The following is a 72,089-nucleotide window of genomic DNA, read 5'->3' as shown; positions in this document are numbered from 1 at the left end:
TTTACCGATAGTCTATTTTTTACTTAAGTCCATAGTCAATGACTGTTATTTTGTAGTTTATTAGCTGTGTGGTGTGCTTAACTTATTTAGTTTTTCACACATTTCTTTTGCACAATTCCTACATCACATAATTTGATTTCACACATTCACACAATCCTATGAATGTTTAAGCATGAGGTTGGTGAATGTTTTTGCACGAAGGTGATGGACTTGAGTGAGATGAATGTGGGCAAGTATTTGATGTACAGATTTGTTCGTCATTCCTTGTTGGCTTTGTAACAGTGTGTTGCTGTTGTAGAGGTCCCATAATGGAATGGAGCTGTGAGTGCACGATCTAGTGGTTTACTGGCTTTGTATGCGTGAAAGTCATCGTTATGTGTAGCTGAAAGCGGTCGTTTTTCGTTGTAATACTTCGCAGACGACTAGTTTACAATAGGATAAGGATTTGGGAAGGTATGTCATCAATTCTCCACCCATCTTCTTTCTTGGTCTCAATCTTGCGAATCTTCAACTTCTGTTCTTCCTGCTTTTTCTCTGCTTCTTACTTGCTTCTTGGTTCTTCTTTGGGCAGGATATGGAAATATTTATTGATAACTAGTCGCTTTGAAGTTCTCCTCTTAGTAACAGTTTGATAAATTGTTTGGGCGTGTCATTTTTACTTTGTGGAGATTTTCTTCAGTTTCGTGCATCAGCGTGCTGTTTAATAGCAGTAGTGTTACTATTACACATATTTTTTTGCCAGTGGTGGCTTGCCCAAGCGGTCTTCTCATCAGGCCGTTTTTTGCTCGCTCCGCTGAGTTGGGGCGTTCTGTCCCAGCAGGGTTCCGCCACTCTGTGGTTCCGTGTTCTGTCCCAGCACTTAGTGGCCAGATTTACTGCCCACTTTCGATACAAGGGCCTTCTGTTGGGCTTGCTGTCCTTTCCCTTCTCTCGATGCTTCTACCTTGCAGGAATCGTGTCTTGCTAATTACGTACTTTTCTTTCTTGATACTTCTCACGTTGCAACTTGTGGGTCATTGCATCTGGCCTTTGCTGGAGTTTTTACAATGGTTCTTAAAAAAGTTTTACTTATAATCATCTAACATATGTCTAGTACCTACATTGTTTTACGCCTTCTTAAAAAACTTTACAAATTTCGGTGTCCTTTCCATGTTACAATTCTAGGATATTTTGAGTCTTAACTTCTACAAAAATCCTCAAATTCATTTTTTATTTTTGTGTAGTGTCATAGTGTATAGCATTTTAGTATTTTATGCTGTTAGACTATCTACGTTTTATCCCTTCACCTTAATCTTTGGTACTATTGGTGTTATTTTTGTTTTTGTTTTTGTTGAAACTACTTTCTTTTACCCATCTTCCTCTCTCTTCATTCTTCTTTCTCCTGACGATCTTATCTGCAACATAATCTTGAACTATTGTGCTGATTATTTACCAGTAATAAAATTAATCTTCAAACTTGTACTGAAATTGTTTAATACTGCCAGTCTTAGGTAAAAATACCTCTGCTTTATCTCGTAAAATACCCTCTAATTCTCTTTTACTGTGTTCTGAAATACCTTGAACTTCTTGCAATTTTTCGTCGATTTCTTTATGGACTTCTAACATGAGTTGAGGCGATTCCCCCTTTTGTGCATACCATTTTAATTATTCATCCTCTTTATCTCCTGTCATTCTTAATTGTTTGTTTATAGCTGGTATTTCTTCTAATTTTAGCTTTTGCTCAAAGAGAAGCATGACATTCCCGAATGTTACGCTACCTTTCCCCATATCTGTTATCGCTCGTCTCTCATTTAATAAATCTGCACCTATAATCAAACCTACAATTAGTTTAGGTATAATCATGAAGTTGGTTTCTATCTTTTGACCTTGACACGAAAGAGTTAACCTTGTTTGTCTCGTTACTTCCGCAGCATTGTTTCTAATAGGACCTCTTACTTTAATCTTACGTGTTTTCAGAGCTGGCAATTCCTGATTGTCATTACACTGCGTGAACAAATTTTCTGAGATCGCAGTCAGTTCACTTCCACTATCAATTACAATATTTACTGGGATATGCTTTACCATGGCCTTCACAATTGGTTGAATTTGAAAGGGTTGGTTCTGTTCTTCTTCTTCTTCTTGCATCAACGAATCCTCCACTGAATCATACATGAGTCTTTTCAGGAATTTCCCTTGTGAATTCGAACTTTCTGTGGGATAAGCTTCGACTGCTACTTCTCTCTCTTTTATTTCCTCTTCTCTATTTCTTCCTTCATTTACGCTTTCTTCAACGTCCTCTACTTTTTCCTCATCCTCATCTATCTTCTACTTCTTCGTCGCTACTTCCACATAATCGCACCTAAATGCTCTAATTATCGCTTCATAACTTCCTTCATTATATACGTTGGGTTGTGTGCCCATTAGTAACTTATTTTCAACTTCTGTCGACTGCGCATTATCCTCATTGAATTTGCTTTCCCTGGTTTCCATCTCAAATAGCTCTGCAATACTCATTATTTCGTCCTTTCCTCCTACATTCGTTGTGCATGCCTCTGGTAATTCATCTTCCTCGTCAGTATTCCCCCAATTAATTTCCTCCCAACACAATATTGTTATTTTCCTGTCTTCGTTTTCATCTGGTCCCTGCGGATTTGCTTCTTCCTTCTTCTCTTCTCGTGATAAGGTGTTTACTTCTCTGTTCAAGGTGCTGCAATTGTCCTGGGTAGGTGCATCGTTCTCTTTGGCATGGGCGCTTAGCTGTCAATTCGAACGTTTATCGGGGTTTGGTGGTCTTACCTCCACCTCTTCTATCTGTATTCTCTTTTCTTGTTCAGCTTGTTGATAGTGGTTTCTTTGTTGATAATTTGTCGGTCTATTGGTTCTCCAGTACCCGTTCCGGTTGTCGTTATTCCCTCTGTAATAGTTGTTGCCGTTCCTGGATGAATTATAGTGATTGCCATATTCTCTTCTAAATCGATAACCGGTTCTTTGTTGAAATCTATTGTCATTTCTTCGTGCGAAGTTATCACGTGGTTCGTAATTATTGTTTCTTCGTACTGTGTCTTGTGTATTCCACTGCTTTTTGCTTTCGTTTTCAAGTGCGTTTCGTCTTTTTCTTGCGTCATCTTCCGAAAATATGAACTCTAGTTCCCTTAGAATACCTTTAAATGCATCGACGTCATTGCCTCCTCGACCTACTAATGATTGCTGGTATTTCAATGGTAACTTCATCGCGCATAATTTAATCAACTCTCCGTCACTGTATGGTACATCTAAACATTGATTTTTCTTTGCCATTAATTCTAAAAATTTCACGGGACTCTTCTCTCCTGAATTTTCAAAATATGGGTTCTGTAATAATTCGTACTTCACTCTGTTCTGTGCTTCGCTGTACTAGTATCGTGAGAGAAACTTCTCTCTGAAATCTTCGTACGATCGGCATGTCGCTGCAACATTTTGCATGGTTTCTGCGGCTGTTCCTGACATGTGTGCACATATAAAGTCTAATTTGTGTGCTAGCGTCCAGTGTTCTGGTAATCCTACTCGGAATTAACCAATAAAAGTTCGTGGATGTAATGAGTTTCCTTCTCGAAAGTGTTGAAATTTTCTGACTGGGAGGAAATGATCGTTGTCGTACTTCGTCATAGTGCCGTATGAAATTCGCGATTCTTCGCCACTTTTGTTTCTGATCATTTCTCCCGTCGTTCTTTCCGGTTGTGGTAGATCCATTGGATATTGTCCACTGTAACTTTCGCCTACCCTTGCGTAGTATTGTTGGAGTGGTACGCAATAATTTTCTTCCATCGGTTGTGAACGTGTAGCTGAATGCATTGCACTGTACTCTTCGCGACCTGGCTTTCCATTGTCAGGTATTTTTTGGGTATCTTGTCTGGCTAACCTTGCCGCTTCATTGCACGATCCAGGCTGTCTTGAAACATACATTTGTGGTTCCGCATGTGTTTGTGGTGCCGTTTGTTCATCAAGAATTTCGAAACGTGTTTGTTGCTGTGCAGGCTCTCTGATTTCACGTATGTTACTTTCCGCCTGTGATTGGAATCGCAAATGCGTAATATCTTCGTTAATTGCTTGTTTTTCCGGTGCTGTTACAGATACGGATGTGGTTGCAGACTCAGTGATTCTTCGATCCTGTTCACTACGCTCTTCAATGGTTTGCAACAACTCTGTTCGCCATTTCTGAAATTGTCGCTTCGTTTGCGCTTCTATTTTGACTATGCGGTTATCATATCTTTTCAGCGCTGCTTTTGTGATACGTTTGTGTAACACACTGTTTTCAACAATTTCACGCGCTGTACCTGCTGCATGTCTAGTAATTACATTTATGTGTTTCTCTAGTTTCTTGACTTCTCCCTGTTTGTTGTTACGTAATGTTTTGATCTCGTCCTGAATGTCATTATGCAATGTTTGTACGTCCACTTGTACCTTGTCAGTGTCTGTTCTCAATTGATTGTGACCTGTTATTACGTTTCCTACCACTTCTCGAGATTCTTTTGCCTCATCTTCAATATGACTTAGGTGTAACTGAATTTTTTTTTGTTTTGTTCTTCAATCTCACGCATTTGTCTCGTGGTTTCTGCATTCTGAATTTGAATTCGGTTCGCTATGTCTTTATGTTGCCTTGTCATGGTTTCTGTAATTTTTTGTAATAATTCTGCCAGATCGGTGGGTCCTATTGCGTTTTCTTTCAACGTCCTACGCTCTGTGTTTTCGCCCAAGTGTTGGTTCGCAACCGATTCCATTGAACTGTGCTGTGACACGTTTCTGCTCGCATTCTTTGTACTCTGTGGTGAGGGAGCTCTGATTACTTGTACTATGGGTTCTACGTATTCAAGACGCTAGTTATAATCCTCATCGACTGTCTCTCTACTTTCCTACTCCGCTGTCGTATGCTGACTTACGTTTTCTATGCCTTGACGTACATTATCCTCGTTATGGTGCGTTATCTGTCCTATTTCTCGCGATACTGCATCGTCTGTTGTACTGTCCTCTATTCTCTGTCCATCTGCATGGTGGGTCTCTACCTCAATTCGGTCAAGATCTCGATCTGCCATTGCTAATCTTACCGAATTCCTTATTTTCTGTTTTAAAAGCAATTCACGCGCCCTACTTCGAGTCAGCATGCGCTCATACGATCTCACGCGTTTCTTAAACTTTTTGCACACACGACTTGACACTTATTATACCTAAGACTGACAATCCATTCACTTACTTGTTGTGTCAGAACCAACTTGTCAACGATGTATCCGCCACCTGTGCGCTTGCATTGGAGAGAAAACTTAATTCTAACAGTATTAAAATTCATAACTTTACTATGCTGTTGTCTCTGCTAGAGTGTTTCACTATCTATTGAATACCTTTACTATCTATCACTGCAGCTACTGTTTTCAAATATTTATGCCTTTCAAAAAAAATTTTTATTACGAAAATTTTTCAACAGTATATTTTTCTGACCTAGTTAGGCATGTGGTGGACCTTCAATCATGGTATTTTACCATCCTGGCAGGGTCGCCATTCTCTAACATTCTGCGTGGTTTCTGTTGTTCTATGTTGTGTCTCCCTACCCCTTTCGCGCAACGACGCTCTGAGCATGTTTTTTAGGGAATTGACTAGTTTGAACCTGGGACCTGTTGCTCGTAAGGAGACGCCAGACCACACATGACATGTAGAGTTCAGAAGAGTTCAGTGAGACTAGCGATGATATAACCAAATACATTATGATTTCAGCGTCAGCTCCACTGCACTCCCTGTACAAGAATCTTAATAATAACTAAATTTAGTGGAAGGGGTTCAAGGCTTTCCTATTTCTAGTTAGCTGGTAAAATAACGTCGAAAAAGCAGTAAGTTTACCATTGGAAATTTTATTCTACTCACGAAACATTGTTTATAAATTGCACTATTGATAAATGGAAATGTTTTAATACAGGATGATAAAAACCAACTGCGTTCAACAAAAATGTGAACGAATATTCCCTGAATGGGTTTCCAAGTTCTACCATGGATCGAACGATGACCTATGCCATATCACATCTATAATCTAGGTTTAAATTAAGTTTCACAAAAGAGAAAACTATCAAAATGGTCTACAGTGACCCTCAATTATCTTTAATTACTTATCTAACTTGTCGTAAATTACAGTGGCTGATGTGGCTTCTCGATATCATCACGTTTCAGATTTTAACTTACGTAGCAAATGTGAATACCATGAGCTTCAATTGACGATCGACACTAGTATTACGTAAAAAGGGGATGAAACAGATGAGACTTCTGCAGTTCTGAGTGAAGCCTTATGCGCTCAAAATTCCGGCATCGCGTGCGTTCATTACCTTGTCGGTGTTCGTCAGGGGGCGGCGGCCGGTGCAGCTCCATCCAGCTCGCCATCTCCGAGGCAACACCCTCTCTTACTTCTCCTTACTACAATTTACTGAAGTTGGTTTAAAACAAACTATCTGGCTGTGTTTTCATCTGACCAATCAGGGTCTCAATGTTAACCTTAAGCTTCTGCTACAAAAATTCTGTCTATCCAATGGGAAACGTTATACTTTTCGTGGTGAGACAATGTTTTTAAAGTTTGCAACGTAACAGAGACGCGAAAACGTCTCACGCTAAAACTTGCAGCTGGTGTGGCCCTTTTAGTGTTATTGTAAGATCTATACTGTTCTTCTGGAGGGCTCTAGCTTTTAACATGGGCTGAGGGGTGGTCCTGGTGGTTACCTGGCGACGTGGGTGTCCGTCCCTTATCGTAAGCCTTCTAGCTTAACACGGTTCTGCTCTCGACTTCTGTTCTCGTTTCTCCCCTCGGAACTGCGTCTGTCTCACAGTGGGAAGGTATGACATGCATTTAGGCATTCTTGTGTTAGTCTGTAGTATTCCATTTGCTCACTCGTTACTCGTATTACTTTGGTTAATTTAATGTCACGATTTATTCGGAGCTATGTGACATACTACTGAATTTACTTATCATGTCAGGGTTTTCATGGCAGATGTTGGATTTGCCTGACACCTTACAGTATGTTATGCGGAAATGATTAGCATTTCAGTCACCTAGGTTCAGGACGTCTCCTATTGTTAGTAGGCACAGGGTCTGGCATGGCCCTGATAACTTGCATGCTTGATGGCATCAACGTGTATTAGGAGCGAATGGTGTCTTGTGGCATTGCAATCCATGTAGTATTCACCTGGTTCCAAAGTCCATCTGTGGTGACTGGCACAGCGCTGCACATGTTGTTTCACCATACCCCACGAGTTTTCGAACGGCGACAAGTCTGGTGATCCGCGGACCAGGGAAGAAGGCTGACACCCTGTGACACCAGGAAGGCACGTGTTTGTGCAGCAACATGTGGTCGTGCAATGTCTTGTCGAAAAATGGCGTCTGGAGTGTTGTGGAGAATGGGTATGGCTATGGATCGCAGGATGTAATTCTCGCAGGTCATAGTGGTCATAGTGGCGTGGAAACGCACCAACTGTGATTTGTGGCTGTACTCAATAGCATCCCGCACCGTAAGGCCTTGAGTTGGCACTGTGCGTCTCGTGCGAACGCAGTCACTGTGATGCCGCTCCCCCTGTCTGCGGTGAACGAAAATGGGGCTATCATTTTCGAACAAACAGAATCTAGATTCGTCCGGAAACACTCCCTGGTGCCATCCCTGTCTCCATTAAGGGGCTCCGGAACGCCCTATACTTGCAATGTTAAAATAACGCTTATAAATTACATCTTTCCTCACAAAGTATTGGAGGTAGGAAGTTGAACTTTTTACAGATTATTTATTGGAATATGGGCTACAACTTAACACAGGGATTTTACAAAATTTTAGTTCAGTTATTAAAGATGATTTTTTTTCAATTGTAATGAAAATTCACAAAATTTTTTTGCAATTTTTTATTTATATATTCAAAAATATACAGTTTTTTGGAAAAAGGCTGTGTTAAATTATGCAGAAGGTACTGTGTAACATTAACTGAAAGTTTGAAACAAATATGTTTGGAAGATCCTTAGAAAACATGTAATTAGTATGAGAAAATAAAAGTTTTGGGAATCGAGCGACAAAGATTGGATTAACTTTTTAATGCATTCCAGGTCCATAGGATGGATTATCTTCATCCTCTGCAAACTCCTCCTCCAGCTTCCTCTTGTTCCTCCTCCTGTTTACTCTTGCTTGTATTTCTAGACTCTTTACAGCCCTGTCTGCAGCCCGAAGGCGTTCCTTGTCTAAAGCAAGCATCGCTCGTACAATGTTAGAATGTTATTATTTACAGTAATAACACATACCTTTGGCTTTCCAACATTTCTCCTTTTCTTAAAAGCCTTCAGAGAATTTCTAATAACTTTACTTTTACTCATTATTATACTTCAACAAAACAGAGACTCAAGAAACAGAATTAATTACGAATATTTTCGAGATAACGACAGAGTAAATAAACATGAAACAATCGACAATCACACCAGCGATATATATTGAACCATCACAGGTTGGCCACAACACATACTTTATCTCACATCACTAAAATGTACCTGATGAACACGGACGTTAAGAATAACACCATTTGACAGCAGTTTAACGCCCATGTAGAACACATTTCAAAAAAAATTTAAAAATAGTTGTAGTCTTCGGAACTGAATAAATTATGTATCTATTAAAAGGTAATAGTCTGCAGATTCAGAAAACCCAAAAAAGTAAAAATTGAACTTTTGATGATTTTGAGCCTTTCCGGAGCCCCTTAACGTCGTTCTATACACCATTGCAGTCTGGAATGTTTCTGCACAGGCGAAGTGAACGCGCGCACATAACGTATGCCGTAATAGCTGGCGACGAACTGTTACCAGTGAAACCTGTAGTGTACGATGTTTTCCACTGTTCCATTGTTGCGCCAGAGCCGAGAATGATGCAGATCTGACCTGCAATGTCATTCGGATGAGGTGTCGACATTCTCGCGGAGGGGGTGGGTGGGGGTGGTCTGGGTGGTGCGACCAGGCCCATCACGTCGTTTTCTACGACCTTCCGTGAACCGTTCTGAATACACCGATTGCACTGCCGAAACACTTCGTCCTACATGAGCAGCAATTTCCTGGATCAATGCATCACATCCTCTCATGCCAATGAAGCATCCTCATTTAAACTCATTGATCTGATGTTACGGTTTACGAGGAATCCTGCATGTCTGCCCAATCACACTGATCGATTATCCCTGGTTTATAGAGAGGTAGGTGGTGCTGCGACGCGGTATCGATGTTGACCTTAAATCTGCCGGATGTCGTGGTTCAAATTATAATAATTTTTGCAGAACATACTAACGTACGTTTCCTGTGAATATGAAAGTCCTATCTCTTAGTCGTTCAGGGTGTTCTTTTTTTCTGAACATGAGTGTAGTTCTCTTGGTTGTCCAACCGGATGCAGTTGTTTACGAAACCACTCTACCGGTCTGGACTTCAGAGAGCCACACACCGAAAGCCGTTGTCTTATACAAGTGCACACACATTCAAAGTTTCAACTCGATGCAGATACAATACGTAAATGTTATTGGTCTACATACAAATTTGTGAGTAACGTTGATTGCTACTCCATCTTTTAAAGGAATAGTTTGGTTAATGTGCGTTAGCAGACGACACTTAGGTGTTGAGCAGATTCCACTGGATGTCTCAATGTTAACTTTGGTACAGAGACTGCAGTATGAAATTCGAAACCCATGTCCACGTCGTTGATGAGAAATTAGATCATCAGTTTGAGTAGAGTTTCAGTATTGGCTGATGGGATGTGTGCAGTGCAGTTCCGCACATTGGCGAAAGCCGTGGGTAGCTTTGACAGATGGTGGCTGCATGTCTGTTGCAAGTAAAATACAGTGCGTGACGTTGTTCTGTGGTCAACTCCATCAGCTCTGTATCTAACAATACTGCAGCTAGAATTTCTATCTACACATCGTATCATTTATGGTGCAGCTTACTAGTAGGAATTCCTTACGACGTTCCTAATTGGCTTGCTGGCAACTTTATGTGTAGGGGCCACGGAATCTGCACGTCACGACGTTTTCCTGTCACAAGTAGACTTTAGGGACGGATACTTCCTGAAACACACTTTTGTCACGCCTCATTTGATGTTGGATACACTTCGCGCAGAGTCAACGTCGACTACAAGTCGTACTGCTGGTACAATTTCAAAAACCTCGCTTGTATCAAGATCAGGCTTTTTTAAGGCTCTAATCCGAACTTAATAGCCGGCCACGGTGGCCGAGCGGTTCTAAGCGCTTCAGTCTGGAACCACGCTGCTGCTACGGTCGCAGGTTCGAATCCTGCCTCGGGCATGGATGTGTGTGATGTCCTTAGGTTAGTTAGGTTTAAGTAGTTCTAAGATCTAGGGGACTGATGATCTCAGATGTTAAGTCCCATAGTGCATAGAACCATTTGAACCGAACTTAATAGCCGGGAGCTAGACGGACAACCACATACTGCAAAAAATTGATTAGGAGATGTTACACTGTAAAAGGAGAATATTGCGCTGTCAGCTAAGTCACTGTAGTTATGTCACCAGTCTTTATAAAGTTGGTCTGAGCTTCATATACAGCTGTCACTATATACGTTTGCATCTCAAAGTTAGTGGACAGAAAATTACACAAGACGACAAAAGATTAACTATTAAGTTGGATCTACTCTCACAGCTACATCTACATCTACATTTATAAAGGCACTTTACGTGCCATTGTCATTACCTCCCTTTCTTGTTCCAGTCGCGTATGGTTCGTGGGGAGAACGACTGCCGGAAAGCCTCCTTGCCCGCTGGAATCTCTCTAATTCTACATTCGTGATCTTCTCGGAAGGTATAAGTAGGGGGAAGCAATATAGTCGATACCTCATCCAGAAACGCACCCTCTCGAAACCTGGACAGCAAGCTACACCGCGATGCAGAGCGCCTCTCTTGCAGAATCTAACAACCCTACCACAACAAAGGTCAGCATTTAATAACGATTGTGGTGTTGTTCACGCTGCTAAATACTGAATTTTCGGGCAACAACAGTCATATTATGTGGCAGGTGTCATCAGAGCACAGTTAATAAATTCATTTCATGTAATAATCAAAAAACTAGGCACTCATCTTTAATGTGTTTCCCACGCTGGTCTCGTCGTAAAATCATGGCTCAATTGATGAAAATCTAGGTGGTTATGATTCCAAGCTCGGATGCAAAGAGGCCTAGGTTTTATTCCGCTATATTCAAAAGTTTTGTAGATGCGCTTCTCAAGCCATTCTTGGAAATTAAACCTTTCAAAGTTAGCACAATGGTGATGTAAAAAAATAATCAGCAATCCGTATTTAAGTTACACTTCCTTTTAACTGCTTTTATTGCAATATCACGTATCACACAAAACATCACTTCACAATACAAAACATACTTGAAAACATCTTCCTCACATTTTATAAGCCAACTATAATATACGTCTTTCCAACATGACGTCCAAGACTTGACTTTTTTAAGGTCCGACTCTCTAACAACTTAACAACTAACTAATAATAGCTTACGCGCCCAAAAGTCATAGTTACAAGTACGTCAAAGATCATAGTGGCAAAAGAAAGAATATACATAAGAATAATATCACTGCAATATAAACATATCGATGTATCATAAGTGAAATCAAATCTGAATGTTGTCTCAGAAATATGTTAAGTAGTTAACAGAAATACAGTAGAATATTACTGGTATCGAGACGATCAGGTGACGTACCGTAATGGTTACGTAATTGGTTCAAATGACTCTGAGCACTATGGGACTCAACTGCTGTGGTCATAAGTCCTCTAGAACTTAGAACTACTTAAACCTAACCAACCTAAGGACATCACACACATCCATGCCCGAGACAGGATTCGAACCTGCGACCGTAGCGGTCGTGCGGTTCCAGACTGTAGCACCTTTAACCACTCGGCCACTCCGGCCGGCTGGTTACGTAATTCAAGTACCATTACAAGAGTAGGCCACTTGAGTTTGCTAAACATCTCAGTAACGCCATCACGCATACCAGATAACCCTGTGACGAAAAGCGCCGCTCTTCTCTGGATCTTCTCTATCTCCTCTGTCAACCCGACATGGTACGGACCCCACACTGATAATCAATACTCAAGTATAGGTCGAACGAGTGTTTTGTAAGCCACCTCCTTTGTTGATGGACTACATTTTTTAAGGACTCTCCCAATGAATCTCAACCTGGCACTCACCTTACCAACAATTAATTTTATATCGTCATTCCACTTCATATCGTTCCGTACGCATACTCCCAGATATTTTACAGAAGTAACTGCTATCAGTGTTTGTTCCGCTATCCTATAATCATACAATAAAGGATCCTTCTTTCTGTGTATTCACAATACATTACATTTGTCTATGTTAAGGGTCAGTTGCCACTCTCTGCACCAAGTGCCTATCCGCTGCAGATCTTCCTGCATTTCGCTACAATTTTCTAATGCTGCAACTTCTCTGTATACTACAGCATCATCCGCGAAAAGCCGCATGGAACTTCCGACACTATCTACTAGGTCGTACTTTACGAACCACCTCATCTCCGTAACTTCTAGAAGACAGTAGCAAAGTATGCGTAAGGCAGGTTTCATAAACGATACTAACCTGTCAAAACAGCAGAAAGTCATTAGAAGATTGAAAACTGAGAACGTTCCAAGTGCCATTTTTGCACAAAACGCGTTTTCTGTGGTATTGCGTTCCTGGTATCCCTTTCATTTCCATAGACTTGTTCCAAGCGTCGAATAACGGAAAAATGAAATGATGGTAAGTCATAATTGGCGAAGAGAACCCGTCTTATGCTGTTGGACTGCGTGGTGCAAATCTTTCTATGTGACATCGTTTCGATGACTTACGCTTCGATGAAGCTAAGCTGAAACGATTAGGACAACGCAAACACCCAGTCCCCTAGCGAAGAAAATTTCCAACCCTGATAGGAATAGAACCAGGGTCCCGCGAGCTAGAGGCAGCGACGCTAATCACAGCCCACGACCTGAAGACGTCAAATCGAACAGAAACTGCTTGAAACATCAATTGAATGCGATGTTCTGAGCTGCGACAAAGATTTCGCTATTCTAGAAAAAAAAGATAGGTACGCAGTATTTTTCTTCCGCAAGAGTTACACTAGAATATTGAGTCGGCTAAACCTGTAAACCCATTCCATGCACTTCCAATCCATCCAACTGACTTCTTAGATTTTAAGGATTCTACTGAAACATTGTTGTCGTTGCAGGAATGGAAGATCTCCAAATGCAGTATGATAAAAGTGTTTCATACTCCTCCGTCTCGAATAGCACTAAACAAGAGAATGGAAAAATGTCAACGTATTCAAAAGAGGGAAAGCCATATCTGATGTATGCTATGCTGTACTTCTTATGAAAGATCAGCTATGTTTATCAGTTGCGCAGCAGAAATACCTATTCTCGATGTTGCATTTCTTCCTCAACAGGACCGTGAGCTTACAGTAAACTTAACAGCATATGATCCCAAGAATTGAGATGTGTAAGGAACAGAAGTCCCTACTGACAGTTATTTTTTCTTGAATTTAATTTTGTTACTCTCTTCTACAAAATTTCCTTGACTACAGTTCTGCTAATTAAAATATTACTGCTGTATTTCTGTACTTGTACTACCTCAAATAAAAAGTTGTGCCACTGCATTAACGGCACTTGAAGCTAAAAATTTCGTATTACGTCCAGTCAGTTTGTTGATTTGTCGCTTAGAAAGTTCTTAATCAATTATTTATTTTCTGATATTTCTCGATATTTTTTGCAGTGATCGGTTATTCAGCATAATCCTGTGGTATTAGAATATTTTCTCATTTTATTGGCTACAAATAAGTTATGGACAAAACAGACACATTGTTCCTTGGTTCTCCTGACAAATATTATCTTAGGCCTTTAAACCTTTGAAACCTTTTTTTTCGTTTTTCTCGCTTAATTTTATTTAAAGTTTCCATAATCCAGAAACGTAAGAGGTGACAACGCTGGCGTGGCTACGAAAGATGTTGGTGCAGTTGCTGAAGCATTGTTCTTCTCTGCTAAGCATTTAAAATCGCTCTGCTGTTCCTACAGCACCTCCAAACTATCTCTAAATTTTCTTCTGTCGTTGCAGTATCAGCTGGTGCTCCCGCCTCCACAATACAATAAACTTTATGACCCTTATGCAACAATAATACGCAAGGTTCACCGTTTCTAGTCGTCTTTTTTATGAGCAGAACGACAATAACCAGGTGGGTCACTATCGGTAACCACGTTGTGTGTGGAAACCAAATTCGACAATGGCTGGAATTTTTGTAGTGAACAAACGTTATGGTTGCAAGTAACACGTGCCCAAATCATTACAGACGAACACAGACAGGAACCTGTTTCAGGGAAAGCGAGGTTACAGTTAGTTATATTCAAGATCTGAGGCGTACAAATTCTCCTTGTAGCCTGTCTGCCCCAACCTCAGCCGCAGCTCAAACTGTCGCGATGGTTAAGGCAGAATACATGCATACTGAAGTGCAGTGGCTAAGGCGGGACAACTTGGGTTTCCGCAACCTGACATCAGGTTGCGCTATCTATCGAACATGACTATAGGATTGCCAGGTACATGATTTCGGAGGTAGTTTCACTGCAGCTCAATTATCGTATAGGTGTGAGCAGCAAAATGAACAACTCAAAGGGAAATTGAGGAGAAATTAATAATTGGAAAATATACATGGCGAGTCACTAACTGCTGCCACTTAGAATAACTCCGACAGTATGCAAGTAGCTGAAAAGTTTGTGGGAAATATGTAGCATGGGACAACGGGGAACATAAGATGACGTTGGTTTTTTGTTGCTAGATGGGGTCGCGTCAGAGATATGAAGGTCAACTTTGTTTTTTAAGTGGGATGCTATAGTTTGGTGCTTATTTTCTGATAGCAGCTGTCGAAATGAATCCAATGATGTGTAACAGTAAATTCTTTGAAGGTCAACGAAATTCAATAATGTGGCATGAACGTCCACTTACAGAAGGTGTCCTAAGTGATGACCATTGGTATCAATGCAGTGCTGCCATCTTCTTATCATGGATTGAGTGGTATTCCTTATCACTTCGGCATTTATGGAAGAACATGTTCTGACAATTATCTCTCGCATATCGTGCAAATAGAAAATATTCGCCGAATACGTTGTATCCCTCTAACCTGCTATTGACATGTAAACACCATTCGATGGTTTCGCAATACAACACTAATAGCAACGGTAAGATTAGTATCGTCGAATCAAACGAATGTGAATGATGTATTCCTTCGAAGAACAAGTCGATATACTTCTCATTTACGGAGAATCACAACGAAATTCAGTGAGAGCTAGAGACATATACACTGAAAGATATCCTCAACGTATTCACCCTACACGTCGTACATTTAAATATGTATATGATAAGTTGTGAACAACTGGATCTTTAACCCATGGGAAATATATCCGGCAAAGGAAAGTTACTAACGAGGAAACGGAAACTGGTACTCTTGCCACTGCGGTTCGAGATCCTTGTGTTAGTTCGCGTCTAATCACAAGAAAATCTGGCATGAGCCAGAGTAGTGTTGTTCGTGTTCTGCATCGCCATAAATATAATCCTTACCATATCAGTCTAGACCAATAATTAACTGGTACGGATTTTATGCGTTGCATTGAATTCTGCAATGGGCTCAACTCCATATTCAGAGGGATGACACGTTTATTAATTTGATTTTATTTACTGACGAGGCTGCATTCACGAACCATGGAAATGTTAATTTGCATAACATGCATTATTGCGCAACTGAAAATCCATGCTGGCTGCGGCAAGTTGCACACAAAAAACCGTGGTCGGTGAATGTGTGGTGTGGGATTCTGGAGGACAGAGTTTAGGCCCCTATTTCATCGAAGGAAATCTTAATGTTAGGAAATACACCACATCCCTGCAAGAAACGTTAGGTCTGTTAATGGAAGAAATACCTTTAGGAACAAGGAACAGAATGTGGTATCAAAACGATGGGTGTCCGGCACATTTTTCGCTAATGGCTAGAAATGAATTGCCGAGACAATTCCTAAATCGTTGGATTGGATGCGGAGGAGATGTGTCGTGGCCGGCTTGTTTGTCAGACTTGACGCCTCTGGATTTTTTGTTGTGGAGATTTGTAAACGACATTGCTTATAAAGACGTTCCAACTACACCTGAAGATATGCGAGAGAGATTTGTCAGAACATGTGCATAGATAATTGCCGATATGATAAAGAATACCACTCAGTCCATGATAAGAAGATTGCAGCACTGCATTGATTCCAATGGTCATCACTTCGAACACCTTCTGTACATGGACGTTCATGCCACCTTTTTGACCTTCGTTGAACTTCAAAGACCTTACTAATCAATATATTCGTCTCGATGGCCGCTATCAGAAAATAATTACCAAACTACAGCATCCCATTTAAAAAAGCGAAGTTGACCTTAATGCCTCTGAAGCGACCCCACCTACAAATAAGAAACCAACGTCATATTATGGCCCCCGTTGTCCCACAAACTTTTCAGCTTCTATCATACTTTCGGAGTTACTCGTGGTGGCAATATTTACTGACCCACCCTGTATACTAGCCACGACAAGGAGCTCAATTCCAGCATGGGAAGGTTTCGTGTGTTTCTGAGGGAGCTTCAAACAAATTGTGAACCACAAGTTTGAAAATTTTACCAGCAGTTTCCTGCAGTCCATAAATATTTTGAAACAGGAAAAAGACTTAATGGTTGACAGGAGAGTAGAAGCGTGTGGTTCAAATAGCTCTGAGCACTATGGGACTTTACTTCTAAGGTCATCAGTCCCCTAGAACTTAGAACTACTTAAACCTAACCAACCTAAGGACATCACACACATCCATGCCCGAGGCAGGATTCGAACCTGCGACCGTAGCGGGCGCGGTTCCAGACTGTAGTACCTAGAACCGCTCGGCCACCCCGGCCGGCTTAGAAGCGTGTGTTAAGGACCTAAAACCACATATCGAGAACGTTTGCTAAATTTAGGGCAAACATTGACTGAAGTAGGAAAAATATATGGCTCAGTGGATATTAAAAATTTTATACCTTCTCGAATGCGACTAACTAAGGAAGTCCAAACCTTATCTGATTAAGTGTGCAGCAAAATGCTGTCCGATACAGTGCATGCAATTTACAGACAATTAAAAAGAGGTGCAAACCGTGTCTGTCACATGCACTAAATAAATTCAGACGCTTTTGCATAAATATGTATTCATTAGCTCGGCGTTTTCCGACTGCCCAAAACCTGGAACTAATATTCAAGGTGATTTGGAAGATCGATTACAAACTGTAGGAGTTTTTCGGGAGGAAATTGGCAAAATTACGTTTTTCACAGACCATGGCAGTAATATTGTTAAGGCTCTCAGCATACACGAACGTATTCCATGCATGGCTCATGGCGTAAACACGGTCTTGATGCATGGTCTTAGCGAACAGCTTTTGAAAGAAATTGTTCCGGATGTAGTAACCCTTCATAATTCAGTTGGGGCTATGGTTTCTATGGTTTACTACTAGGGATGTGAAGACCGACTGGTTAAAATGGATACAAGTATATTACTTCTGAATAATTGATATTTTCTGTGTTTCCTTGGTCTCGGTTGTGGTGTCACCGCCAGACACCACACTTGCTAGGTGGTAGCTTTTAAATCGGCCGCGGTCCGCTAGTATACGACGGACGCGCGTGTCGCCACTGTCAGTGATGGCAGACCGAGCGCCGCCACACGGCAGGTCGAGAGAGACGTACTAGCACTCGCCCCAGTTGTACAGCCGACTTAGCCAGAGATGGATCACTGACAACTACGCTCTCATTTGCCGAGACGATAGTTAGCATAGCCTTCAGCTACGTCATTTGCTACGACCTAGCAAGGTGCCATAGCATTTGATATTGAGATTATAACATGCACCGTCAAGAGCGATGTACACCAATTGTGGATTAAAGTTAAGTATTGTATCAACTACGTACTTTATTTGCTACTATTAATTCCCTTAACTGTTCCAGACCTCATGCCAGTCAGCGTGTAATTAAACGCGTGCATTTCGGCCTCCTCTATCAACACAGTGTTGGCTCTTCTGCCAACACTTCATCGGTTATAACACTTTTTTCATTTTTTACTAATAATCGAGTAAGAAACCGGCACATCAATTCTCCATGGAGTCAGTGCCGAACTTTTTGTATTGTAAATAAAGATTTTTTTAAAAAACGAGTAACCTTTATTCGTAATACTTCCATTGCATTGAAATACTGTGTTACTATAGAAATTGAGAAAAGCGATCAGTACTGTTTTTTTATTACAATGCCTGCAGCTAGAAACTATTAACAGACGCATGACATAAGAATCAATACATCATTGCAGAGACAGTTATGTACATGTTGCTGTGTAGCATGGTCTATTAGACGGAGCGTTTGTGCTTGCAGTGAGCAAGACTTGTTCACATCTGATCTAAACGGTAGTTTCTCGCATCATCCTCGAATGCCAGGGTACCATCCTTGCAGAATGACACCATCCTTAGTTTGGAAGTATTTAACAAAGTGCCGTTGCAGTGAAGACCAATTCTCCATTTGCTTTAAAGATTAAAAACGGAAGAGGGCACAACATAGTTACAACGTCATAGAAGGAGAAAACATCCATAATGTTTCTTGGAAGAGAAGGTAAATTTGATTGATCTACCCATAATTTCATTGATGTGCTATAAGCCTGATGTAATAAGTGGACCCTTAATTTTGTGGTTGTTTTAGAGTAAAAAATAGATACCGTCCAGAAGTGATGATGCGATTAAGTCGTCAACTTGTGACCTTTCGCTCTTGCCTATCTTCTTCACCTTGACCATCTTTGCTATAGACAATGAGATCGATTTATGCCTTAGCCTCAACCCTATATGTATCTGATCTCCTACTCCTTCACCTTCATTAGAATTTTTCAGCCTTTGTTCGAAGTCTACGTAATTAACAGCACTAAAACATCGAAAATCGGTTTTTTCAGAAACCGGTTATATCTAGTCGTTTTAACGGTCCGGTTGTACTGGAGGTGAAAAGAACCGATCTAACCGAAAACTGGTTGATTCAGCGATAACCGCTACCCCTAATCCCTACTTCAGAAGGAGAGGGCTCTCTGTGAGATTGATTCATCCTTAAACCAATGTGTTCCACCTCTTTGGTACAGTTATTCTGATAGTTTCTTGCAGTTACCTTCTTTGTACCTATGCTTTCCTTTCCAACTTCTATGATGGCTCTTTTTAGAGATTTTCATTCCACTTCAAATGTACTGCCTACTGAGCTATTCCTTATTGCTGTATCTATAGTCTTAGAGAACTTCAAGCGAATCCCGTTATTCCCAAGTACTTTCGTAACCCACTTCTTTGCATACTGATTCTTCCTGACTAATCTCTTTAACTTCAGCCAAGTCTTCATCACTACCACACTGTGATCTGACTCTATATCTGGTCCTGGAGAAGCCTTAGAATCCAGTATCTGATTTCGGAATCTCTGTCTGACAATTAGGTAACCTAACAGAAATCTTGTCGTATAACCCAGCCTTTCCCAAGTATACATCCTCCTCTTGTGATTCTTGAACAGGGTATTCGCTATTACTAACTGAAATTTATTACAGAACGCAGATTTCTAAAATCGGCCTGTCACCTCATGATGATAAAAGGGTAATTTGTAATGGCAGGATAGCAACTCTCCCGTAGTCACACTATTCACTTGTAGCGAGCGAAGGTATGAGGAACTCTGACCGATTGAGAGAGAGAGAATGAGGGAGAGAGAAATACTGTGTGTGTGTGTGTGTCCATATGGTGTTAATAATTATTTATTAATTTATGTGTAGTATGTATCACTGTCATATACACACAGCATGTGTGGAAAAAAATCATAAACAATAAACATATGTTCTTGTTTATGCTTTTTTCCACACATGCTGTGAATATGTATACACTTGTATGCAGTACACATAAATAAATAAATAAGTAAATATTTACACTACACACACACACACACACACACACAGTTACTTAAAGTATGATAATAGGATCCTGCTACTCTACATGCAAACGAACTTTCTCTCATATATATAAGTTAAAAATGTAAAAAAAACATTAACAAACAAAAAACATATGTGCATTTATTTATTCATGCTTACTGGTAAATATATATCTATGTACCACGTGCATCATGTAAATAGAATAGATTTTTATGTCTCACCTGCCACTAGCTATCCTCGACTGATTAGTTTTTAAGTGTATATAGTTCACAGTCCATCAGAATTACTGTTCATCCTATTTTGACTTGGAAATTAGTAGTAGTGAAAAAATATCTCTACATTAGTTTTCAGCGTAGATTTATAATAAAAGAATGTAAATATTCTCATCCACTGGTACTGGAAACAAATCGTAAAATTATTCTCAACCAGTTGAGAGATTCTTTTTTCCTAGTTATTAGTAATAGCGTATAAGTTAAAAGTGTATCTGCATTGAAATATCACAGTCAAATTGTGTCTCAAGAACTGAATTGTATCTCAAAAAAATCAAATTGCATCTGTGTAAATAGAATAAATGAAAAAATTCGTACCATACATTTTTGTTGTTATCTCACGAATTCCAACCCTCGCAACTGTATGCAAAGAACGTGCACGACGCAAACGACATTAGTTTTTCTGAAGATAAGTGCTATTAGGAGGTGAAATGTGAGACGGGAGATAGTAAAACACATAGTATTGCTGTATGAGATTATGCCTAATCAATTGGCTTATGGGAGCAAGAGCCACATGACCGTGTCTGCTTCCAAAGACATATACGAAACGTGTCTGAAATTATATCTCCTGTGCTTGAAGAAAACTATAGACGAAGTATCTGCGCAAAAACTGTATACTTCCAAAGTGGGTACAGGGAAATCACAAAAAAATGTACATATACTGGTCATTCAAAAGTAATTTTACATTTTCATAAGCGGACACGGCAACACTATTTTCACATACTTTCTTCTTGAGCCGATGGAGAGCAGGACACACACTGAATCCCATGTCTTGAAGGGCAAAAATTCGAAGACTCGACACATCCATGAGATCTCCTTCATGTAGGTGATGGCATCCGTGTGGTCGAATAATCAAAGTGACATTACCCTATCTCTATAGGATACGTCGGTATCGTCCCAGTGAATTCCATGTTAGAAATGCGTTAACCACTTTGTACTCTTCCGTGTTTACACATCCTTCATATCCTTGAAAGACCTCGGTCATGCAACGATTGCTGAGAATGTCTCTATTATTCCACCATCTTCTGTGTACGCTATGAATGCAACATCTTTAAATACGAACTGCCTACACACATCATCATCGAAACCCTGATCGTCTGCAATGATGTTCACACCATGAGATACCTTTATGGAATGCTCTGGGTATGGCGCAGGACCTGTTCATTTATTCAGCTCGTTACACAAAACCAATGAGTCGGCAGCAGTTAATCACATGGTCATGTGGAACTAGGACCCCCAGCACAGTTCTCCTGAGTGTTGTAGACATGCTGGCTGTCTTCATTACACAAATCAATGAGTGGGATTGATGATACCAGCTCATTGTCCTCCTCCAACATGCAGGTCAGGTGAGCCACACGATCCCATGGTGGTGCTACCTCTTCTGGTCCTGACAGGCCAGAGGTCACTGCAGGTCCCAACAAGCCGAAGGTAGCTGCTGCTAGTCCATACATGCTGGACGTTGCTGCCAGTCTAGATACATCAGAGTCTGCTGAACAAAGGAGGTGAAGAAACAATGAAATAATAATAACGAATGGTAACTTGATAAAGAAGGGGAGGAACGGCTACATGCGGTATTAGTAGCAATGGCATGTTATGAGTACTTACTTTTATGATTCTTCTGCAATGGAGAGACAGTTGAGGATCTCAGCTGCTGTTGATGCTTCATGGTTCTTCTTCCTCTTCCAGAGAATGAATGCAAGTGAGATCCTTGGGCTACCATGTCTGCCTTATAACTCTTACATCATTATCATGTGATCAGATATTTACTAGCCAACCAACTTCAGCAGCACTTTGGATAGACTCCCAGTCAGGAGCTCTCTCATGCATTGGTATCCCACAGGGGAAGGTTTGGGGATTTCTCAGGTAACCGCTGCTTTGTTTGCAGTTCAGTCTGACTGACCAATAGCGCTTGCGGGCTAAGCAGTGACACGTGAATATAATGTGAGCACTTGAGACAGAGAGGGGGACAGAGAAGGAGAGGGGAGAGTATGAGTTTCTACAGGAACCTCTTAGGTATCAATATCAATGAGTAGCCAGCACCTGATGCTTTGTTCAGGAATTAGTCCGACTTCCAGTCTGTGTGCCTCTTTCAAGACCTGTGTGCAGCGGCCAACAGCATTCGTGGGGCCCAAGCAGGCGTAGTGCGGTCTTTAGTACACCTGCACACGGAGCAGCCTGGCAAAGTGGTCAGTGCATGTGTGCGCAATGTCCCAGCTGGCTCATCTGCTCTATCCTTGAAGCAAAGACGGGATTTTTAATGGTATAATTATGTGTGGTGAGTTATGATGACGTCGATTTCGTTATGATATTCATTGCACTACTTGTTTTCAGTGTATTTTACAAGACCTGCGTCTTCCCAAACAGCAGAGAATGATGATCAAGAGAGATCCAACCTCTGCAACATGAATTTTATTAACAAACAGTGTATCCTCTGCTATGCAATTGTTACGGATTGGAATTTCCTGTCGAGTGAGATCATTCTCCTCCAACACAGAGTCTTTTTCCCACCAATTTCCTAAAAAATTTTCAAATGTGTGTGAAATCTTATGGGACTTAACTGCTAAGGTCATCAGTCCCTAAGCCTACATACTACTTAACCTAAATTATCAACACCCATGCACGAGGGAGGACTCGAACCTCCGCTGGGATCAGCCTCACAGTCCATGACTGCAGTGCCTGAGACCACTCGGCTAATCCCGTGCGGCCCAATTTCCTAATTGGGGAGGGGAGGGCTGGGGGTTTACCAGCGGAGATATTTAACGATTTAATTAATTGGTCAATTAATTTGATATCAAAAGTGTGCTTGTATCTGTGAGGGAATTTTCCAGAGGGGTGGTTCAAAAATGGCTCCGAGCACTATGGGACTTAACTTCTAAGGTCATCAGTCCCCTAGAACTTAGAACTACTTAAACCTAACTAACCTAAGGACATCACAAACATCCATGCCCGAGGCAGGATTCGAACCTGCGACCGTAGCGGCCGCGCGGTTCCAGACTGTAGCGCCTTTAACCGCTTGGCCACTGCGGTCGGCCCAGAGGGGTGGGGGACAAGGAGGGGGAGGGGAGGGATTGGGGTTTCTCAGACCACAGGTGGTCATAAATCAACCCTCAAGGGGTCATAAACCACTTCATAGAACAAAATGTTAGGGGGAGGGGGTAATAAATCAATCAAATTTTCACCTGAATGTATGCAACCTACACTCACACAATGCACCAGAACATGGTTTACCCTATTACTAGCGTCATGCATAGGATAGGTAGGGGCAACTATCCTTTAATTTGATGTTAACCAGCAGCCTCCGTAATGGTCGTTCTGCCTCAACAGCAATACCATCGTCATTCACTACCAATTCAATGCTGTGAACTCACTGTTTATCTATCATACAATTTCGCATCTCTCTGACTGATAGGTCGCAACACATCCTCCTTAACACGTTTATTTGTCACCAAACCTTGCCAACTCATAATGATGGGTATCTACACTCATGTTCATAAATTAAGGATAATTGCAGAATGTAATGCCACACAACGTGGCACTACACAAAACTGGTGCTAATAGCAATAGAAACACACACGACACAAATCTGTAATTCCACGATATTGGTGATAAGTTGAGAAAACCGTTCCGAAACACATGTGCTACAAAACGCCACTGTTTCGTGCGCATGTACCCTGACATCAGTATGGGATATGATCATCATGCACACGTCCGCAGGCCGCACGACAGGTTGGTATACTCTGGACCAGGTGGTCGAGCAGCTGCTGGGGTATAGCCCCTCATTCTTGCACCAGTGCCTATCAGAGCTCCTCAAGTGACGTAGGGGTTTGAAGACGTGTAGCGATACGTCGACTGAGAGCATCCCAGACGTACTCGATGGGGTTTAGGTCTGGAGAACAGGCAGACTCGTACATTCGCCTGATATCTTCTGTTTCAAGCTACTCCTCCACGATGACAGCTCCGTGGGACCGTGCGTTATCATCCATGAGGAGGAAGGTGGGACCCACTGCACCCCTCAAAAGGCGGACATACTGGTGCAAGATGATGTCCCGATACACCTAATCTCTTACAGTTCCTTTGTCAAAGACATGCAGGGGTGTACGTGCATCAATCATAATCCCACCCGACACCATAAAACCACAACCTCCATACAGGTCCCTTTCAAGCAGATTAAGGGATTCGTGACTGGTTCCTGGTTCACGCCAGATGAAAACCCGGCAAGAATCACTGTTCAGACTATACCTGGACTCGTCTGTGAACAAAACCTGGGACCACTGTTCCAATGACCATGTACTGTGTTCTTGACACCAAGCTTTATGGGCTCTCCTGTGACCAGAGGTTAGTGGAATGCACCTTGCAGGTCTCCAGGGGATTAAACCATGTGTGTTCAGACGTCTGTAGACTGTGTGTCTGGAGACAACTGTTCCAGTGGCTGCGGTAAGGTCCCGAGCAAGGCTATCTGCAGTACTCCATGGCCGTCTGTTGGCATTGATGGTGAGATATCGGGCTTCTTGTGGTGTTGTACCCTGTGGACGTCCCGTACTGTAGCGCCTGGACACGTTTCCTGTCTGCTGGAATCGTTGCCACAATCTTGAGATAACACTTTGTGGCACACGGAGGGCCGTGCTACGACCTGCTGTGTTTGACCAGCCTCCAGTCGCCCTAGTATTCTAACCCTCGCTACGTCGTCAATATGTGTCTTTGAGCCATTTTCAACACACAGTCACCATTAGTACGTCTGAAATCGTCTGCACACTTATTCGCTGCACCGTACTCTGACATGCACCAACACACCTCTGCGTATGTGGACTGCTGCCAGCGCCACAGTGCGACGACCGCAGGTCAGATGCACCGCATGGTTATATCCCGAGGTGATTTAAATCCATAAATCGCCCATCAGAGCGTTGTTTCACCATGTAGCAACATTATCCTTAATTTATGAGCATGAGTGTATGTCAGCTTTTGTTTCGTAGTTCATATACTATTGTAAACCAGAATTTTTACCGCTTGGAAAACGTAACATTATTACTGGCATAAATTCTAGATATTCTAGTTGACTCTGATTTCATAGACGTTAAATCCTCCTTCTATATAAAGAGTTAGAGATGACGCACGCAGGATTCATTGCTTTCGGTGCTTAACACCAGATCGCCTTATCCAGATATCAACGATGCAACTTTATTAACTGGCATTGTCCTCTGAGCTGAAATATATTATAGTGACAGGTCCGACTATGGAAACCCAGCTAAGGTAGAAGTTACTCTATCAGTGGGTAGGGTCTCGCAAGTTATCATACAATAAAACAATCAATGCCACCCAACAACTCCGAGAAGGTAACGTTTGATTTTGAGTTAGAGCATCTAGGTCAATATAAAGCAACAATCTTTGACAAATGCTACTGTTTATTGAACTTGACTGGCCTTCTCCAAGACTGAACGGTCGAACAGACGTGAAGAGAAGAACTAGGAGGAGCGTTCAATAAGTAATGCAACACATTTTTCTGAAAGCAGGATTCCAGTTATTAATATTCCCCAATCTTTTTCCTACAAAACCCTATTTTTCAACACAATCTCCGTTAAAGGCGACGGACACTCCACCTTCATAGGAGGGCCTATGTGCCACATGGCACCACTCTATTGGTCGATGTCGGAGGCAACGTGTTGCTCCATTCGTAGATTCCCCATCATCCATTTTCTGCTTCCCACGGAATGCATTCTTTATTTAACCAAACAGATGGAAGTCGAAATCTGTGAGATCCAGTTTGTAGGATGGTTGAAGAAGAACGGTCCGGCGAAGTTTTGTGAGCTCCTCTAGGTTGCACAGACATGTGCCAGGTTTTGCTTTGTCATGGAGAAAGACATTGTGGCAATGAGCACGGCGAAACGTGCGCGGCCGCCCGGCAAGTGCGGGATCAGACGAGTTTGCGCGACCTCGCTCTGATGATGACAGACGCCTAGCCCAACGACTCACAGAGCTTTTGTTCACCACCAGAACTCCCAGGTCACCGAAGATATTCTCCACACGACTGCGAATATCTGTTATTCTCTGGGTTTCCGCAAAAGGTAAACCTCAGCGATACATCTCTGCTTGGGACGCACCTCCGTTAAAGACGCCGTAGCGCCTGAAGGCTACGTACAACGACGCCACCTATCGGAACTTCACGAAGCTGTAGGGACTGAATGGGGTATATTCTTCATGTTCCACAACGAATTCCGCATGTTTTAAACCGAAATTTGCCGAGAAAAAAATGTGTTGCGTTACTTATTGACAGCACCTCGTACAATATGGAACAGATGGTATGCTTTTAGCATGATGAAACGACTAAGGGAAGGATAGAAAATTTAAATATTACACCGCAGTCTCAGAATATCTCGTTCACAGCTTAGTTTCAGTAACAAAGCGTGACTAAATTTAGATGAAGATCACAAAAAGTAACTGATTCGCCTTCCTCTTAACTAACTGTTTCTTCTCAATTTTTTTCTATTGTAGCTCCACAAAGTGACTTTTGTACTGACGTTCTGGTAGTTTCGTGGCTATAATTTATCGCCAGATCTGTGTTTGTGAGTTGTTTCGTTACTGATAAGGATTTAAAAACGTTAGGTAAGTGCCTTGAGGAACATTCTTGGGCACAGATGAATGTTGATGTTCTCTTTAGTTCTCACTTTAATGGTAACATTGATAGCATTTGGACCTTTGTGTCTGTGTCTCTGCATACAGCTTGTTTGGCTGCGTTGTTATCTTCGAACTCGGAGCAGCGTAAAAGTTAATAAGCTGATCCACCTGCCTGCGCAAAATCGGTACTATACATTGGGTGTGGCGATATCTCCCGACACAAATTTGATATCATCTGTCATGTTTCCTTGGCGTATAGAGGTGAGAACATCATGCTTCAGAATCACAAAATACACTCCTGGAAATTGAAATAAGAACACCGTGAATTCATTGTCCCAGGAAGGGGAAACTTTATTGACACATTCCTGGGGTCAGATACATCACATGATCACACTGACAGAACCATAGGCACATAGACACAGGCAACAGAGCATGCACAATGTCGGCACTAGTACAGTGTACCTTTCGCAGCAATGCGGGCTGCTATTCTCCCATGGAGACGATCGTAGAGATGCTGGATATAGTCCTGTGGAACGGCTTGCCATGCCATTTCCACCTGGCGCCTCAGTTGGACCAGCGTTCGTGCTGGACGTGCAGACCGCGTGAGACGACGCTTCATCCAGTCCCAAACATGCTCAATGGGGGACAGATCCGGAGATCTTGAGCAAGTTCCCTTGCCGGTCTAGGAATGGTAGAACGATGGGTTCGATGACGGTTTGGATGTACCGTGCACTATTCAGTGTCCCCTCGACGATCACCAGTGGTATACGGCCAGTGTAGGAGATCGCTCCCCACACCATGATGCCGGGTGTTGGCCCTGTGTGCCTCGGTCGTATGCAGTCCTGATTGTGGCGCTCACCTGCACGGCGCCAAACACGCATACGACCATCATTGGCACCAAGGCAGAAGCGACTCTCATCGCTGAAGACGACACGTCTCCATTCGTCCCTCCATTCACGCCTGTCGCGACACCACTGGAGGCGGGCTGCACGATGTTGGGGCGTGAGCGGAAGACGGCCTAACGATGTGCGGGACCGTAGCCCAGCTTCATGGAGACGGTTGCGAATGGTCCTCACCGATACCCCAGGAGCAACAGTGTCCCTAATTTGCTGGGAAGTGGCGGTGCGGTCCCCTACGGCACTGCGTAGGATCCTACGGTCTTGGCGTGCATCCGTGCGTCGCTGCGGTCCGGTCCCAGGTCGACGAGCACGTGCACCTTCCGCCGAACACTGGCGACAACATCGATGTACTGTGGAGACCTCACGCCCCACGTGTTGAGCAATTCGGCGGTACGTCCACCCGGCCTCCCGCATGCCCACTATACGCCCTCGCTCAAAGTCCGTCAACTGCACATACGGTTCACGTCCACACTGTCGCGGCATGCTACCAGTGTTAAAGACTGCGATGGAGCTCCGTATGCCACGGCAAACTGGCTGACACTGACGGCGGCGGTGCACAAATGCTGCGCAGCTAGCGCCATTCGACGGCCAACACCGCGGTTCCTGGTGTGTCCGCTGTGCCGTGCGTGTGATCATTGCTTGTACAGCCCTCTCGCAGTGTCCGGAGCAAGTATGGTGGATCTGACACACCGGTGTCAATGTGTTCTTTTTTCCATTTCCAGGAGTGTAGTTCAAATGGCTCTAGGCACTATGGGACTTAACATCTGAGGTCATCAGTGCCCTAGACTGATAACTACTTAAACCTAACTAACCTAAGGACATCACCTACATCCATTCCCGGGGTAGGATTCGAACCTGCGATCGTAGCAGCAGCGTGGTTCCGGACTGAAGTGCCTAGAACCGTCCGGCCACAGCGGCCGGCTTCAAAATCACACCTCTAGAGAGAGTACCATGATGTTTGGTTCATGGGGAGGGTTTTATGTTACCTTGAGGCATGAAAGACGGCGCTCTGTGTTCACAGTTAGCTTTCCTTGCAGGTGTTAACAGGACTTTACCATACAGACGTTCGAATCAAAATTTTTTCTTAGTGGGCAAATATTCATGTTTGTATTGATGGCTTTGTTCTTGGATTCACAGTTCTCGACAGTTATGTACAGTTATCAATCCACGCTTTATCGCAAAATTATAAGGCCACTGGGAAACTCTTGAACTTACGTTGAAAACCTGTGTCTGAGTTCAAAATAAATGCGAACTCGTATATCTTTATGAACTTCATTCACACTTTTTGGAACTAATTCAATTGTTTTTGTTACAATGAAGGTTGAAATTGCATCTGCAATGTTATCAAAGCACAAAACAGCAACTGCAAGTCTCCTTCTTTTTCTCTTTGTATGTCTTTGTGAATTAGGCATTTATTTGATGTTGTAGCTCTTCGTTCGGCACTCCAGCCGATCGTGCAGTACAACGAGTGCCGGTGATACTTGATGTGACCAAGTGAAGCTATGCAGTGCTGTTTACTGGTCTCCACTGCTTTAACACACTATATCATATTTTTCAACATTACGAGTAAATGTGAGATAGTTTTATACCTTCGGATAATGATAATCATAAAATTACTGGTGTATCCTATAACCATTTCGATAGAAGCGGACACTTAGAAACGGGCAGAATATATTATGTTAGCTTTGTTTCTTTCAAACGACGGACTATATTCGTCTCCCGTTCGTCAGTTTGACCCACAGAATGTATACAATACTCGGTCATTCCCTCTTAATACAGTTTGTTCTCTTAATTACTGAATAACACAGTCTCAATCGCACAGTCCTCTATTAAAAATATGAACGATTTCGGCCTCTAGTAGTAGGTCATCTCCGGAAACGGTGCCCTCGACCTGACGATAACGAGCCTTGAAACAACTGTACTGACCACAGTCACTAAACTGCTCAGTGCATCTCTTCCAAGCCTCACTATCGTCACCCGGAGGGCACCTTATCTTAAGATGGCTTACTACTAGAGGACGAAACTGGTCATATTTTTAATAAATGAGTGTGCGATCAAGACTGTTTCTTACTAATTTTATTAAAAAAAGGAAAATATAATTAAGATCAAAACTGTATTTACGTCCATCTGCACAGTCACACTTTCACACACACTGTAATATCCCGTAAAAAAAATTTACCCAAGTATTTTAGGGCAGTCTCTGAAGAAAGCTGAGAAGATCATCAGAAAACTGTCTTCACAAAGTCGACATCAGTGTCCACGGAGTGGTTACCTAAAGACACTGTCCTTTAACACTACTTCTTAAGGACTCTTTAGTGATACCGTAAGTTAGTGGTTGGCCGGCTTTGCACTTCCTTCGAACTGATTGTCGCACATCTTTTGTTGCTTTCAATCTGTAAGTAAGTAGATTTTTTTATCTCTTACTCAATTCCACGAGGTTTTCAAAGTCATTTTGAATAATGCACCGTTGTACATAGGATATATTTTGGTATTAAGTACACTTCAGTTCCCTGTGATACGTAATCCCATGTGTCCTAGTTAAGCTTCAGTGGTACGTGTCTTGAATATTTATGAGAATTCATCAGTTACGATCAGTTATATTTTTTTAATACTTTTTGTGATCTCAAGTGTCCAACATTCCCGAAAAATATGTACTAAGTTATTCTACTTTCTATCATCTTTGTCTCACTTCACATACATTAAAAAGGAATTTCCACCAAACTGCATTCTTTAATATATTAATATTTCGTGTGGATGCATCGATGATAGGCGAGTAGTATATTTATTCTCTGTAAAATAAATCGTCATCACTTCACAATCGGAACCCATGAAGCAACAAGATTCTCCATATTTTGTCTGAACATGAATTTCCACTCCTACTTTACCAGACTACAGTCTGAAAATTCCTGCTATAGATCAAAGATGTGCAGTACATCAACAATTCGATCTCGTCATTTTTGGGCGCATCTATGCAGACATAACTAATTGAGCACCCGCTTCGGTGTCTTCCTTTCAGACAGCGTAAGGCAGGGTTTCTTGTGTTGAGAGTAGTATGTTCAGTCGGCTACATTGCAGTGAGATATAACTACAAAGCCTGCACATCACTGTGACATGTCAATGGCAATGAACGGTACGTAGCTATGTGGAGATTCTATCTACCTGAGACTTCCCACAGCTCTGGATGGTGTAGTGGGACGCGAAATTGAAGCGTCACCCATCCACTAGTGTCAGCCCAGTTTGCAGGTGAATATAAATTTAATTTAGTGGTTTGTTTATGTATTTTTGTAATCTTTGTAATTGTTGTGAATTATCTAAGGTTTTGCATTTATTTTTTATGTTTCATGTACGGAGAGGGCGGCGCAACGAACGGAGACAGCATCTTCACTGCCGGGGCCAGAGAGAAAATTGCTGGCCACTATACGTCGCGGGTCGACAGCCAGAGAGCAACAGAAATCCTGAAACCGAGCTGTTGCGTCGCGCTTCTAAAAACTAAAAAAAAAGATTTTGTAATTTTGTACAACAATGACGTCATAGAAAGTTTAATCATGTTGTAAATGTACAGTCCTATCTTGTCAAGGCTCAGGTTCACGTCTATATGTAGGAAGATAATAAACTAGTGGATACTACTAAAGTTCAAATACGGGTTCCGAGAATTTATTTATGAAGAATTATGTTAATGAATTATTAATTTATTTGACAAGATTATTAATTGTGACAACGTTCATCGCGAGTTTGGATCTGGAAAGTTTATTCAATGTGGTTCTAATATTTGTTAAATCAGATAACTTGCATTAATATAATTTCTGAGAAGAAACAAAACGACATCTAAATTGGAAAAAGTTTGCACAAACAAATTGGACTGAGTGACGTAATTCTGCGCATGCGACTCAAATGATGATGTTTTACAGTTTCGTTCAAGAACCATTCAGAGACAATTTAAAAAGAAGTTAAATAATTTTGAAGTGTGTTGTAACTGACGTAGGTGACGAAGTCTGCACATGGTCATATGTCAAAAGAAAATCATTTATACAAAACTTGTTCCGTTACACTACAATGGACTTCTTGAAGGAGGGTCATATCCAGGTCCGCCGCCCCAAGTATATCAAAGAACATGCGCATTTTGATAACAGAGTGTATGCCGTTAATATTGAATGTACCCACACGGTAGGATTGGGGCATATTAATAGGGAGTATGTAGATGCGAATCGCGGCCTCTTGGTGGTAATTGGACGCTTTGGTACCCATCCTCGTGGCAAGAATGTTCAACGTAGCCCTTCTGCGGGTTGTTATGCACTCCCCAAGTGGGGCGACGGTCCCATGCGGCGGAGGAGCGTCAAGGGCGTCTGATACGTCTTCTGCCTCCATTATTGCAGTCCAGTCACCGAGAGGGGAAGGTATCCGTGACAGCGCGTCGTAGCGGGCAATGGCTCCATCACCTGGTCTGTGTCCTGAGGAGCTTGTGTCATAGGGACGTCTGGGGTGGATGAGGCCGACGTTCTGTCCATGATGTCGGATGCCTACCATGGGGCGGCACTGGTACATTCCGTTGACAACGACGCGTCAGACACGGCGTCGGCAGCGTGGTCCCGTCTCCAACCAGTTGGTTTTCTTCCTTCGAGAGGCGGCGTTTCTTACGAGGCTTCGGTGACAGTTGTTTTCGCGTCCGTGTGTGCGCCCCAGTCGAAGGGCTGTGGCCAGTGCCTTCGTCAGTGAGGCCAGCATCCGAACCGAGGCCTCTGGTGCGACGACGGTGGTGATGGTGGCGAGCGTTGTGTCTCGCAAGGGCGTCTCGTCGTGCGGCGCCGTCGTCACAGCATCGCCGACGGCTGAGCTCGCAGTCGCATGGAACTGCAGCACGAGCGAGACAGCTGTGCACACCGGCCGCACCGCTTCCACGTAAGTCGGCTGTAATGCGGTCGGCACAACTGTCTGTATTGGTTCCACACGCTCCTGGACGAGGCGATGTTGTAGGGTTTGATCGGACGTGGCCTTCTTGTCCGCGGTTTCCCATAAATAAAGATGACTCGGCAACCGTCGATGAACAAGTACGACGACACGTGTTTGCGGAGTTCGATGCGTATCTGTCGGACGCCATTGAGAACTTGATAGGTTTAAAACGTGTTCCAGTTCTCTTCCATGTAGCTTATAACTGTACCGTATGACCATGACGCGTATTACTGAGATTTTGGAACGCCATTCCGATTTTATTACTGTTTACACCGATGGGTCTAAACAGGGGGATTTTATGGGCTACTCTGCTGTGTTTCCCGATACTGTCCATCGGATAGGGCTCCCAGAGCAGTTCTCAGTTTACTATGCAGAACTGTTTGCCACTCTGCAAGCATTAGAGCATATGCGCCGACATCGTGGCATGAAATTCCTCATCTGCTCCGATTCCCAAAGTGCTCTACACGCTCTTGAACAGATGTACCCAGCAGATCGGATGGTGCAAGAGGTGCAGGACGCACTCCTGCTCTTGCAACAGCAGGGTAAGGATGTAATTTTCTGCAGGGTTCCAGGGCACATAGGGATTCCTGGAAATGAACTTGCAGATGCGGCTGCCAAGGAGGCTTGCTCCATCCCACCTCCCGCTCGCTGTTCCGTCCCCCTGCAGGCAATAACAGCATTCGTGACTCGGAAGGTCATGCGTTGGTGGGAGGCTCAGTGGCTGGACGTGAGGGATAATAAGTTGCGAGCGGTGAAGGACTCTGTCCGACCGTGGCTCACCTCCTTCCGACAACGACGAGCTGAGGAAGTAGCCCTTACACGGCTTAGAATAGGCCATTGTCCTTTGACACATGGTTTTCTGTTACGTCGTGAGGAGCCACCAACGTGTCAGACATGTGGGACACAGCTGTCGATACGACACATTTTAACTGAGTGTGTTTTATATGCGGGTTTGAGGGAAGATTTCAGTTTCCCACCAGACCTACCCTCTCTTTTAACTAATAATGAGGCGCGTGTCGCTAGAGTTTTACGTTTTTGTGTGATGTCTGGCCTTCTTCCCAAAATATTGGGATTGAAGTCTTAATGTGCTGTCCAGTGGTTTGGTCAACCATTATTTGTAAGTGGTCACTCAGCCACCGTTAATTATTTTTACCTGTTTGAACTGCTATTTTATCTTTAGTTTTATCTCCCTGTTTTGATGTGCTGTGTCCAATCTTGCCATTTGAACGATACCAATTCTCTCACAATTCGGCTCTGAATTGAAGTTTTGGGAACGGGAGCTGATAACCTCGCTGTTGTGCGCCCTAAAACACTAATAATCATCATAATCATCATCATCACCAGCGCGGCAGGGGACTTCGAATGGCAGTTCGAATATGCGCGCAGTACGCACTCCCATACCCGGGTTGTCCACGTTTATCGTGCTGACGATACCGTCGGCATGGCGAAAACGATATTCATTGGTGGAACGTCCAACTAGATTTGCATATGCCTCTTCGTTTTTCATCTTTAGATCGACTGAACTGGAAGTGATACACAGATGGAGGCCTATCAGCTTGTGGGGCTCAAGAAGCATGTCATCTCTCAAAAACCGTTCGATTTCATAAGCCTCTGGACGCTTGTAGGAACGGTCGAACGTGAGTTGCACCGTCACCTGTCGGTTAGGGGATCGCCGTATTTCGTGAGAGCTCTAAACCACAACAGTGAACGAAACACCTCGCGCAGCAAGTAGACAAACACACGTGCGGAGCGCTGCTCGGCGTGCCGCCCGTCCGAGCCCTGCTGCGACTAATTGCCAACGTTCACGTGAGGCACGACCTAACATAAGTCTGTAGCGCAACCATCTTTGTGACATTTCTGAAACTGTTAGTTTCTGTTCATCTACGGAACTAACTTGAAATTGAATAATTTTGATAAAAGTGTGGCAGCAGTCTGAAGATGAATATGTAAATCGGATAGAGGTAACGGTGCTTCTTCGGTGAACTAAATCAAAACGGAATTGTGGCTGTTTTTTTTTTCTTTTTGTAGGTTACAAACACTCTGTACCACTCATGAGGTATGGTTCTCCATTAATGTCACTATTTGATAAAGTAGCACTAATCTTCCTGTTTCGATGATGCGACATTGCTGTTCCTAATTGAAGATGACATTAGGGAGGGCGTGTGACACAAAAACAAATGCAAAGTGAATTACATACAATCATAATAAAATTTTCACTCTGCAGCGGAGTGTGCGCTGATATGAAACATCCTGGCAGATTATAGCTGTGTGCCGGAATGAGACTCGCACTCGGGACCTTCACCTTTCGCGGGAAAGTTTTCTACCGACTTTTATTTTTTATGAAATGACGACAACGAAAATTTGTGTCGGACCACGACTCGGACCCGGATTTCCCGCTTATCGCAAACGGTCGCCTTACCATTTTTTTAATGCTCTGACCACTTGTTTTCGTCTTTTTTTCATTCCTTAGAACACCTCCACTTCAGGCGTTGGCCCCTATCACCCATACTACCACCGAAAAACCTGTCTAACGTAAAAACAGAAATACAGCTAGTGCCACCACCACTTTCACCCTAAAGCTAACTAGGACGGTTGTTTGTCACCACTTCAGGCTCCACCCACGAACAAATATTAAATACGCCTCTGAACGTTTCATTTAAAAAAAGGAAAAGGATAAACGAAAGGATACAATACTTTATTATATTTTATTTGTTTTTCATTTTTTTGTTATGTTTTTTTGTGATTCTTTTTTTTTTTCAATCTTTGTGTTATCCTCTTTCGGGGGCGTCCACAGCAGCCAGACGGCGGGATTTCCTGGCCGTCTTCTCGTTCAGCGACGGTTAAACATCCTACAATTATGGTTGATGTCTCTCATCAGCCCATCATGTGTAACATCTCAATCTCTTCTCACACCCGGCACACCCCAATGGTCTGGAGGGCGCGTAAACGACGACCCCAAGTTGTTCACAAAGTGCTTACCATACGACGCTTTGCGTCGTAAAACCATGTAGTTGCTCGTTAAATAATGCCAAAAATCTAACAACCCTGCAATGCTCTCAGTAAAACAGTATGATAATGCCATACACTTAACCCACACCGTGGCGTTATGACGAGTAGCAGGGAAGTAAGCGACGTAGCGATGGATCAGTTCAGTGCGCTCTACGGACTGAGGCGTACGTCGCAGCAACAATGCCAACATGCGCCGTGTGAGGAGCGAGCAGTCGGCAGCCGTACCACAAATGAAACAGTGCATGTCGGTGTCGACAGCGGCACCTCTGGGGCAGAGAGCATCCTCGGCAAGAAGTACCATGTCTAAGCGTTGTCGGGTGCGGAATTTTTCAGTCGTTATCACATACCACAGCGCCATGCCCGTGGTGGGAAGGGAACGCGAGTGGATGTTACTCCACGCCCACCTCCAGCCGACCGCCGGATGTCGGCGTTCAACAACATTGGCAGTTGAAAGTAGAAGTCCTTGGTTCTAGGATCCCGCGTGGTCGGCAAGACATCCAACACATAACTCATGTCGACCAGATAGGTTCGCATGGGACACAGTGCTGTCGTAATATGTCCAACAGGAATCGGCAGCCGCGGCCATTGAGGTACCACCTCCAGAATCGGTTTACCAGGGAGGAGGTGATGAATCGTCCGAGGGAAAAGATCGCGCACCCTGTTGTATACGTTTATCATTCCAATGCCGCCTGGAAGTGTGGGCAACGTTAACGTCTAGTAACGGTTCTATCTCGCTGACTGACGCCTGGAACTTGGCAGCTACCGTAATGGCCATTGGGAGAACGTGAGTATAATGAGTAAGTTTCGGAGCGAGGTAGACGTTGACAAAATGTACCCGCATGATCAAACCAAGTGTTCGAAAGTTATGGAGAAGAACCTGCTTGTGGAGCACATTAAGTAGTCTACCATACGTATCTACTGCTGTATGCTGCACGTTCCCATGGAAGCTCACTCCCAAATACCTCATATCCGGGACTTTGGCAATGGGCACTGGCGTACTCATATGCAATCCTCTGCTCTCGCAGGTTGGTACGGCTTCTGGCCACCTCTCCGTATCGCTGAAGTCACGCGATCGCCGTACGTATATCTTCTGCCACCTCGCCAAGAAAACTACATCGTCCGCATAGACACAACATTTAAAATGCACATTGTGGAGGCAAATACCCTCCAAACGCTGTCGTAGACCATGAAGTGCTGGCTCGAGGGCGACGGCGAAGAGAAAAGCCGACAGGGGACATACTTGTCGCACTGAGCGCTCAGTAGTGAACGGTGGCAAGCGGTAGCCATTGATCAGGACTGTGGAAGGGGCTCCGTGGATGAGACGGGGAACCACACCTGCCGATATTGTGGACAGTCACATCTTCTCTAAGACAGCCTGCAAGACATGGTGCTCAATTCGGTCAAATACGAGGTCTAGGTCAACTGCCACGAGATTTTAAGCGGCATGTCAACGTGAGCACCACCACAACTCTATTACAGCCTAACGCCGTGTGTATATTAGTGGCACCTCCCAGACATGTTTAGTCGGCATGCATGGCATCTTTCACAAGAGCGAGGAGGCGAGCAGTAAGTATGCGGGCGAACAGCTTGTAAACCGAATTCAATAACGTCAACGGCCGGAACTCTTTGCGGTCTGTACCCCCCCGATTTTTGGCGCAGGGATGATCATGCCCTCCAAAAATTCGGGGTGGCGGGGGGGACGCGGAAGTCCGGATCCAGGAGCTCGCTGCACATCTGCCTCCAAATATGCTCCATCAGGTGAGAAAAGGTGCTATAAAATTCAAGCGGAAGACCATCAGGTCCAGGGGATTTCTTTCTCGCTCCCCGCGATAGGGCCATGCGCATTTCTTCCCACGTGACGGCCTCCAAGAACGTGGCGTCACCTTGCTTTCTACCCGAAGGTGCCAGGTCGTGCAGCACATCCTCAATCTCATTGTATGTCATTGTCACGCCGTTGATCTGCTAGTCAGAGAGTGTGGTAATAATCTGTGAGGGCACGGAAGATGGCGTTGTGTCTCTCAGCGTCCGCAGAAATAAATCCCATGATGAGTCGCCTCTTACGATGTTTCCGTTCTCTGACGATGAGATAAAGAGAAGCACGTTCCTCTGGGATGGAATCTTGCAGTCTCGCTGGAAACCGCGTGCCGTCCATTCTGTCAGCCATGATCTTCAGAATCCGTGCCTGTGTCCGGTGGTTGGCCATTGGGCACTGTGGCGAAGGTTGTTGAGACGCTAGTTCCCGCAAAACCGTGTAGTAAAACTCAGAGGTGGATCGGAGCCAAAGCGCCCTGTCTCGTCCGTATGCCATGAGCGAGCGGCTAAGAGCTGATCTGGAGCAGTATGTCCACCATCGTGTCGTGGAATGATAGGTATGACGCCGTCGCTCACGTTTGTGCCAGGTGGCAGTGACGGTTACAGGGCAAGCCTTTTCCCGGAGAATGTTGACCTTAAGGGCCCAAGGTCCTCTACTACGGCGCATCTGTTTTCGTGGCAGAGTCACGGCATGGTCGGTGAATGCAATGGGCCACAGCTCAGCATCGACAGTTGCTGCCCGAAGACCTCGGAAGACATAAATCCTGCCCAGTCTGCTGGCTGAGTGGCTGGTGAAGTGTGTATATCCGCATCGGTCACCGTAGATTTGTGTCCATGTATGCAAAGCGAGATCCTTGACCATAGCATCAAGGGCTTGACATGGGACATAGTGAGGGATCTGCACCTCAGGGCGTAAGACGCTGTTAAAGTCCCCGCCCACCACCAAGTGCCCTGTAGCGCCTTGAAACAATGGAGCTATCTCAGTGGAGCAATAGAGTTTTCGTTCTCCACGCTTCGCAGTACCAGACGGAATATACAGATTCACAAGGCGGACTGCGCCGATGGTGAGCCCAATGCCTCTCGCTGATGGCAAATACTAAATATCCGTTCATTAGATGCCATCACGTAGTAGTATGGCCGTACCACCACCATCGTCGGAAGTTGCGTTGACGTAAGAAGCGCATCCATAAACATCCAGGAGCAGATCAGGCCGTACCTCTTGAAGAAACACGATATCAATGTCCGCCGCCCGAATCACGTCCTTTAACAACTGGGTTTTGATCGTGGAACTAATGTCGTGCCGGCCGCGGTGGTCTCGCGGTTCTAGGCGCGCAGTCCGGAACCGCGCGACTGCTACGGTCGCAGGTTCGAATCCTGCCTCGGGCATGGATGTGTGTGATGTTAGTTAGGTTTAAGTAGTTCTAAGTTCTAGGGGACTGATGACCACAGCTGTTAAGTGCCATAGTGCTCAGAGCCAACTAATGTCGTTGACATTGACTGTACCTATCCGATACACCTGGGTCATTTGATGGTACGATGACGTATCCTGCAGTCTTTTAAGCCTGTATGCGCCACGTATGCGCCTGTATGCGCCACGACCTTCCCTGTCACCCGCACCGTATATATTATTGATCGGTTGAAACAAGATGTCTGTCCAACGATCCGCCGGCAGCGGGTATCTGGTTCTCGTTCAAGTCTACTATCATTCGTTCCATCTCCATCTCGGACGCCCAGTCACCAAGCTGGAAGTGTGGTACGTTAGGTGACGCATAACGTACATCCGATGTCTAGCCGCAAAATCGCCAGGCGGTGAGGTGAGTATTGTCAATGTTGCCAGCAGCGAACCAGGAATCGTTGGTGTGTGGTCCACGGCACGGGCCGCAGATGGATTTTCCTCATCCTCTTGCAACGTGTCACCATCTTGCCAAGCATTTCCTGCAGACAGCCTCCTCTTCTTTCGTCGCTTGGGCGACTTCCGCTTGCGGGAACGGTTGTCCGCATCCTGTGGATCAAGACAAACGCCGGCTGCGGTGGTCTCGCGGTTCTAGGCGCGCAGTCCGGAACCGTGCGACTGCTACGGTCGCAGGTTCGAATCCTGCCTCCGGCATGGATGTGTATGATGTCCTTAGGTTAGTTAGGTTTAAGTAGTTCTAAGTTCTAGGGGACTGATGACCAAGGCTGTTAAGTCCCATAGTGCTCAGAGCCATTTGTCAAGACAAAGAGTATGCACTTCCCGCATCTCCGCGTCCGAACTCGAATCGATCTTCTGATGCTCTCCTCCCTCACACGGCTGGAGGACAGACGTGGTGGCTGCTGTCGAGCACGGCGACGGTTCCGATCGAGGCTGCGTCGTCGTGGGCGAAAAAACCGGGCTCGCGGGGGTCGGTAACTGCAACGGAACAACGTCCGCGTCTGTCATTTCCCTCGCTGCCTCCAACGTATGTAATAGGCAGCGTTGTCGTTGCGATGTAGGCGTCGTGTCTACACGTGGTATCTGGACGAGGCGCCGCTGCAGGCATTCAGAGCGTACATGCCCTTCCTTCCCCTCACCCTGTACAAGTCCGCGGTTGACCGACATAAATGGCGATCGGTCGACAGCCACCAACGGTCACGTACGATTGGATGTGTTTTCGCAGTTCTATTCGCAGCTATCGCACTCCATTCAGTAGAGGATACGTCTCAAACGTATGCCATTTTTCATCCACGTTAGTACTTCCCCGTAAGGCCGCAGCGCGTTCACGACAAGCGTAGCCGGAACTTCAGGCGGCAGCTCGAAGATTCGTATGTTCCGAACGCCGTGTCCTGCTTGATCGACAGTCACTACACGCACGTTGTCGTCCGAGTGGTGGAAACGATATCCGTCGGTGAAACGGCGAATACGCGCTTCACGCAGGAAACGCTCTACTTCGTTTGCCTCAGGTCTTGCGTACTGGGCGTGGAATTTAATCGTGGCCTTTCTATAAGAAAGAGCTATCGTCGTTCGAGGTGATTTGTTTACACTGCAATGCTACTACCCACGCGAGTAAACAACGGCCCGCTTGCGGAGCGCCGCACAGAGCCCCGCTTCGCAACACGGCGGAGGCGAGTGCCGACTGAGCTACAAATGTTCAAATGTGTGTGAAGTCTTATGGGACTTAACTGCTACGGTCATCAGTCCCAAAGCTTACACACTACATAACCTAAATTATCCTAAGGACAAACACACACAACCATGCCCGAGGGAGGACTCGAACCTCCGCCGGGACCAGCCAGACTGAGCTACCCAAGCACGACTGACGATCCGTCCTCACAGCTTTAGTACCGCCAGTACCTCTTCTCCTAGGTTCCAAACTCCACAGAGGCTCTCATGCGCAGGAGAGCTTCCGTGAAGTTTGTAAGGTAGGACACGAGGTACTGGAGAAACTAAATCTGTGCGGACGATTGTGAGTCGTGCTTGAGTAGCTCAGTCGGCAGATCACTTCCCGTGAAGGACAAAGGTCCTGATCCGGCTTAACGTCTTAGTCTGTCAGAAAGTTTCAACGTGTAAGTAGATACTGTCACTGCGGAGCAGCATGAAATCAAGAATTTATAGACCGGAACATCACGTTGTGATTTTACTGTCGATTACGACAACATGAGTCACACCAGATAGTGATAATCACGAACAGAAGCATATTAAGTGGCACATAATAAACAGATTCCACTGGATTTACGCTTAGAAAACTGACAAATGGTCAATATTTGTGTGACTTGGCACTGAGACAGCCTTCAATAAATTAAAAGGTCCCGGTTTTTGTGTTGCTTCATGTTGTGGAATAAGGTGAGTCAATAGTCTGAAGCAGCTGAGGCGACACACATCTCAAAAGAAAGGTAAGACAATTTTTAAGGAAAATTAATGTAGCAGGATCGACTTACACATTAGGGCTCGCGTATTTCTTCAACGCTGACCTAAAGCAAAAAAAAAAAAAAAAAAAAAAAAAAAAAAAAGATTCAAATGGCTCTGAGCACTATGGGACTTAACTGCTGAGGTCATCAGTCCCCTAGAACTTATAACTACTTAAATCTAACTAGCCTAAGAACATCACACACATCCATGCCCGTGGCAAGATTCGAACTTGTGACCGTAGCGGACACGCGGTTCCAGACTGTAGGGCCTAGAACCATTCGGCCACTCCGCCCGGCACCTAAAGCAAACACAAATACAATGTGATCATAAATATTTTCATTATTGCAAAAATAATCCAAGAGGGTCTGTGCGACAGAGTGCTGCTGTTATCTCCTTAACTTCATAATGTATGGCTATAACGATCAAAGTAATTGAGTGACACTGGTGGGGAAAAAAAAAAAAACCGGAACGGTTGTGACCAGCCTGTGGCATCTGAAAGTGATTCATTTTAACTGGCAAAACAGTAACTGATAAATACTGCAGAAGTTTTCCAGACTATCTAACCGAAAAAAATTAGTAAAATTTGTGTCAAGAGGCATGGAGTGGCAAAGAAGAGCCATTTCATCAAGCAAATGCACCTTCCTGCATTGTGCTTCGAAAATGAAGGATTTTAAGTACGAAAGTTTGACACATTCATCGTTTCCGACACTCACTGGACTCAGTCTATTCTCACAATGAAAGAAATTTCTTGTTAGAAAGCGTTGGGAGTCCAAAGACGGAATTACTGCAGCTAAGAAGGATAGGTTACACATTCTTGACAATGGAATTGAAGACACTTTCATTATCCGATTCACTTCACCTCGTTTTCCTAGTAGAGTGAGACACGCTGACAGGATGTAATGGATTATTTATCAGCAGATTATATTCGGATTCGTGAAATCCTTTTATCTCAGTGGCTCCAGGTGACGGCCAGTGGATGACAGCTATTTATTACCTCACATCCGTTGATTCACTCAATCATAAACGGTGTTCACTGCTGCTCTGAAATCTGTGCTACATCTCATATTTTTCTTAGGAGTCCAGTGAAGGCAGTCTGTGCCCACATCCAGACACCTCGCGGACAGCAAGCGGCCCTAATTAAGCAATCTCTCGCCGCTAGCAGTAATTAAGACTGCGACCTGCCTCCGTCTCGCCAGCCCTCAACTTCCCGCAATATTTTATTAACGGCGCCAGAGCAGGCGGTCCGAGGCGGAAGCCAACTGCAGGATATCCGGAAGCAACTTGAGTCACCTGGATACCGTGGCACTGCGGGCAAAACGTCACTCGAATTACGGAAGCTTTAATTACCGAGTCTGTGTTACCCGTTTTCTCTCTTTCCCCGCGTCCTCCCGCTGTATATGTCAATAGGACGGGGAGGATCGGTAAACGGAATGCGCTACATGACAGCAGGAAAGAGCGCGGAAGTGAAACTTTAAGCAGGTGGCGGCGGCGCGGAACGCGTCCAAGTTGGCCGCAGTTGAGTTGGCGCTCGCCGGAGCGACTCGCAGCCAGGGGGCTGTCCATTATTAAACAGCCGCCACCGAACTCGCGCCGCTGCCAGCCGCGGACGCGGTCGCTGCAAAGTAATTAAAAAGGAAACGAGAGGTCGCTCCGAATGTCAGCCGAGTTCGCCGGGCCCTGGATTGGGATGTGCCTCGACCCCACTGGCTACGAGCCTCCCATGACAGCGAGCCAACTTCTCCGACACTCTCCCCTGTATCCATCCCCCACAAGCGCTGAGGACAGACTAGAGGTGTGATCCCGAACTGCGAACCTGTACAACACCACTTCACAAGGTTTCGATTTGATTTAAAATATTGTAATTAAAGATTAAATCCTTTATTCACCTATCCTTTCTGTCCATATTTGCAATAATACTCTACTGGCCATTAAAATTGCTACACCACGAAGACGACGTTCTACAGACGCGAAATTTAACCGACAGGAAGAAGATGCTCTGATATGCAAATGATTAGCTTTTCAGAGCATTCACAGAAGCTTGGCGCCGGTGGCGACACCTACAACGTGCTGACATGAGGAAAGTTGCCAACCGATTTCTCATACACAAACAGCAGTAGACCGGTGTTGCCTGGTGAAACGTTGTTGTTATACCTCGTGTAAGGAGGAGAAATGCGTACCATCACGTTTCCGACTTTGGTAAAGGTCGGATTGTAGCCTATCGCGATTGCGGTTTATCGTATCGCGACATTGCTGCTCGCGTTGGTCGAGATCCAATGACTGTTAACAGAATATGGAATCGGTGGGTTCAGGAGGGTAATATGGAACGCCGTGCTGGATCCCAACGGCCTCGTATCACTAGCAGTCGAGATGACAGGCATCTTATCCGCATGGCTGTAACGGTTCTTGCAGCCACGTCTCGATCCCTGAGTCAACAGATGGGGACATTTGCAAGACAACAGTCATCTGCACGAACAGTTCGACGACGTTTTCAGCAGCATGGACTATCAGCTCGGACACCATGGCTGTGGTTACCCTTGACGCTGCATCACAAACAGGAGCGCCTGCGATTGTGTACTCAACGACGAACCTGGGTGCACGAATGGCAAAACGTTATTTTTTCGGATGAATCCAGGTTCTGTTCACAGCATCATGATGGTCGCATCCGTGTTTGGTGAAATCTTGGTGAACGCACATTGGAAGCGTGTTTTCGTCATCTCCATACTGGCGTATCACCCGGCGTGATGGTATGGGGTGACACTGGTTACACGTCTCGGTCACCTGTTGTTCGCATTGACGGCACTTCGAATAGTGGACGTTACCTTTCAGATGTGTTACGACCCGTGGCTGTACCCTTCATTCGATCCCTGCGAAACCGTACATTTCAGCAGGATAATGCACGACCGCATGTTGTAGATCCTGTATGGGCCTTTCTGGATACAGAAAATGTTCGACTGTTGCCATGGCCAGCACATTCTCCAGATCTCTCACCAATTGAAAGCGTCTGGTCAATGGTGGCCGAGCAACTGGCTCGTCACAATACTCCAGTCACTACTCATGATGAACCGTGGTATCGTGTTGAAGCTCCATGGGCAGCTGTACCTGTACATGCCATCCAAGCTCTGTTTGACTCAATGCCCAGTCGTATCAAGGCCGTTATTACGGCCAGAGGTGGTTGTTCTGGGTACTGATTTTTCAGGATCTATGCACCCAAATTGCGTGAAAATGTAATCACATGTCAGTTCTAGTATAATATATTTGTCCAATGAATACCCGTTTATCATCTGCATTTCTTCATGGTGAAGCAATTTTAATGGCCATTAGTGTATTATGTAAATTATTTTCGATCCCTCTCTTAACTTCTGAAGTGCGTATTTATGTAACAGTATTTGAGAGAAGTAAAAGAGCAGAAAAGAGGAATCTTTAAAAAAATGGTTCAAATAGCTCTAAGCACTATGGGACTTAACATCTGAGGTCATCAATCCCCTAGGCTTAGAACTACTTAAACCTAACTAACCTAAGGACATGCCTGAGGCAGGATTCAAACCTGCGACCGTAGCAGCAGTGTAGTTCCGGACTGAAGCGCTTTCAGACTGAGGCGCCTAGAACGGAGGAATCTTCATCTCTCTCTTTAAGAAGCAACGTTGTCTCCTTCCACTAAAAATGGAGAAAGGCGAGAACTCCAATTGTTATAAAAAAATGATTCCAATGTCTCTGAGCACTATGGGACTTAACTGCTGAGGTCATCTGTCGCCTAGAACTTAGAACTACTTAAACCTAACTAACCTAAGGACATCTCACACATCCATGCCCGAGGCAGGACTCGAACCAGCGACCGCAGCGGTCGCGCGGTCCCAGAATGTAGCGCCTAGAACCGCTCGGCCACTGCAGCCGGCAGTTGTTATAAATAAACAATTTTAACAGCTGGAGATGACAATGACGTCCCTGATCTCCCTCCCTTCTCTACCTCATAAGCATCTCACTCTTCCTTCCCCATGCTCGTAATCATTGTTAAACCCTGTACACTCGTCTCTTAAGCGCCACACCCACCCCCACCCGTCATCAACTGTCTATCAACAACTCTCACATCATCTTTCCAACCTACTAACCTTAAACCAAAAACAGGACAGTAAACGCGTAGAAAGCTAAGAGATCACCTTTAGGTTAAATGAACAATGAGCCTAGTAGGTAAGTTGTCAACACTACACACACTATAGTTTACAGCTGTAAGTTCAATAAAAAATGTTAACAAACATATACGGGTGATTCAGTTGCCACTACCGGTAGTTTCCATGCAGCCTGCAAAGCCTCTCAAAACCACACACAAGGTTTTCATATTCTCTCACTCGCTACACACAAACTGTTAGTTCTATAAAAAATAAACACGACCTTTTTGTAGGAAGTTTAATGTTGCTAAATTTTGAACCGGGATACTTTTTCGCTGGAGGCCACGGTTTTCGAGTTATTCAAGAGAAGCGCGTTTTAAGCTGGTGTTTTTCTTGAATAATTCAATAACTACGACCTCTATCAAAAAAGTAACTCAGCACAAACTACATTAAATTTCCTACAAAAAGATCCCATTCATTCTTTTTTTCTGTAGGACTAATAGTTTGCACTTAGCAAGCGAGAGAACATGAAAATCTTGCACGTGGTCTTTGAAGGCGTTCTGAGTTGCATAAAACTGACTGTATGGGCAGCTGATTCGTGAATCACCCTGTATGTGTAACAGTGGTGCAATATTTAGTTCTGTATTACACCAGAAATAAGTAGTTCTGTAAGTGAAAGTGAAAATAGATCAAAATGAGCAGTGACGAAGACAGGAATGCTTGCCAAATAGGCGAACAGACAAAATTTCAAGGTGTGAAGAGAAGACAGACGAACAGGCAGTAAATCAAAAGACTGCCCTTCATAGCTTATTAAATGAGCTGTTTTTATACCCACTACGCAGCCAAAATAGTAAACATCTTCGATTATACACCAGCGATGAAACGGGACAAAACGTATTTGATGAAATAATATGGATCTCTAACTGACACCGCTTTGTGCTGAAGTTGCCAAACAGAGATTTAAATATTTGGCATGTTGCTATCAGCTCCTAACGAGCGAGACTAGTAATTAATCAAAGAATACAATGGTAGCCAAAACATTAGAACGACTGCCTCCATGAGACTTCATACACTAACACAATGAGTTAAAGCGAGTATACAAGCCGAATAGAGACCAATGAGGAATCACACTAACGATATATGCCACAAACGGGGAAGTTGGAGGCTTGCCGCTCTGTAAAGCAGAATAGGCGGCTATCTGTGGTTGATCAGATGACACACTACAATGCTGGTTCAGGCACAAGTGTTTTCGTGACACTGTTCGGCCCACATTGTTCAACGTGGTACTCTGCAGCAGACAACCCCTTCTTGAAAACCCCCTTCTTGTTCTTGTGTTGACCCAACGACTGGAGTGGGTATCAGATCATCGAAACTGGACCGTGTGTAATGGAAACATGATGACTGGTATTCTGTTTCTCACTGCTAATCAGCCAACGTTGTGTTCATCTAATACCGGCGGTCACGGTCTAAAGAAAATCAAACATATGTTCTGCCAATGTAAAGGGTAGAATCCGGCATTGTGCACTTCATATTTCTCCAACATTTTGCATTGTGCATGTTTTTTGAGAATAAATAACTCACGGTATCAAGTTGAAATTCATACCAGTAACATCCCGTTACGAATGTTCGGGTTAATGTTCTAAAGTGAAGTGGAGTGAAAGCACAACACAATACTACGTTTTATGAGAATCCCAAGGTGTAGGCTGTCAATTTCAGGGTCATTTTAAGCATTTGTAGGCATGAGACTTCCACAGAGGGGACAACATTAGGCAAAAACACATCGATACACCATACGTTACATCCGGAATGCCATCTGAAGCCAGTCAGGAGATCACAAATAATGTCCCATAACTGGACTTGCTTTACTGTGGGTAGACTTCTGCCACCACTTGCTTCCGAAAACCTGTCAACGACTTGTCGAATGCATGGCATGCAAAGCAGTTGCTGTATTGTGTCCAAGCTGTGAACTGGCACTGTTTTAAGGAGGCGGTCGTAGTGATTGGCTCATAAGTGTAGGGGACAATTAGGTAAAGTCAACCTAATGAAAATGTATTTTTCTGTGAGATCATATCACAGATATGTATATAAAATATGCCTGTCCAAACTGTGTACATTTCGCAACTATAAAACAATTGCAGTATTATTCATATTTTCCTGTTGTAGCAGAAAAATGAGGAATGAAAGTCCGCAAAATGGCCAGTTTGCTTGGTAGGTACAGCAAAATGGACAGAGACACAAAAATTGAAAAATAAGACTGAGACAGAAGTAAGAAAACAACTAATTTTCTAAAGTCTCATTTTTGGATGTCTGTTCTTAAAGTGTGTCATCCACTCCTGGCATGTTACACCTTTCTCTTTCTCTTAAGTGGGTATGGTGCACTACTCCGCTCAGCGAGGTGAAATACGAAGTGCAGTTAAATAGTTACTGACATGCCTTGAGAGCTACGTTCCACATCAGAAACATGGTTAAGGAGTTCTTCCCCTTCCTCTTGGTTGAATGGACGTCTGAGGTTCCCAAGAATCTTCTTGCCTTCAGTAGCATCACGATTTCATCACGACGTCATATTTTAAGTGTCTTTCTTGAAACACTGAATATTTTGGCTACTGTATAAAACTGCACCTTTCCTTTTCTTACAGCATCCCTGCCTGTTACATAAATTGGGAATTCCATTATTGTTCTAGTAGTAATTTTCTTGCCTAATATGATATCATCTGTAAGTCCCCCAAGTCTATCTTCTAAATGTAAATTTTAGGATGTATGTCATGAGAAAGGGAAACAAAGAGTCCGATAGCAATGTTTAATTTATCGTAATGAGATATAAATAAAGGAAGCCGCAGCCTTCACTATCTCTATTAGCAGCTACTCTTTCTGTTACCTGCTACCTTTCTTGTTCCAGCTGCTATCGTGTAAGCATAAGTAGATTAGTCTCTCATTAACTATGAACATTCTGCATTCGTTTAACGTTTATCTAGTCTGTTTATTCGAAAGTCAGATCATATCCTCGTATATTTATGCTATGTAATTATCAGCTTTTCATTTACAGATTTTACGTGAATGGAGACGCAAAATTTCAGACGTGGCACTTGTTCGCCGTTCTCATAATGTGAAATGCTAATTTATCAGTTCATTTTCTTTTATTTGTGCACCAGTGAAGTTGAAGTGTCACAGAAACAAAGTACGACATTTAACTAACCATACAGCATAACATGATTGACCGATGGCATTATGCACAAACTTTTCAAAATTACGACAGTCCATGTCTTTAACTTAGTGAATTCTTCCATGAATTCTTCCACTGTAAGTCTGAAGTAAACTACAATGATCAGTATTAGCATTCTATATCATATTTTTCATGGAGCGAAGCTTTTTCCAAAATTTATGTTTGTCGACCCCTGAGGTAGCCAAAATACACTCCTGGAAATGGAAAAAAGAACAAATTGACACCGGTGTGTCAGACCCACCATACTTGCTCCGGACACTGCGAGAGGGCTGTACAAGCAATGATCACACGCACGGCACAGCGGACACACCAGGAACCGCGGTGTTGGCCGTCGAATGGCGCTAGCTGCGCAGCATTTGTGCACCGCCGCCGTCAGTGTCAGCCAGTTTGCCGTGGCATACGGAGCTCCATCGCAGTCTTTAACACTGGTAGCATGCCGCGACAGCGTGGACGTGAACCGTATGTGCAGTTGACGGACTTTGAGCGAGGGCGTATAGTGGGCATGCGGGAGGCCGGGTGGACGTACCGCCGAATTGCTCAACACGTGGGGCGTGAGGTCTCCACAGTACATCGATGTTGTCGCCAGTGGTCGGTGGAAGGTGCACGTGCCCGTCGACCTGGGACCGGACCGCAGCGACGCACGGATGCACGCCAAGACCGTAGGATCCTACGCAGTGCCGTAGGGGACCGCACCGCCACTTCCCAGCAAATTAGGGACACTGTTGCTCCTGGGGTATCGGCGAGGACCATTCGCAACCGTCTCCATGAAGCTGGGCTACGGTCCCGCACACCGTTAAGCCGTCTTCCGCTCACGCCCCAACATCGTGCAGCCCGCCTCCAGTGGTGTCGCGACAGGCGTGAATGGAGGGACGAATGGAGACGTGTCGTCTTCAGCGATGAGAGTCGCTTCTGCCTTGGTGCCAATGATGGTCGTATGCGTGTTTGGCGCCGTGCAGGTGAGCGCCACAATCAGGACTGCATACGACCGAGGCACACAGGGCCAACACCCGGCATCATGGTGTGGGGAGCGATCTCCTACACTGGCCGTACACCACTGGTGATCGTCGAGGGGACACTGAATAGTGCACGGTACATCCAAACCGTCATCGAACCCATCGTTCTACCATTCCTAGACGGGCAAGGGAACTTGCTGTTCCAACAGGACAATGCACGTCCGCATGTATCCCGTGCCACCCAACGTGCTCTAGAAGGTGGAAGTCAACTACCCTGGCCAGCAAGATCTCCGGATCTGTCCCCCATTGAGCATGTTTGGGACTGGATGAAGCGTCGTCTCACGCGGTCTGCACGTCCAGCACGAACGCTGCTCCAACTGAGGCGCCAGGTGGAAATGGCATGGCAAGCCGTTCCACAGGACTACATCCAGCATCTCTACGATCGTCTCCATGGGAGAATAGCAGCCTGCATTGCTGCGAAAGGTGGATATACACTGTACTAGTGCCGACATTGTGCATGCTCTGTTGCCTGTGTCTATGTGCCTGTGGTTCTGTCAGTGTGATCATATGACGTATCTGACCCCAGGAATGTGTCAATAAAGTTTCCCCTTCCTGGGACAATGAATTCACGGTGTTCTTATTTCAATTTCCAGGAGTGTAATTACAATCTTGATTCTTTACTTCCAGTGTCTTCTGTCCGTCTTCCTAGGCAGCGATCAACTCACACATCTGAACATACACCTGTAATGAGAGAACATACAGCAGCATTTCACGAAGTAGTTAACACACTGTCTTACTGTACTAGAAATACTACTGTGTTATTGTTAGTTCCGTTCTTGGAACAAGGTAAATGCAATATATGCTCGGGCGAAGTGGGCACTCGGTAACTGGCCACTACGCCAGACTGGACACCAGCACGCTAAATGTTGTCTGAATACGAAAATTACAAAACGTAGGCAATTCATAGACACCAAGTTTTTAAGATTAACGTATAGTATATTCATCAGCAGCCTAACAATTAACCATCACAGTGCATTTCTTGAAAGCATGCGTATCTATTTGCCACTTGCCTTACACGGAACGTAAATAAAATCCAAAATACACTACTGGCCATTAAAATTGCTACACCACGAAGATGACATGCTACAGACGAGAAATTTAACCGACGGGAAGAAGATGCTGTTATATGCAAATGATTAGCTTTTCAGAGCATTCACACAAGCTTGGCGCCGGTGGCGACACCTACAACGTGCTGACATGAGGAAAGTTTCCGAACGATTTCTCATACACAAACAGCAGTACAGCAGTTGACCGGCGTTACCTGGTGGAACGTTGTTGTGATACCTCGTGTAAGGAGGAGAAACGCGTACCATCACGTTTCCGACTTTGCTAAAGGTCGGATTGTAGCCTATCGCGATTGCGGTTTATCGTGTGGCGACATTGCTGCTCGCTTTGGTCGAGAGCCAATGACTATTCGCAGAATATGGAATCGGTTGGTTCAGGAGGGTAATACGGAACGCCGTGCTGGATCCCAACTGTCTCGTATCAATAGCAGTCGACATGACAAGCATCATATCCGCGAGACTGTAACGGATCGTGCAGCCACGTCTCGATCCCTGAGTCAACAGATGGAGACGTTTGCAAGACAACAACCATCAGCACGAACAGTTAAACGACGTTTGCAGCAGCATGGGCTATCAGCTCGGAGACCATGCCTGCGGTTACCCTTGACTCTGCATCACAGAAAGGAGCGTCTGTGATGGTGTACTCGACGACGAACCTGGGTGCACGAATGGCAAAACGTCGTTTTTTCGGATGAATCCAGGTTCTGCTTACAACATCATGATGGTCGCATCCGTGTTTGGTGACATCGCGGTGAACGCACATTGGAAGCGTGTATTCGTCATCGCCATACTGGCGTATCACCCGGCTTGATGGTATGGGGTAACATTGGTTACACGTCTCGGTCACCTCTTGTTCGCATTGACGGCACTTTGAACAGTGGACGTTACGTTTCAGATGTGTTACGACCCGTGGCTCTACCCTTCATTCGATCCCTGCGAAACCCTACATTTCAGCAGGATAACGCATGACCACACGTTGCAGGTCCTGTACGGGACTTTCTGGATACAGAAAAAATGGTTCAAATGGCTCTGAGCACTATGGGACTTAACTTCTGAGGTCATCAGTCCCCTAGAACTTCATCATTATCATGTTACAATGTGACCTACTACCTAAATACATTAGTAGGTCCTATATTTTACTATCTCTAATTTCCCCTAGAACTTAGAACTAGTTAAAACTAACTAACCTAAGGACATCACACACACCCATGCCCTAGGCAGGATTCGAACCTGCGACCGTAGCGGTCGCGCGGTTCCAGACTGTAGCGCCTATAACCGCTCGGCAGCACCGGCCGACCTGGATACAGAAAATGTTCGACTGCTGCCCTGGACAGCTCACTCTCCAGAGCTCTCACCAACTGAAAACGCGTGGTGAATGGTGGCCGAGCAACTGGCTCGTTACAATACGCTAGTCACTACTCTTGATGAACTGTGGTATCGTGTCGAAGCTGCATGGCCAGGTGTACCTTTACACGCCATCCAAGCTCTGTTAGACTCAATGTCCAGGTGTATGAAGGCCGTTGTTACGGTCAGAGGTGGCTGTTCTGGGTACTGATTTCTGAGGATCTATGCACCCAAATTGCGTGAAAATATAATCACATGTCAGTTCTAGTATAATATATTTGTCCAATGATTACCCGTTCATCATCTGCATTTCTTCTTGGTGTAGCAATTTTAATTGCCAGTAGTGTATTTAATTTTAGAGGAGAACGAGGAAATATCGTACGGAAACTAGTTGGCAAAATCGAGGAAGCCTGTTTCAGTTGTTTTCATTATTTGCCACTAGGGTGGAGAAATCCCAAGAATAAAATGGAGTGTCCTGGATACTGTAGTCGTGCCGTCCTCAGCGTTCATGCTCTACCGTGCTTTCTTCCCTAGCGGTTGGTGTATCCCCTGCAGACGATGCCGAGGTTTGATTTGTGAAGGTGTTGCCTCTGCTATCTCCAATAGCTCCTGTGTTGTGCGTCATATTCGGTGCTACCGCGACTCTGTGCTGGCGAGTTTCCCTCGCAGCTGGTGGTGCTCTGGGAGGTGCTCTGGAAGGCCGCGGCGCTGAAAGCCCCGCCAGCGGGAGCGCCGCCGGCGGCAATCTTGCGCTGAGTGCGGCGGGCGGCCGGCGCTGATCCCCGCGCCTCGGGCAGCGCAGGCAGGGCAGCGCGGGGTGCCCCGGCGCGGCAGAGAGCACCGCAGGGGCGCGCGCCCTAATTGCGGCCCAGGCCGGCCGGCGCCCCTGGCCAGCTCTGCCTCGGACCACGCCGCGCAGTCGCGGTAATCCTCGTGATCAGCCGGAACCGCCCTGGGCCTCGCCACGGCTCCGCAGTGAGGCTGCCGCGTCCTGCTAGTACACCGGGTAAGCTACCCGTGAGGCGACACCGAGCTGGCACCTGCGAAGACTCGTGCACGTGTAAGCTCTCTACATGTCTACTTTCATGCTACTGCTTGTCTTCCCGATATTCCTTTTTCTCAGTAGCTCTACAGGGCTATTACAAATGATTGAAGCGATTTCATAAATTCACTGTAGCTCCATTCATTGACATATGGTCACGACACATTACAGATACGTAGAAAAACTCATAAAGTTTTGTTCGGTTGAAGCCGCACTTCAGGTTTCTGCGGCCAGAGCACTCGAGAGCGCAGTGAGACAAAATGGTGACAGGAGCCGAGAAAGCGTATGTCGTGCTTGAAATGCACTCACATCAGTCAGTCATAACAGTGCAACGACACTTCAGGACGAAGTTCAACAAAGATCCACCAACTGCTAACTCCATTCGGCGATGGTACGCGCAGTTTAAAGCTTCTGGATGCCTCTGTAAGGGAAAATCAACGGGTCGGCCTGCAGTGAGCGAAGAAACGGTTGAACGCGTGCTGCCAAGTTTCACGCGTAGCCCGCGGAAGTCGACGAATAAAGCAAGCAGGGAGCTAAACGTACCACAGGATGGTGCTCCACCGCACTTCCATCATGATGTTCGGCATTTGTTAAACAGGAGATTGGAAAACCGATGGATCGGTCGTGGTGGAGATCGTGATCAGCAATTCATGTAATGGCCTCCACACTCTCCCGACTTAACCCCATTCGATTTCTTTCTGTGGGGTTTGTGAAAGAGTCAGTGTTTAAACCTCCTCTACCAAGAAACGTGCCAGAACTGCGAGCTCGCATCAACGGTGCTTTCGAACTCATTGATGGGGACATGCTGCGCCGAGTGTGGGAGGAACTTTATTATCGGCTTCATGTCTGCCGAATCACTAAAGGGGCACATATCGAACATTTGTGAATGCCTAAAAAAACTTTTTGAGTTTTTGTATGTGTGTGCAAAGCATTGTGAAAATATCTCAAATAATAAAGTTATTGTAGAGCTGTGTAATCGCTTCAATCATTTGTAATAACCCTGTACATAAAGTGAAATACACACCTATTCGTATGAACGCGTCCGCGGCACAAAGGGTTTTGAAAAAGTAACGCAACACATTTTTTCGGTCAGTTTCGGTTTTGAAAATGTGGAATTGGTTGTGGAACATCGTAGATAATCCGGCTTCAGTCCCTGTAGTTTCATGAAGTTCCGATAGGTGGCAGCGCTAAATGTGGCCTTCAAAATGGCGTTTGTAACGGAGGCGTGTTCCAGACAGTGAGCGTTCATTGAGTTTCTATTGGCTGAAAATCAGAGCATCACAGATTTTTCTAGGCACTTGCAGACTGTCTATCAAGTCCTGCCAGTCAACAAAAGCACGGTGAGTCACTGGGCGAGACGTCTGTCATTACCGCAACAAGGTCGCGCAAGATTTTCCGACCACCCGCGTGACGACCGGTCGCACACAGATGTAACCCCTGCAACGTTGGACCGCGCGGACACTCTCATTCGAGCTGATCGACGGATCACTATCAAACAACCTCGCTGCACAACTAGAAGTTAGTACTGATAAGGCCGCGCAGGATTAGCCGAGCGGTCTAAGGCGCTGCAGTCATGGACTGTGCGGCTGATCCCGGCGGAGGTTCGAGTCCTCCCCCGGGCATGGGTGTGCGTGTTTGTCCTTAGGATAATTTAGGTTAGGTAGTGTGTAAACTTAGGGACTGATGACCTGAGCAGTTAAGTACCATAAGATTTCACATACACAGTACTGGTAGGGCTGACACACTCGTCCACTGTCTGGGGTACTCCAAGATGTATGTCCCCCAGGCTTCCTGCCGCCTGACAGAAGATCACAAAGAGCAACGGAGGACCACCTGCGCGGAATTGCTTACGTCCTATGAAGCTGATAGTGAAGATTTTTTGTCTTACATCATCACAGCCTATGAAACATGGGTTCGTCACTTCGAACCGGAAACAAAACGCCTATCTATGTAATGGCGACACACGCCTCTCGTGCGAAGAAAAAGTTTGAATCTCGCACCTTACGATTTCCAAGTGTTTGGTCCACTGAAGGATCCAGAGAAGTAGTACCATGCAGACATACAGTTCCCCCCTCCTCCCCCTTAGTAAGATTAACGTAAGGCCGTTGTATTGAAAGAGATTATATTAAAAGATAGGGTTTTGTAGCCAAATGAGTGGGAAATAATATGATGTTTGGTATAAAACAACCTGCCTTCAAAAAAAAAGTGTTTAATTACACATTGAACGGCTCTCGTACGACTACATCAATATCTACATGAATCTACCTGAGGAATCTGCATCTCATACTTAAGTGTCTGGAAGACAGTTAATCGAACTACTTTCATTCTATTTCTCAATCAAGCGCGGGAAAAACGAACGGTGAAGTCTTTAGGTGAGAGCTTTGACGGCTCTAATTGTATTACAATAATCATTTCTCCTGTGTAATTGTCAATTAAAAAAGTACTTCTGCATTCGGAGGAGAAAGTTGGAGATTCAAATTTAGTGAAAAAGTGCCGCCGCAGCGTGAAACGCTTTTGTTTTAATGATTGCCACCCCAACTCGCGTATCATATCCGTGACGCTGTCTCCCATATTTCTCGGTAGTATCATACGAACAGACCTTTCAACTTTTTCAGTGTTCTCCATCATTCGTGTCTCATAAGGATCCCATACAGCGCAGCGGTACTCCACAGGAGGACGGACAAGTGCAATGTAGGTAGTCTGCTTAGTATATCTTCTAAGTGTTCTGCCCATACTCATCTTCATGATCTCGCACTTTTCCTTATTTATGCCAGTTTTCGCACCATGCAGGTATCGTTTCGAAGTCATTTTGCAATTTGCTTTGATCTTCTGATGACTTTATTAGTCGGTAAATGACAGCATCAACTAAAAAAAACGTAAGAGGGCTGTTCAGATCGACTCTTAAATAATTTATATAGCTTATCAACAGAGAAAGACTACAGCACTTCCTTGCGAAACGCCGGATATCACTTAGGTTTTACTCGATGACTTTCCGTCAATTACTGCGAGATGCAACCTTCTGACAGGAAATCTGAATCCAGTCGCACAACTGAGACAATACTCGACAGGCACACAACGTTATTAGAAGTCTCTTATGAGTAATTGTGTGCTTAGAGTATTTCAAATAAGATACCGGCTCTGTATTTTGTAAAACAGGAAGTCAAAGAAATATTAATTTAGGCAGGTGAAATGGCAAGGTGGTAAGATGCTGCGTCAAAAATTAAAAAATACTGTTAGAAATTTTTATTTCCCTCAATGACCGTCAGAAATGTATTAACAGTTATTTTGCTTAGTTGCGTTAAAATAGCCATCAAAGACATTCAGACAATTACAACGATAACTGAACTATGTTGAGACCTGGTACCAAGGAAGGCAGGATTGGGTTGTGATTGTGGACGGCGCCGTAATCAATTACTGTTGGTTAGCTTATTCAATCACGCACACTTTATATGGAAACAACAACAAATAAAAGGTGACAGTAAATTAAGAAGTGTTCCATGGCTAAAGGCCTTAATGACAACAAATTCAAATCTATTTCTCAGCTGAAGGTCCCAATGGTGATAATTTAAAAACTGTTTCACGGATGAAGGCCTGACTAGCAATCCTTTAAGAACCAGTTAAACATCTTCAAACTTGAAATGACAGTGATTAAATTTTAAAAAATCATCAAATCTGACCAAACCAAGGGGGAAGGAGGGTCTGCAGACGTTGCTCCAAGGATCGACCTGGGAAAGTCCCTCAAAACTTCGCAAGCGATGAGACAGGCAGCCAAGAGTTGCATTCACTTAACCTGATGGCAACTCAGACTAGTTGCAGTTTAAACGCATGACCGATAATCAATTCCCGAATTTACCAAACGTTTGATCACCAATGCAACGATGGAATAACACACCCAAGCCGGAACCAGCGGTCAGCACTATGTCTTCAGACTCTGGTGCTCAGAGCATCCGGAAGCGGAAAGAAACCACTACTACGAGAGTAGGGAAAAAACACACCACCCGGCCCAAGGAAGCTGTCGAACTACAAGCCTTACCCGACAGCAGCGGCAAGGCGAGGAAAAGTACACTACTGTAACATACACTAAGCTCCAGGGCAGGTAACTAGGGCGTTAGCGGCCACTAAGCAGGAAAAACACCACTGGTTGAACTTCACAAATAATAATATATAGAATGAAACAATTAATAATAATTAGTGGAGAAAGGATAATTAGGTTCGCCTTCCCCAAAGCTCTACTCGCTGCTCTTCGTCTCGGCGACACTGCGAGCAGCAACACGCAAGCAAATGGCGAGAACTCACGAAGATGGAGGTTTCACTACTTGAATTAAGGTCCCCTCAATTTAAACCTCCTGGGTCCGGTTGACAACTAGGTTGTACTTCTCGCGACTGCAGCCCTTCCGTCCGGCATGCACGTGCATGAGTGCCGCCAGTGGTCCCGGCGTGTTCTCGCACTGCGCGGACCTGACTGCTCGTACGTCCCCAACCGAACTGCCGACTCACACGACACAGAAACACCACAACGTCGCCCCAAAGACAGTACCACCTTTACTAGATACCGATAACTGCCGCTGCTGCCACTAACAGTCAGACAACGCTTGCAAACGGAGTGGCTCCAATTAACACAAAAATAAAACGACAACCGTAACTATACCAACTAAACGATGCTAACCTAGCAACGGCACCAAAGCCACAACACGGCTCAATATCGTAACATTTTAGGAAAACTTTAAGATTTTGAACGTATGTATTTTTTTTAATTTCATAAGCAGTAGGAAGATCACTGTAATCAAAATTCGCAAGCTACGAAACAATAAATCACTGCAGAACTGAAAACAAAAGAATTTGATTACTAATGGGGAGTTGACATAAGGCTAAGATCTTGAGATTAGCTCTGACACTGTTCGTTCCCTTCATATCTGAAACACACACAAAGTAGACATTTAGTAGATATGAAAACTATATAACCATAAACTGAACGCCAGCAGGTTTTGTAACAGCCTTACATTCTTTAATTGAACTATACAGGTTTATACACTTTGGGGGGCAGTAATCTTGACTTTAAAACAAAATTTATTACAGTTTAAAAGCAAACAACCATAACACATATGAGTCTTCAGAACGACACAAATGCCTTTGAGCACTATGGGACTTAACTTCTGAGGTCATCAGTCCCCTAGAACTTAGAACTACTTAAACCTATCTAATCTAAGGACATCACACACATGCATGCCCGAGGCAGGATTCGAACCTACGACCGTAGCGGTCGCGCAGTTCCAGACTGTAGCGTCTAGAACCGCTCGGCCACCACAGCCGGCAGAACGACACATACAGTTAAAAACATGATTACTTCATATAGTAAAAAAAATTCAGTTTGGGATATTAATTGCTTTTACAAAAGACTTCAGAATGATTCGGGCGTGTTCTGGTAACACACAACGCTGATTCACATAGAGGGTCAAGGAAAATACAACTGCCACTGATCAAAGCTAGGCAACGAGCCACCAATGTGACGTTTCTTCAGCGAAAAATGGATTTCGCAAATGACAGCCATCCTTTAAGTTGCATGTAACAGAAAATACTCACCGTCTTTTTCGCAGCTTTATCTTTGGCTGTAACTAAATACCGACATCGCAGCATCCACAACGAAAGCAGCAGAAATGACAAACTTGCAGCCTCCGAAGACGCCCAGGGCCATGAAGGCTAAGGGAAGGAACAATTCTTAGGATGTTGTACGCTCACCGTTTCTCTTGTACGCCGTCCACAACAGGATGAAGCGCTCCTTAGCCCTCGGTGAGTGATTGCAATCACTATGCAGACCATCAAGACAACATTGGGGCCCGGAGGTAGTGCGCATGAGGTTCAACCAGCTTAGACCAGATTAGATATACTCCATCTTGCACGATGCTGGCCATCCCGTTGGCCGGATACCATAAGCAGAGAGGTTTAATCAGTGTCATAAATCGAGTGTAACGCATTTGCCGCTCAAAAGATGGAAGTAAGAAACATCACTCTTTCTGCGTGATTCTGAAAAAAGTTTATTTTCCAGACAGTCACAACAACGATTTACGAATTTTTAAATAGAACATTATCTTGATCATAGACTTTTACAGGCAAATAAACGCTCAGACTGTTTTATTCATCATATGGTCATAACGTCAAATTTATCACCATAATACAACAATAAGCAGCAAATTTTTGTCAGCAAAATTAAGCTATGGTTACGTTTCCTGGAAAATATGTAGCACTAGCTTCGCTTTTAATTTTTTCTTTATATCATTAAACTGTGCATTAATTTTCTGCAATCGTTTATGCTGCTTTATGAAGCCTTATATTTGTGCTGGTCACCTTACGAAGCCGAACAATCAAGCGGAAGATTTAGAAGTGCCCTAGCTCCACGTTACTGATGTAGTTTTACATTCAAGGTTCTGTCTATAAACGTCTTTACTGTTGATTTGAAAATGGTTTGAACATTCTTCGTGTTATGGTGATATATCCGTGTTTTTGGATTTCGCATTTTATCCCAAAATACACTGTAAGGAAAAGAAAAGAAAAGAAAAGAAAACGACGACGTACCACAAAGGAGCTGTGCAAATTGGTCACAAACAGGTGTGGACGAAAAATGCAAAAGAGCAAATTTGGGAGCCGATGGATCAATGAGTGACTCTGAAGCTCAATTTCACAGTGCAGCTGGCAATGCTAGGTTTCAGAGTCCATGTCGATACAACGACGTAAAGGCTTTGAGACTTCCATTCCGCGTATTCATCTGGACAGCATCTATGCACCGCAGACAGGAGCGTGAGCAGTAATCGGCGAATCGCACGGCATTTGAATAAGACCGATGCCACTATTCGACGATGTTGGCTAAAACGGGTGAACCATGGCAGAACGAGAAACAAGAGGTCGACCAAGAGAGACGACCGACCGAGCGTCAGAGTGGCACTCAGGTCCGGATTCATCATGACCAACGATCCGACGTGCAACTACTGCTTCATTCACCAAAAGACCATTAATAGGGGGCTAATAGGAATGGGGCGAGGCTTATGGCTTCCCTTGCGCTGACTGCTTTTGACCTCTTTACATCAAAACTCCCGCTTGTAGTAGTGTCAGGCACATTCGTTCTGGAATCTCACTGACTCGAGTAAAACTGTCTTCAGTGATGAGCTCCGATTACCACTGAAGGCGTGTCTCGAGACGCCATGGACGGCAGTGGGATACCAACATGACTGTCTCCCGCCATCCTGCATGACAATCAGGAGTGATAGTCTGGGTTGCCATTTCTTTTCATAACACGACCCCTGTGTTTGTCATCGGCTGCACCCTGCAGCACAGCGATACGTCGACGATATTCTACGTCCCATTGTGTTGTCCTTCGTGTCAAGCCATCCTTAGCTAACATTTCAGCAACATAACGCCCGCCCGCAGATGACGACAGCCTGTACTGCGTGTCTTTGTGCTTCCCAACTCCTACCTTCACCTGGAGTGACGCCGGAACTCTCCCTAACTGAGAACGTCTGGAGCGTTATAAGCAGGGTCACCTGAGCCATCTCGGGTTTGTGACCATATAATGCGTCAATTGGACAGAATTTGACATGATATCCCTCAGTAGGACATCTAACAAGTCCATCAATCAATACCAACCCAAAAAACAACAGGTTGCATAAGAGTCATAACTCAACCAACGTATTATTGAAGTACCCAATTTGTGATGCTCTCTCTCTCTCTCTCTCTTTCTCTCTCTCTCTCTCTCTCTCTCTCTCTCTCTCTCTCTCTCTATTTATTTTTTTTCCCTCCAAACAGTAAATTCGGTTTTGCGTCACATTAGAACAATATTCTAAGTCGACAGTGCAGTGATTGTGATGCACCAGTTGTCCAAATGTGTCGTTTATTTAATTTAAGAAGGCAATACGTCTCGGAAAGACATCATCCCATTGTCGATGCCTGTAAATAAAGTATCAGAAATGAACCGTACAAGTAAACAAGGGTAATCAACAGCGAAACGGCTTCCAGAACTGTTGATCTGTGTTTTCCTTAACAAAATTAGATAATGATATTATGTGTTTCTTAACTATCTTGTGTTCTTTATTTAATCACACATTTCTCCGGTGCACCAAAATCTTCGGACTATAGCTTCACCACAAACTTTGTAAGGTGGAATACGCAGATGATTTCTAAGCCGTCTCGTTTATAGACTTGTCTCTTTTATAAACTGCACGAAGCTGCACTGTGAAATTGAGCTTCAGAGTCACTCATTTATCCATCGGCTCCCAAATTTACTCTTTTCCATTTTCCAACTATCCCGCCAATGAAATAGTCTGTCATTTGCCTTACCTAATAGTACTACGACTACTACTACTACTACTAACGTTATTTGTTATTACAGTCCATAGCAGTAACACTTGCGAAACCAAACAGTTATATGAGTTGACTGTAGCTGAGAATCGTTGATACTGTAGTCAAAGGGTACTATGTGTTTTCATTGTGTATACAGAAACACACACCAACGCACATAAACTTCAACAGTGTTCCTTGTGTTTGTGAGCAAAGCATCCCTCCGACTGCACCTGCAGTCTCATATCCCGTTTCTTTTCCCATTCTACAGAGGTGAGCGAAAGCGGAACTGGTAGTACGTAACACGCGGTAATAACGGCTTGTTGTTGACGCGAGGGAAGACAAAGGGCACGCAGTGAGGGGGAGGGAACCGCGGGAACGGCCGGTTGTTTTATTCTATTAGCGGAGCAGAGCAAGGCGCCTACAGGCTCATTACGTCACGGGGGGAGGAGCCACCTTATGGGGGAGCAGACGAGATATCTGGAAATTGCTCCGCAATATTGTCCGCGCCGCTACCGCTCTCATTGATCGTCTAGGGAGGCGCAACGCCCCGGGCTGCTAAATGTTTCCACGGGAGGGTCCGTGATGCACTGCGGGCAGCGTGAAGTAGCGGCAGGTGGATGCTCTGCCACGAAAACCACACGCAGCCATGGCGGGGCCACCAGCCATAATTCCGGGCGCGTCGATACTAAGACAGGGCACTGGAAAGCGTACATATTTGGTTAATGTTTGAGCGATACATCAGGAAAACAGTCGGATCGGACGCATGCGTCATGTAATGACGAGAATAACCGACATTATGTTAATATTCGTAATAAAATAAATTGAAATGGAAGTATACTCTTTTGGTAATTTATGAAATGCATTCGCAAATTACGAGTAGTATTTTACAATGGCCGTACCATTTACCAGTAACATATGACAATTTGTGCAGGACCAGGACACGATCTCGGATATCCCGCTTTACGCAAGCGGCCGCCCTAACCGCCTCTGCCATCCCAACACGCTTCCAGGGCCGATCCAAACTTCCGTATGCCCTAGTGTCTCTATCCCATAGTGCGATTCTCGCACAGGGAGAAACACTGTTTTGCTCGTCATATTGCCTGCCTTTGATATGAAATACGACAGGGCAGTGCCTGTATTTTACAGTGTCTGTACAATTCGATGCAATGTCCCTTTCGACATGCATACATATCCCTAGGAATAGACACTGATGACAATTGGCAGTAGCATTAAATTATGAAATGCATTCGCAAATTACGAACACGAGTCTACAACGGCTGTACGATTTACTGGTTTCGATCGGTCCTACAGGCGTGCTCGGATGGCCGAGGCGCTTTAAGCAATCGCTCGCCTAAAGGGGGATATCCGGGTTTTAGTCCCGATCCGTTACAAATTTTTATATGTTATTAGTAAATCACATAGCCGTTGTACAACCGTATTAACAGTTTGCAAACGCATTTCATAATTTTACATGCAGTGTCCGTTTCTTCAGACACACTTGCATGTGTGAAGGAACGTTGGATCCAACCATACAGGCACCGTAAAATACACATACTAACCTAATGACTTTCTTAATTCTCCAGCAAGTTGAAACGGTTAAATGTAAAAGTACGATTGAAATCTTAGATTGAGCAAGAAGCACTAGTCCACAAATTTACAACATTTTCAAGCACTTTCAGTTGTACAGATTGGGCAAGATTGCCCAATTCAGGAAGTGAAGGAGAAGACTGTTCATTGCAAATATTAACAAGTGTTTTGTGACACTACTTAGCAGCTCTCGAGTGCAAATACGAGGTGCATTCAAGTTCTAAGGCCTCCGATTTTTTTTCTAATTAACTACTCACCCGAAATCGATGAAACTGTTGTTACTTCTCGACGTAATCGCCCTGCAGACGTACACATTTTTCACAACGCTGACGCCATGATTCCATGGCAGCGGCGAAGGCTTCTTTAGGAGTTTGTTTTGACCACTGGAAAATCGCTCAGGCAATAGCAGCACGGCTGGTGAATGTGCGGCCACAGAGAGTGTCTTTCATTGTTGGAGAAAGCCAAAAGTCACTAGGAGCCAGGTCAGGTGAGTAGGGAGCATGAGGAATCACTTCAAAGTTGTTGTCACGAAGAAACTGTTGCGTAACGTTAGCTCGATGTGCGGGTGCGTTGTCATGGTGAAACAGCTCACGCACAGCCCTTCACGGACGTTTTTGTTGCAGTGCAGGAAGGAATTTGATCTTCAAAACATTTTCGTAGGATGCACCTGTTACCGTAGTGCCCTTTGGAACGCAATGGATAAGGATTACGCCCTCGCTGTCCCAGAACATGGACACCATCATTTTTTCAGCACTGGCGGTTACCCGAAATTTTTTTGGTGGTGGTGAATCTGTGTGCTTCCATTGAGCTGACTGGCGCTTTGTTTCTGGATTGAAAAATGGCATCCACGTCTCATCCATTGTCACAACCGACGAAAAGAAAGTCCCATTCGTGCTGTCGTTGCACGTCAACATTGCTTGGCAACATGCCACACGGGCAGCCGTGTGCTCGTCTGTCAGCATTCGTGGCACCCACCTGGATGACACTTTTCGCATTTTCAGGTCGTCATGCAGGATTGTGTGCACAGAACCCACGGAAATGCCAACTCTGGAGGCGATCTGTTCAACAGTCATTCGGCGATCCCCCAAAACAATTCTCTCCACTTTCTCGATCATGTCGTCAGACCGGCTTGTGCGAGCCCGAGGTTGTTTCAGTTTGTTGTCACACGATGTTCTGCCTTCATTAAACTGTCGCTGCCACGAACGCACTTTCGACACATCCATAACTTCATCACCACATGTCTCCTTCAACTGTCAATGAATTTAAATCGGTTTCACACCACGCAAATTCAGAAAACGAATGATTGCACACTGTTCAAGTAAGGAAAACGTCGCCATTTTAAGTATTTAAAACAGTTCTCATTCTCACCGCTGGCGGTAAAATTCCATCTGCCGTACGGTGCTGCCGTCTCTGGGACGTATTGACAATGAACGCGGCTTCATTTTAAAACAATGCGCATGTTCCTATCTCTTTCCAGTCCGGAGAAAAAAAATCGGATGCCTTAGAACTTGAATGCACCTCGTATAGACCCGTCCTACGTTTTCTTAGGCAAAAGGGACTCAGCCATAGCTAAGGGGATAAATATACAGATGGAAATTGAAACATTTATACCGTGAAACTTCAGTAGAAGATTGATCATATTTCCTGGAAATGACCAGATTCATCAAGTACTTTTTTTTTTCTTCATCACTGTTATGACTGGCTTGATGCAGGCCACCACGAATTCGTCTCCTGTGTGAATCTTCTCATTTCAGAGGAGCGCCTGCGACGTATATCCTCTATTATTTGTTGAACGTAATCTAATCTCTGTCTTCCTGTACAGTTTACATGGTCTACAGTTCTCTCTACTACCATAAGTCCCATCACATTGTCCCTTCTTGTCAATATTTTTCATACATTCCTTTCCTCGCCGATTTTGCGGAGAACCTGCTCGTTCCATACCTTGCCAGTCCACATAATTTTCAACATTCTTCTGTAATAAGACTTCTAAAATGATTCAATTCCTTCTGTTCCGGTTTTCCCATGGTGTATGTTTCACTACCATACAATCCTGTACTCCAAACGTACTTCATCAGAAATTTCAAAGTGAGGCGTATGTTCTACAATAGTAGAATCTTCTTGGCCAAGAATGCACTTTTTTACCAGTGTTAGTCTGTTTTTTATGTCCTCACTCATCCTTCCGTCATATGTTATTTTACTGTTAGTTAACAGAATTTCTTAGGTTCGTCTAGTTCATGATCCGCCTCACCACACTTAAAATGATTCGATTCTTTCGGATCAGTTTTCCCACAGTCCATGTTTCACTGCAACACAATGCTTTGCTCAAAACGTACTTCCTCAGAAATGTCTTCCCCAAAGTAAGGCCTCTCTTGGGTACTGCTGTCCCTGTCGGAGATTTGAGTCCTTCCTCGGGTATGGTTGTGTGTGTTTTACTTAGCGTAACTTAGTTTAAGTTAGATTAGGTAGTGTGTATGCTTAGGGACGGATGACATCAGCAGTTTGGTGCCTCAGGAATTTAGACACACACACTTCTCTTTGCCAATCTTAGTCTGCTTCTTATATCCTCCATGCTCCGTTATCACAATTCCGTAACTTGCTGCACTTCGTAATTCCCAACTCTGATGTTTAGTTTCTCGCTTTTCCCATTTCTGCTGTTTCTCATTACTTTCGTCTTCCTTCGATTTCCCCTCAATCCATATTCCGTAATCATTAGAATGTTCCTTCTATTTAAGGCATCCTGTAATTCTTCCCCACTTTCACTGAGGATAACAATGTTATCAGCGAATCCTACCATTGATATACTTTCACAGTGAATTTTAATCCCACTCTCGAACCTTTCTTTTATTTCTGTCTTTGCTTCTTCAGTGCAGAGATTGAGCCGTGGGGGCGGTAGACAACATCCATATCTTACACCCTTTTCAATCTGAGCACTTCGTTCTTGGTCTTCCACTATTATTGTTCCCTCACAATTGCAAACATTTTGCGGCATTTTACACTGTCGAGCACTTTCCAGGTCGATAAATCCTAAAAACGTCTCCTCAGTTTTCTTTAGCCTTGCTTCCGTTATCAGCCGTAGCGTTATCAGATAACGGGAATTAAATAGATAAACTCTCAGTTTATTCTGAGCTGACATCCATCATCAGCATCAGTATGAGGCGTGACTCTCCGCAGGCACAAACAAGCACATTGTTTTATTCGTTTTAACGAATGTTATCTCGGGAAAATTAAAGCTGAAACCAAGCCTCTCCGTTTACGAAGACTGCTGACTCTAGACTGGTTTGAAAGTATTCTCAGACACGCTAGGCCGACAAATTAGAGGACTGGGTAGGCCAGCCCGGGAGGTGAAGATTCATCAAGGAGTTTGTGATATGAGCTGGAGTATGGGTTCTTACGCTACCCTGCTATAATATACCACTTGCTACCCTGGTCATGAAGGGTGTGACAACAGGGTTTACCGTCCTTGCCACATATAAACGAGCAATGAACTCCCCTTTAAGAATTATCAAATCAGCCCAATTATCATATTCAATAGCTCCTCAAATCATGATTCCAAGAGATCCTGAGAATAGCGGCTTATTGTGACCTTTCAGCACGTCGTTTACGACACATGGCATCGATCTGACACCCACAGACAGACACGAAATTCACCGTCGAAGACTCAGTGTCGTAGTCGACTCTGTATACGACATAAGTCTGTGTTGTCTATGGTATGGTGTCAGCTGAATGCTACACGTGACAAATAGAGATCTCACCCAGCATCCAGCCGTCTATTCCTAAAAGTTCGTGGTGACGCAACGTCTGTAATCTGGCACAAACAACGATCTTCCTGCAGCTTAGTACTTCAGTAGAGGCCCGTGCCCATTTTTCTTTCCGCACTCTTGTGCCGTATGTATCTCACCACCACTTGTTCTGCGGCATTGCATTAGCGCCAGTTATGTGTGCGATTTGTCGGTATGATGTCGCCATGTCTTCATGCCAATGATTCACCGTTTCTCAGAGTTGGGGAGACGGCGATAAGCTGAGCTCGCTCGTCCTTTCAGCATGCTGAGTCGTGATCTCCACTTGAGAAGCTCCAGCAATATTAGACGCTCTTAGTATCCATCAAATACTCTCATCATTCTACATCTCTAGGAAGACCTCTCTTCTGTAATCAAAATACGCTCGCATGAGAATGATATTTTAATCATCATATGCCACAGACGCGGGAATACTGCTGTATCCTTTTGGTAACGTTCGGTGAAAGTGTTCATTAAATAGCGTATTACAGTTTATGTCATTGTAATTACAAACTGAATGGAATGAACAGTCTAATGACTACATAATAAGGATTGAGTGTCAATCGAAGAAACACGAGGACATAAAAAGCAGACCAGCACAGCCAAACGTGAATCTTTGCAAAGGATTCCTCTACATCGTTGCTATATCACTGAACATCGTATATGAATTACTCTTCCTTTTTGCAATGGAATGCACTCTCCAGTCTGACTCCCGCACGAGCTACAAGTAAGAGGTATAGATCTATATTTCTGTGAAGTCTATTATTCCCGGCACCTGAGAAACAGTATATGGATGTTCATTTATACTTCAAAACGGTTGTTCAATATTAAAAGCTGCAATCTGAATAAAGGAGTCGATACCTAAGGACACGATCGGGGAATGCTACTAAGCAGCCAAAGGTGGCCCCTCCTTCTCAGCCGTCTATGCCTACTTAAAAGCTACATTTGAAGTGCAATATTTCTTGAATATGGCGAATTCTAAATTGTACACTTTTTAAGAAGTCAAGAGGGGTTATTACAACAACCTTGGAGTAAAATGGCATAAAAATCCAGATCTGCTACCCGTATTTACAAAGGGAAAGCTTTTGACTTAGCCCAAAATTTCTCGTTGCTCGCAGTCGCACGTTAAAGTTAACGGCAGAGATAGTGTACCGCTGATTCTTGAGAGCGCAATATATTGGGTGCCGTATTCCACAGTTTATCCAAGTTGAAACCACCATTCCTCGTATTTCTATGGACTTTTTAATCAATGAGTCACAAAGGGGTATTTAAATGGTGATTGTCCGATTGCGAAAAAGCGCAAGAAACGTGAATGTTACGCGGTCTGGATGGCTGCATCGTCTGTCTTAACGGAACAGGAGAAGGTGGTCGGCCGAAATATCAGCAGAAGAGGTTAAAGTGATGCGGCTGCATTCCCTTAATTTTATTGAACAGTACAATTTCATGAGTAAAATGACGTTCTTTCAAGGTGAAGAACCAGAAAATATACTCAAGGCATGCTAAGAAAAATTTTTGTGGTATGGAACATCGTTGCCAGACTCCTCCACTCTGATGCTGTAACAAGGACACGCTTATACCTTAGTGCTCTAACGTAGGTTGAACTACCTTATCATTGCCCCTGCAGATTCTGGTGAAATTAGACATAGACTTTCTGAACATGGATGATCCGTAATTAATACTCATCTGTATGTCCTTTAGTTTCGTTCAGGACCGACTCGTCCGTGATCTATGTAGTATCACTGGTATATAAGGTCCGCTTATTCATTTGCTTTGTTGAAATCCAATGTATTTTCTATGTAGTGTCATAATGTTAGTGAATATCTCATACTCTACAGAGAGGAAATAATCTGTTCTGTAGCGCTTTGTGTTATATCTACCTGTTTCCCTGTGAGAAGAGCAATAACAACACTGTCCCGTTTTAATCTTCGTCTGATATTAGTTTTTTTCCCGCTTCAAACACCGGGATTGAGATACCACAGTCTGCTGACGAATTTCGTTTCTATGTGCTTCGCGTCGTTTCCAGTGAGTATATACATTTGTCATGTTACATTCACTGCAATGTGAAATTTAAAGAGTTTAGAAACATTTAGGCTAATGAAGATTCCTTTGATTTCAAACTTGTCTTAATATATACTACATTAAAAAAGGCCAGACATATTTAAAAATATTGTGTACATAAGCTGTTACCGTGGCACTTACAAATGCGACTATCTATTTGTAACGTCAACAACATTTTCAGCGCTTTTCTCCAGTAAATCTACTTCGTCGTTCGTTGAATAAAATAATTCTTATCTCTAACTGCCTGATAACTGCCACCGCATATGTTATCGGTGCGACTCCCGATGTAGACGAGAGCAGTCAATTAGATTTCGACGTTTACAAGTTCGTATTTACGTAAATCGTATTCTCAGTGACCACCGTATCTCATGATGACACACACCACGCATCAATAGTAGATGTTCAAGTCACAGGATGACGTACTCATAGAAATCAGCGCTTGTAAAGAGCTTGTTTTTAGATTTACATACGTGGTCACACCCAAATAATCACATAAGTTGTCGATATTTATTTTCGGCTTCTTTGATGACTCTACGTATCGCGAGATTAAATTTACAAGCCTAACATCAACTAAAAGTATACATTCCGTCATTTTTCGGCAAATACTAAAGATCTAACACCCATATATATATAATTATCACATTAGCGACCCTGAATCACATAATGCGTGATGGGATCTAAAATCACATCTGCTACAGGTTTACTTGTTGAGTATGATCTTAAAAAAATATTCTGTTCATTCTTGTTAACACTAATCATTTATAAATATATTGTAAATTGATTCTTTCCACATAATTTCGATAAAACAGTCATCCAAGCGGTCTGTGTAACATATAACTAACTACATATGCTGCGATTTTTCGACACGCACTAATTTCTTAATTCCCAGATATCAGTCATATGAAATCCTCAACCAAATAGGTGTACACTACTGTAGAACAAGGATAATATCCAAGATGTAGAAGGGCGAAGTCGGTGACATGGACTAATGGCTAGAGCACTAGATTCCATCCTTGATGGTTCAAATGGTTCAAAGGGCTCTGAGCACTATGGGACTTAACATCTATTGTCATCAGTCCCCTAGAACTTAGAACTACTTGAACCTAACTAACCTAAGGACATCACACAACACCCAGCCATCACGAGGCAGAGAAAATCCCTGACCCCGCCGGGAATCGAACCCGGGAACCCGGGCGCGGGAAGCGAGAACGCTACCGCACCACCACGAGCTGCGGGCTCACCCTTGATGGTTCTGGGGTCAAACCCTGCAACGTTGGGGGAGTCTCTGCCGACCGTTTCGTGATCCTTTCAATTTTATCCAGCCATAGGACTCTCTATGCACAAAGTGCATTGGCTTGATTAAGCGTTTCTTAATATTTTAATGTATATTTTTTATCTTCGCATTGACCAACTACTACCACGCAACATCTTCAGTTCCTGTTCTTTAATCATTGTTGTTTCCAACTTTTACAATACTCCCCACCCCCTATGTTGTCTTTTCCTTTCTTCTGTCCGTGTTGTTCCCGATTTCTTATTTCTTCTGCCTTGAAAGCGTCCGAAATTTAGTACTTCTTTCTTAAAATGGTTTATATTTTTATTCCTGTAATTTCACTCTTTTTCCCTTCTACAACATTACTGAAGTAAATGACTAAACTTTGGCTTATTTTATGAATTTTAATTCTATGCTATTTTTATTCGTAAGAAAGCCAGAGATTTTAACATATTGTTAAATCCTCCGAGTCGTTATGTATTCTTATGTAGTATTTTAACCTTTTGTGAAGATGTATGTATATTTTTCTTGTTTATGGAAGAAGTGGCCAATGGATTCTTTTCTCGAATTTCGAATGTAGCATTTACTCTTTCCTCCCACAACTTAGTTCCTAGAAAGCCTATTTTCACATTTTCTAACTCACTGATGTGTTTAGTTTCCTATGCCAACCTTCCACAGCATCGTGCTCCAGTGCTAATGGTTAACACATCCCACATTTCATTTGGTACACTAGGATATTCCATCCATTAACTGACCACATAATCTGCGAATTTCATTATCTTTTCTACGCTGGAAATTTAATCCGTTATTACCACCCACCATTCATCAAAACTGTTTGTGGCAACGATGTGTCGTTGCAGTACACAAAACACTCGGACTTCTCCTCTCTCTATCGCAGTATCCCTTCATTAATTTCATTTCTTGTACTTTGTTCCACGGACATGGGTTGCATGGGTTGAAGCGAAAATCGCAAAGTCATGCACTGCAGTTTTCTGTGGCCACCCAGGCATCTTATTTTTTGGTATGGAAATGTAGTGAAGTATAAGAATTTGTCCAAAGTATGGACCCATGAAACCATCTCCTCCCCGAAGAGATACTTGATGAGCATTTTCAACTTCTCGCGGCGAAAAGAATAGTCCATTAAATTTCGGGCATGCAGCCACGCAAATAAAATTGTCAGAGTAAGAGTTCGTTTTACCTGCCGGAAGTTGGATATTGTTTCAGAACACCGGTATCATCTGCATTTCAAGGTAGCAGCTGTTTTATCCCCCGACTCATGGGACTGAATTGATAGTACGACATGGGCTACGTCTGACTGGGTTCGCGAAGTGGCTACAAAAAGACAGATTGCCAAGTACAGCCGATTGGATCAGCCTTCTCGCGTGGACTCTGTTATTCGACGTCCTGTCATAAATTTGACGGGTAAGGATCTCGACGAAGCTACGTTATCTGTCTTAAGTAAAGGGCTAAATTTTGCCCCTACTTCAAAGACTTAATCGATATCATCTTTCATCAGTGCCATTGAAGAAGCTGTTCGACCACTATCAGAAGATTCTGCTGAAGAAATCAGACGAGAAACATGTCGAGCAATTACGAAACATCCTCCACAAAGAAGCAATGTTTCCAAGAAAGAAAGATGTGCGACACCAAAGCTGCGAGAGGATAGTGACACAGTCGTCTTCCGTGCTGATAAAGGTAATGCTACCGTCCTTTTGCCTCAGGAAGTCTACAAGGAAAAGATTTGCGCTCTACTTAGTTCTGGTGCATATCGGAGAATTAACAAAGATCCTACCAACAAGATGACAATAAGGACTGCTGCCTTGCTGAACGCTTCATCGCTACCAAAGGAAGTCAAAAGAAGTTTAAAAGTG

This window comes from Schistocerca cancellata, chromosome 6 (genome assembly GCF_023864275.1).
Source record: "Schistocerca cancellata isolate TAMUIC-IGC-003103 chromosome 6, iqSchCanc2.1, whole genome shotgun sequence".
Lineage (NCBI taxonomy): Eukaryota > Metazoa > Arthropoda > Insecta > Orthoptera > Acrididae > Schistocerca > Schistocerca cancellata.
Note: the sequence above shows the minus strand (reverse complement) of the source record.